Below are 71,596 nucleotides of genomic sequence, written 5' to 3'. Positions count from 1 at the left end.
TTGCTGCAAACCTTCAATGTGTAAAAAATGCAGTACCTGCAAAATGCAATAGAATGAGGTACAGAGTGGGCATTCCATAATACTTTTTGAATAAATGAGTGAATGAATTATGAATGAATATCCATGAATGAATGAACTGCCACAGAGCCTGGAGAGAGAGTTAGAGAGTCGTTTGCTTCATGGCTAACCCACATGTGCCCTTTACCGGCCAAGAACACCACTACGATTGTTACAATTTATTGAGCACTTCCAATGTCTTAGGAGAATCGCTGGAAGCACTTTACATCCTTTAGCTCACCTAATCCTCACATCAGTCCTAGGATGGGGTTAGTATTATTAGCTGCACCGAGGCACAGAGAAGTTTAGTAACCTGCTCAAGGTCACACAGCCAGAAAATGGCAGAACCAGAACCAAGGCAGTCTGACTGCAGAGGCCACAGTCAAATCAACTGCGAGAAACGATTTTCCAGCTCTTTTAATCACGCCCAGCAGTAAGGACATTATACATTCAGAGCTGGTATACGGCGCACACACCGTTGAAAAAAATTTTCACTAAGTATTCCATTATCATATGTGATACATTCTGGTGTGTTCTAGCCTGTTCTATTTTACTCTTTTTTTTTTTTTAATACTTTATTTTTGTTTTATGTTTTTTTATTTTTGAGAAGGTGATTAGGTTGATTTATTTTTTAATGGAGGTGCTGAGGATTGAACCCAGGACCTCGTGGACGCTAAGCGTGCGCTCTACCACTGAGCTACACCCTTCCCCCCTTTTCATTTGATACTATTTTTTAAAATGCTAGCTGTGACGCACTGAATGGATTTCATGACCAACTCCACTATACTATTTTTACAAACATCGTGTTAGAGACGATTTCAAACACATAAAAGTACACAGAAGGCAATAATGACACCTCCCCACCGTGAACCCGCCCCCCCGCCACGGCACTTCTCAGCCGGTAGCCAGTTTTGTTTCCTCTCGACTCCTGCCTCTTCTGTATTACTCTGAAGCAACTTTCAGACTTGATTTCGTTTCATCTGTCAAGATTCCTGTTCTCGTTGCAGTCCGCGGGGACTGCCATAACCAAATCCCAATGACTGGGCTGTTTAAACCACAGACATTCACTTCTCATGGTTCTGTCTGGAGGCTGGAGGTCCAAGATCAAGGTGCTGGCAGATCTGGCTTCTGGTGAGGGCTCTCTTCCTGGCTTGCAGATGGCTGCCTTTTCTTCCTCACTGTCCTCACGTGGCCCGTCCTCTGGGCATACATTCAGGAAGAGAGAGCCCTCTGGTGTCACTTCTTATAAGGCCACTAATGCTGTCAGATCAGGGCCCCACCCTCTGACCTCATTTCACCTCAGTTACCTCTTTAAAGGCCCTGTCTCTACATACAGTCATACTGGGGGTCAAGTCTTCAGCATATGACTCTGAAGGCAGGGGCACAAACATCCATCTGCAACATTCTGTAAAGTGGTTTTAGCAACAGTGTCCTCCTTCCAGGGGGAGGAGTATGGGGACGTGGAGTGCTTGGGGACTGGAGTGGAGAAGACAGGACAGGAAAGTTCTAGGCTCTGCCCACCTCACTGTCTGCACCCTTGCAGAGCAGGGACGTGGGGTGGGGCGGCATCAGGTCCTGCCTGCGACAGAGTTTTGGCTACATCAGAGACCCCAGCGGTTACAGCCAGGAAGAGTGACTTATTTAGAGAGCTGTCCTTGGAGGATTCTGGGGGTGTTTAAAGACCAGCCCCACCTCACCCCCCAACTCCACTGAGGCTTTGTGCCTGGGATCACCTGCATGGGCTGGGATGAAGCCCTCATGCTGAGTCAGGAGACCTGGACTCCCCACCGCCCGGGGGAGACACTAACTCATGGTACGGCTTAGGCAAGCTTGTTCTCTCTGGCCTCAGTTTCCCTTTTGTAGGACGAGAGGTTTCAGATCATTCCTGAATTGCCACCTCCACAGCCCAAGGTTGGGCTAACACCAGCAGGTCTCTCCAGGCTGTGTTTCTAGAAGGACCAAAGGATCGACTGGCTGGAGGAGGCCTGGGAGGGCCCCCCGGAGCCGGGCTGGAAGGGGGCAGACATCTGACCTGGGTGCTTCACCAAGCTCAGTGGTCAGGTGGATTCCACTTAGGGTGGGGATGAGGGATTGAAGGAAGGAAGGAAGGGCAGGGGTGGGGGAGGGGCCATCTTCGTTTTCACAGCCCCCCAGGGGCTGTTCTGATGGGAAAAGCAGCAAGTTCTGGACAGGAGGTGCGGGCCTCTGGCCAGGACAGCTCCCAGAGGAGGACTGGCCCTGGGACTTCTTGCACCAGGGTTGCCTTGTTTCAATTTAAAGACGTTGGACGCTATGATGGAGCCCAGAAAAAGCCACTTACGGCAGTGAGTCCCTGAAGCTGCGTGAATGTGACGCCTGGAGAAAGGACGGCTGGCACAGGGCAGATGGAGGAGCCAGTGAAAGCCGGAGCTCAGTGCCAGGTGGGACTGGAGCCACATCAACCTGCAGAGAATCCCCAGGGAGCGGCCGGGGGCTGGCGTCCCTCCCAGACAGTGGCCGGAGCCAAGGAAATGCAACAGGACAAGGTGACCCCAGCTGGCCGGCGGGCTCAGGGGAGATGGAAGAGGCTGGCAGATGGGCAAACAGCCGGAAAAAGCTGATGCTGTGATTTTGGCTGGGTTCCTCACGTCACCCGCACACTCATATGCGGCCAGCAGACACGCACACCTGTGCAGGTGTGCACACGGTGGACACGTCCACAGACACGTGGCAGGTGTACACCCCCCAGCTTTACTACTGACATTTTCTGTTCCTAGAGGTGTGTTGTCCTAGAAATCCCTTTCCATTCAAGGATTTCTTGGATGCTGCAGCCAATTTTCATTCCTGCCGTGGAATTCCTCCACAGACCCTGCCAGGAACGTCTCTTTTTCATTTATTTCGGGCGCCAGAGAGGCAGCGAGAGGAAGAGACTCCCTGGTATTTTCATGCACACAACAGCCTCCTGAGCATGTACACCCTGCAAGCCAAGGCCAGCTCCAGAACGGGGTCTTTCTCCCTCTGGACCAGGACCAGACCCCCTCCCAGGGAGGCAGGGAAGCAGGGTGGAGGTGGGTGTCCCCGTGCACAATGCATCTCCATCCCTGACCTCATTTCCCCACCTGCCTCATCCCCGTATCTTAAGCCCTGTGCGGCCAGATGGACATCTGGATGGTCCATCTTTGTATTTCCAGCACCTAGCATGGGGCCTGGCCCACAGAGGGTGCATGAATGCAGGCTCACTGGCCCAGATGCCGAGACAGGACTTTATTGGGAGAAATGCCTGGCTAGTGGGTTGAATAGTGTCCCCCCCCCCACAACATTCACACCTACTCAGACCTCAGCATGTGACCTTAACTGGAAATAGGGTCTGTGCCAACAAATAGTCAAGGTCCTCAAGACAAAATCATCCTGGACTTATGGTGGAACCTACATCCAATGACCAATGTCTTTACAAGAAGAGGAGATGACACAGAGACACGCAGGGAAGAAGGCCATGTGACAAAGAAGGAGGAGTAGGAGCAACTTGTCTATAAGGCAGGGAACCCCAGGGATTGCTGGCCGCCACCAGAAATGAGGAGAGAGGGAGGGGACAGAAGGAAGCAGCCCTGTAGATACCCTGACCTGGACTCTGGTCTCACGAACTGGGAGAGACCACATTCTTGTGGTTTTAAGCCACCCAGTTTGTGGTGATTTGTTATGGTGGCCCCAGGAGACGAAGCCCTGAGGAGAGGAAATGGGGAGGGGCCGGGTGCACCCTGGGATCCTGCGATCTGACCCAGAGGGAAGGGGAGAGGGAGGCAGGTTGGCAGGGAACTGTGCTCAACTGGTGTGCAGACTCAGGGAGGTTTGCTGAGTGTCTTGGGGAACCCCTGGGCCCAAGCTGGCCACCAGCATCCCGCGTGCCCTAGGAACTGGGTCTGCTGGGGGCAGTCATGGCTGGGAGCAGAATGTGGGGCAGGTGGCTGGGGGGCAAATGCACTGGTGCGTTTCAGACCACGGCAGCCGTCAGGGGCTGCCGGGCGCATCCTCATGGCCGCCACAGGAATTGATCAAATGAGCGGCCGATGAAAGGGACTCGCTGCGGGTCTGAGGAGGACTGGGTCCTCCGGGGGCGGGCACCTTCCCTGAGGAGCTGCCGCGCGGGAGGGCTGCCGCGGCAGAGACTGTATCTGTTTCCTCGGGCCGTCGTGAAGCGGCCGCAGACTCACAGCTGGGGCGCTGCAGGGCTGCCCGGGTCCTCATCCTGAGGTTCCATGGGCTTCAAACAACAGAAATTGATTCCCTCCCGGTCCAGCAGACCCGTTACGGAACAGGTCACAGTCGTCACCTCTGACCCCATGGCAGAGTCCAGGGGTCTCCAAGATCACGCTCAGCCCTGACACCACTTGCAGAGCTGAGGATCCCAAGACCACCTCAGGTTTGCTCATTTACCAGAAGGACTCACAAGACTCGCTGGGTGCCGTCGTGCTCACGGTTAGGGTCTACTACAGAAAAGGATACAGAGAAGTCCAGCTCAGGGCAGACACCTGGGGCAGAGTCCGGGAGGGTTCCACGTGCGGATGTCCCCTCCAAGGGGAGCCGCGGACATAATAACATCTCCCAACAGCGACATGTGACAGCACACACAGATACAGCCCAGCAGGGGCGCTCACCGAGCTCAGGGTGCAGAGTCTTTTCTGGGCTCCATCACACATATGTGGCTGACTTCCAGTGTGGCTGACGTCAGTGTCCAGTCCCTCTGGAGGTTAAGGGGATATTGCATGGCTCAAAGCCCCCAGGCTAAACCAAACTGTTAGACTTTCAGACATGGTCTAAGGCCCCTAGATAAACAAAGACACCCTCATCAGGCAGGACATTCTGAGGACTTAGCCATCACCTTCCAGGAGGGCAGGGCAAAAGCCTGATCTCTCTTTGGATGAGGGTGATTCTTTACTGGACATCTGCCAAGGGACCTCCAACAAGATACTGAAACTTAGGGTACCTCAGTTTTCACATCTGCACAATGGGCAGGTAGGTGCCTGCCTTCCAGTGTTGTCAGGAAGATTCTGTGATTTGGCATCTATGAACGCCCCAGCCCAGCCACCTTGCACACAGCTGGTCCTCAGGAAGGGGAGGGCAGGGCTGGCTCAGCCTCACGTCTGGCTCACAGGTGATTCATCCCCGGCCTCGGGACAAGATCTAAGGGTCCTGGGCTAGGGTGTGGGGCTTTCAGAAGGTGAGCTGACAGCCCTGGCTGTCAGAGCAGAGCTCATTATGTGTGGCCTTTTTGATGAATTATAAAGAGCCTTGGCCTCATGCTGAGAATGGAGAGAGAGAGATGTGAGGCCTCAGGCAGACGTACGCATTTTACTTCTGAACTGAGAGGAATTCTGGTTCTTTCCCGGGAGAGCTGCACCTTGGTGCAGAATGACCAAGCAGGCCCAGGCTCAGGGCGGAGAGGGGCTGGGCCCAGGAGTAGGGGGGACCCACCGAGGAGAGGGCGACAGGGCCGGGGCCAACTGTTCCTTTCAGGGGACTCATTGCTGTGTCAGAAGCTCAGGCTGTACCAGCTGTGGGCAGGGAGAAGAAGTCACACCAATGGTGTTTTTTCTCTCTCCCTTGAGAAACAGGCTGTCAAGCATGGGCCTTTGCAGGAGTGGGAGGCTGGCCTTCGGCGGGGCAGCCTTCCCTGAAATGCAGATAGGTGGTGGGCAGTGGGCAATGCGGTGGTCCTTGGATTTCCCACTTTCCTGCCCCCCACTCCCTTCTCTTCTCCTGAACCAGGCTCGCAGTGGGCTCGGGGTGAACCCCCAGCTTTGGTCCCCTCCAACCTGCACCTTCCGGCCTTCCCATCACAGCAGATGGCAACTCCATCTTTCGTGTGTCTCAGGCCAAACCTTGAGGTCACCTCGGACTGATCTCTCTCTCATTTTCAGACACCACATCCGTTTGTCAACAAATCCCATTTGAGCACGGGGCTTGCTATGCGCCAGTCCCATTGCTAAATGCTTTTTGAGATCCAGCTGCTTTAATCCTGCCAACGACCCAGCAGCATGGGGGGTGTGAGTCCCACTTTACAGGTGAGGAGTCTGAGGCTTGGAAAGGCTGAGTATCTCGCTCCATCACACTCAGTGGCAAAACCGCAGAGGCCCTGATTTCTGCCCCTTCCCACTGGTCCACACAGAGCTCTTTATCGGAGGCAGAGTCTACCTGCAAACTCATGGGGGTGTCAGGAATGCCCCTCCCTCCTCCAATGCCGGGGGCTGGGCATCCCCGCGCTCCTCTCCCTGACACCCCACCACTGCCCTCTCAATCCATCCAGTCTCTTTCTCCTTAACATTTTTCACAACCTGCCAAGCCCTGTGCTCCCAGGGACTCCCGTCAGAATCTTTTAGCAGCCTGGCCACTCTATCCAGCCTCTCCAGGCTCTACCCAGGGACCAGTTTCCAAAATTACACACTGGCTCCAGCGTGTGGCTGAAGGGCAGGGCAGCTGGGAGTTGGGGGCGGGGGGAGGTGCTGTGTGAGAGTCAGCTGGCAGCTCTGGGATGGAAAATTTTACCCAAACTCAGGGAGATGCGGCAAGGACCCACTCCAGACACTGAGGCTGTGCCCGGGGACGGGTGTCTCGGATACCTGGTCTCCCAGTGTCTCTCCCATAACCTCTGTGGGTCCCAGTAACAGGGAGGAGGCTCTTTCCCACGGTGAAGGCAGATCGTGTGCGGGGCCATAAAACCTAACGCGTGTGCCCCCAGGGAGACATTTTAATCAAAGCCGTGACACACCCTCCCCAGGGCAGGCTTGTCTGATGAGCAGCTTGCATGAGCCTGATAAAGTCATAGGTGAACGGAAATTAGGCCTTTAACAGCCCAGCGGCAGCTGAGGCTGGTTCGCGCTGCCTTTCTCTGAGACCGGGAGAGAAGCCCCTCCTTTGTCATTCCTTCAATTCCAGCCTGCGGCAAACGTGCAAACAAACTTAGAATGTTCCCTGAACCCCTCCCAGCCCTCCAAACTTCCACTTCCCTTTAGACCCAGTGGGCTGCAGGGCCATGGACTGTCCCAGTCTGCCTCTGACCCACCTGTCCTGGGCTGATAAGGGACCGGGCTCAGCGCTCACAGCATCAGCAAAGGACGCTGTGGGAGGGGCGTGGGCCGGCCGGGGGGCAGAAGAGGACCCAGTCTGAGTCTGCGAGCTGATTCTGCGTGACAAACTTGCCGAGTCTCCGCACATCCCAGATTGGGCCACACGCTCCTTGACAGGCACCCGGAGGGAACTGTCCTAGAGAGGAAGGAAGGTACGGGCCTGACGGACACAGCAGGGTGGGCAGCTGCTGGCTTGGTGGTGGACATCACCATGGCGTCAGCGCTGAGGCCAGTGGGGGGAGACTCCTTCCCCCTGCCCCGTGCAGACTATGGAGGATGCTGTCTGTCTTCAGAACACTTCCAGCTGCAACCTGGATCCTGGCTGGGCTTTCCCTAGACAACCCAGGCCCCCTCGTCATTTTTCTGCAGAAAGCGGGCCTGGCCTGTGCACGGTGTTTGCGAATATTCTGGCTGGTGGAACCTCCCACAGCCCGTGGAGTCACTGTGCCTGGAGACCCCCTCCCCAGGCAACCCCAGGGGGAAGGTGGCTGGCCGTGTGTGTGGAGGCAGTGCCCAGGGCCACAGGGCAGGGAAGTTACACGCCAGAATCAAGACTTCGATCTTTCAGGTCTCCCCACCCCACTCACTGCTGCTGGCCTCGCAGGAAGTTTCCCAGCTTACCCGGGGCCTCTGCTGTCTTCTACATCTGTTGAGTACTCGACAGGGTCTGTGGTTCTGGGGGGCCTTGTGACTGTCTGCAGTCTTTTGTAGATCCATCGCCTCAGTGCATTTGCGCTGCTGTAACAAACTACCCGGACCAGCCGGCTGACAAACGACAGGTGTTTATTTCCCATAGTTCCAAGGCTGGGAAGATCACAGTGTTGGCAGATCCAGTGTCTGGTGAGGACTTGCTCCCTGGGTCACAGGCAGCCGTCTTCTAGCTGTGTCCCCTCATGGCTGAAGGAACGAGGGCGCTTGCTGGGGTCTCTTTTATAAGCGCACAAATCCACTCGTGGGGGTTCCACCGTTATGACCTGATCACCCCCAAAGGCCCCATCTTCATATACCAGCCATCACAAAGGCAGGAGTTTAGGATTTCAACATATGAATTTGGAGGGACGCATTCCGTCTACAGCTCCCATAAAGCACTTTGTGTAAATCGGAATGAAGAAAAGTAGGGATTTTTCTTAAAATGACTAGAAGGGTGCTACACACAACTTTTCACAGGCATTCCCAGGGCTTCAGTTCTCCCAAGGAGCCGCCTCCCAGGCGGGTGGTTACAAAGCTCCTTCTCTGAGGTTGACATCAAGATGGACAGGTCAGAGTCTATCAAAGCTCTCCATGGGGACGTCTCAGCATTTGTCATGTCTCAAGTTCATCTGATTGTCATCCCTTGGCCAGGGACAGCATGCCAGGGGCGGGGATGGGAAGATGAGTTAGGTGTGGAGTTCACAGCCGAGGCTGGGCGGGGGAGGCGGCATGGATGCAGGTGCTCAGTGCCCGGGGTGGAAAGACAGCCAGGAAGGGCGTGGGGAGGTGCCGAGGGGAGAGATTAAACCCCAACAAGGCGGGCTGGGTATGAGAGGCAGGGGTGACTCAGCGAAGGCGTCCAGAAAATGGGAAGCTGAATGTTCTCCACTAGTTCAGAACTTCTGATCTTTAAAAAAAAGTTTCTTTTCTTTTTTTTTTGGAGGGGGTAAGTAATTAGGTTTATTTATTTATTTATTTTGATGGAGGTATTGGGGATTGACCCCAGGACCTCATGCATGCTAAGCATGCACCCTACCACTGAGCTATGCCCTCTTCCCCATTCCCTCCCCCAGATAGTATAGATTTGACCTTAGAACCATCTACAAAGAGGCAGTCTGCCAAGTGAGTGAATGGTGTAGACAAAATGGCAAGGAGAATTTCATAAGTTACTTTAGAAAGGCAGGTTTTCAAGCACTGCTGAGAACTTTGTAGCCAAAGGATCAGGCCAGCCAGGCAGCAGGCAGGTAGCCAGGCAGCAGCAGTGACCCTGACCAGCTGGTGATACGATCTGGATTGAAAGTCCCAATGTTGTCACCACTAAGAGGCTCTGAATTCACTGGCTTGGGGAGGGGTCTGGGTGTTGGGATTTTTAAAATCTCCCTGGATGATTTCACTGGCCAACTAGACAAGGCTGGACTGGAAGACAAGACGGCCGGACTCTGCCTCCAGCTCTGCTCCTGTCCCACGGGGTGACGTTGAGACCAGCAGGCGTCCTTTCTGAGCCCGTCTCTCGATTTTCCCCGCATGGAGGCAGAGCCACGCACACTGTGATCTGCGCTACAACACTGGGAACGCTGGTGGCCAGTCACCCCCTGGCTAGCAGAGGCGGGCATTCGAGGCGTCCCAGGGTGAAAGCCACAGGAGGCGAGGGGTTCTTTCCTCTCTCCTCTACCTGGAGACGCCCCCGACCCCAGCTCTATGACACCCCCGTTCCTGCAGCCCGAGGCGAGCATCTGTGCCACATCACGCTCCCGGCCGTCTGGACACAGGGCCTGAGGCCTCCCCAGGGCTCCAGGCTTCAAGAGCCCTCCCTGCACCTGGGGAAGCAAGAGACGGCCTTCCTGGGCTCTGGCCTACTTTCCCAGCTTGTGATCCCGAGCAGTGAGCTGTTGGTCTGTGCCCCAGTTTTTCCAGCTTGTGGGTTCCGGCTGCCCTCCCAGGGCCTGGAAAACCAAAGCCAGTGACCCTCTCTGGGGGGCGGGTTTGGTTGCCATGGAGACATTTAAATCTCTGATGCCTGAGTTCTGCCCCTTCTGTATCCTCCCAGAACGGGACTGGCCCTGCTGGGCAGAGTTCCACGCTCAGAGGTGGTCCCTGCCAGGGACACGGGAGGAGACGTAGGACAGATGGAGTCCCACTTGGTACCAACAGCAACAGTCACGGTAACTCAGACGTGCTGAGCGCTTAGCCCCGGCCAGGCTGTCTGTAAGCACCTCTAGGAGCCACGCCATGGGCTCCCCTTCCCATCCTGGGAGGTGGGTGCTGTCAGAGGGCAAGCAGACCCTGGCCAGTTGCCACTGTGGACATCTGGGGGACACAGCCCCTGAACATAGTCAGTGACCCCCCAGGGGAGTGATCTCCCAGGGGAGACGTGGTCCTTGTGGCTGTTAGAATGCCTGTATGGGTCAGTGGCAGGGCAGGTTTGTCCGATTCTAAGCTCTCTGTATACATTACTGTCCCTCTGGCCAGCAGGCAGGGGACCACGCCTCACTCATATTTCTCATATCCTGGGAAGTTGGCATCGGTACGGGATGAAGGCTGGCACTGAGTTGCGGCCTTCCCACATCGCTGCCGTTGCCTCCAGGGCAAGTCCTGGGTCCTTGGCAGCCTCGTCAGAGTGCCCAGAAAACCTGTTTCACCGCCAGTGTGGCCACCAGGCAGCCAGCACCACGCCCCACAGGCCTCAGTCTGCTCGGTCTGGAAAACTAGAAGTCGGCTTTTTCCCCCCATAACTTCTGCTGACAGCCCGGGAATCCTGTGATTTATACGATTAATATGAGAAGCAACATCATTATTCTGTTAATATATTATTCATTTCACCAGTGATCTATTCTCCCCACACCCAGCTCTGAGAGTCAGTTTTCCCTCCCTGCTATTTTAATAGACCCCGCATTTTAAATGGGGAGAACAGCACATTAAACATGTATAAGATGTAATCTCACTTAGGATGCTTTCTTCCAGAGCATCCAGCTCATAAGCATAAAGACAACAATGCTGCCTGGTCTTCTTAGGGCCCACATGGATGGGCAGCTGAGAACAAAGTCGGGCTCTAATCAGGGAATATGTTAAAACTTCTGACTTGGGCCTTGGGCTCATGGGCAGGGAATCCGCTCCCTCCCTAGCCCTGCCCACTCTCGGTGTGTCCCCTCCCCACCCCTTGCCAGCCACAACACCTCTGATAATGCGGCATTTGGGGGAAGAGGGAAGGAGGGGCTCTGCTCTAAGAGTCAGACCCTCATCTTTTGATTAATTGAAAAGCACTTGGAAAGGAGGGTAGAGCTCAGTGGTAGAGCTCATGCTTAGCATGCAGGAGGTCCTGGGTTCAATTACCAGTACCTCCATTTGGAAAAAAAAAAAAAGAAGTGCTCAGGATGAACTCCTGATGAGCTCCGTTCCCTTCCTGTAAACCACAGATCAAGGTCAAAGGGGAGATGGGTGGGAGCTTCGAATGTTCCGGAAGCATGTACACTGCTACTGCTGTGATGGAGGGTACGGACCAGCCCAGGCAGTGGGTCCTGACCTTGAGGAGCTTCTGGCCTGACCCAAACTGATGACGCACCCCAGCTGGGAGCTGGGAGGTGTGCTGGAGTCTGGCAGCGGTGCGTAAGCGGCACAAAGACCAGAGCTGTGATTTTAAGGCCACTACTGAAGTCTTCCTGGAGGAGAGGGTGTTTAGAGGGCACAGAATTGTGCCAGGTTGGGTTCTCTGGGGAGGGCAGTAGGGCAGCAGCGATGATGTGAGTAACAGCATAGAAGGGTGGTGGAACCAGTTTACAGAGGGCCTCAAACCATAAGCCAGGGAGCTTGGACCTGGTGATGGGGAGCCACAGCAGGTTTCAGAGCAAGGAGTGACCAGTTGGAGCAGTACAGGTTCACATTTCAGAGTTCCACAGCTGAGGGATGGGCGCTTGTGTCCAGAAACATTCTACAAATAGCTGACGGCTAAGATAGGGGAGGTGGTGGTATGCCTGGGCTTCCCTCTCCACAGGCAAACTCCTATTTATGCTTCAAGACCTTGCTCAAGTGGCCCCTCTTCTGCTAAGCCACCCCTAACTCCATTCTCTGCTGCCTTTCTGCAGATAGTGATCAAAACTCAATCCTGGCTCTCAGAGTGTGATCCACAAAGCAACAGGAAATGATTGAGATCAACTGAGCCTCAGAATGAGGCGGGACAGGAGCCCGACTCCCTGAGACAAGGAGTCGGATTCAAGTGATTTACTGGGAGCTGTCTCAGGAAACATCTCTAGGGGCGTTTGTGAGGCAGAGATGGAAAGTCTGCCAATAAAAGGTGAAGTATCAAGTAAATTACCACTATGGGCAACTGAGGCTGAAGGCTTCCGGGAAGTCGTGGGAGACATGCTTTGGAGTTAACCCGCTGCAGGGTGGGGGAGCTGGGGTATTGATGCACCAACACTTTCAGTGTTCTTAGGTTGAGTGTTGCCCCTAGGGACTTACGGCCAGCTGTGTGTCCCGGAGAAAGCCCTCAGGCCGTGAGACGTGGAGACTGGTGGTTGGAGGCTCGGGGTCTGCATGGCAGTAGTAAGACCTGAGCGGGTGCAGGTGCCATAGAACCTCATTCATCTGCAGTGTGGCTACAAAACTGGGACCTCAGAGAGACGTGAGCTGGGGGCATATGTCCAGCCCTGTCCTGTCCTGGCTGTGGCTTGGTCACCACAAAACTGTCCTCTGCTGGGGAACTGGCCCAGCCCACTGGCCAGAATAACTCACCTCTCCCCTTCCGATGCCAGCTTCTGTGGCCTCCTGCATCAGAAAGCAGTCCTGGATGGTGGTCACGAGTGTTAAGTCCACCTCGGTGAACCACCTGGAAATGGTTTCTCCATCTCCCTCGCGCAAATGTACCTCTGAGAAACGGGAACCCCTCTGCACCCTGACAGTTCCCAATGCTTGGGCCACACTCTGGGGACCAGTCCACTTGCTTCTTGAAAGTATTTCTCTGCTCCCATCCAGGCAGGACTGGCCTATAGCCCAGCCTCCAGCACCCCGTCACCTAATTAGTCCTCCTCTATCTGTTGTCCTCATTGGAATGAGCATTCGGGGCACAGACTAGAAATGAGGAGGTTCTGGCTGCAGTGCCCAGCCCAGAGGCCCATCACAGAGTGCCAAACGGGCAGCGAGGGGAACCCTCCCCTCCTCGCCCGGCATGCAACACTGAAGCATTGATTAGACTGTATGTTCTCAGTGGGGCGTTGGCACCCCAAGGGGCTAAAATTAAGTTCTGAGAATAGGGCGTGAAAAGTCTTGGCTATTACAAGTATTTGTGTCCATCCAAAGCTCAACACTACCTGCTACCTGACAAAATCATATTCCTTAGTATTTAATTTCAAGGGGATTGCAACCCCTTAATTTCAAGGGGTTAAGAAAGGTCTAAAAGGTTTCCTGGGGAAGGTGATAATGGAAAATAGTTGAGAAACGCTGGGCTTGATGGAAGTCTGCGCGATACCAGCTCATCGTCTGTATCTATCCGGAAGTCCCAATTGTACTTACCTGGGTTTGGAGAAGAAGGGGCTGAGGCCCGAACCCACTGGACGAGGTGGGGTGTCTGCCACAGAGGGGAGGAGGAGGTGGCCGACCCCAGGCCCCCACCAGGGGATCGGGCAGCTCCCCAGCCCCAGGAGCCCCACAGCTCCCAGGCTGAAGAGCCCCAGTACCTGACGAACATGCCCCCGGACTTACCCATTCCTCAGTCAAAGGCCGCAGCCCCGTGCCACAGGGCGGGGAGGTGAGAAGGCGCCCCTCCTCCAGCTGTCTTTCCCACACCCCTTGGTTCTTTGGGTTTCTGGTGCTGCAGGCCTAGCGACACAGACTGTCCTGGGGAGCCAGCACACGACGCTCAGCTTTCTTTCTCAGCTGTTTGAAGGTTTCATCTAACTTTTTGTTGCTTACTCAGCAAATCAGCAGGAAGGGCTGAAGCACCTCCCTTCCAGCTGAGTGGCTGGGGAACCCTGAGGTTCCCACTGTCCCCCCACCTCCCGAGGTCAGGGGCCATGTGCTGGAGAGAAGGGGCTGGTCCTTCCCCCCATCCCGGGGCATTCTGCAACCCTCTGGTCCTCCCAGGGCGCCTGCAGGCCTGCCCCTAGTGGTGTCCGTGCAGTAACCAGCAGCACCCCCAACATGACTTGTGAGGCTGACACCACGGCTTCCCATGGGCGGCTCAGCCACCTGGCCTGTGCTCATGGCGATGATGAACCACCATGATCACTCTGTCATCACCAAGCCCTCACTCCAAAGCCCAGCTCCCCTTCTGTGAGCTCTGTGGCCTGTGGTGAGCCACCTCATTGGCCGTTATCAGTAAAGGTGTGAGAGCGGTCACCTTGGGTGAGTGGGTACTGACAGTCCTCACCTACAGTTCCCCTGTGGGCTGGTGTGTCTGCAGACAGCTGGGGCCTCCCCGGGGTGGGGTCTGCCCCGTCTTCAGGAGGGGTGGAGCTCTGGACCGCGGGGCAGAAGGGAATACCACAGGGCGTGGCAGCGAGGCAGCCTGGGCTAGCCCAGGATCCCGACTGTCCCTGCGCTATGATGCCGCCAGCTGACTTGCCAAGACAGTCCGGGTGCCCGGGGCAGATCTGGGGGATGGGGTTTTTCTCTGCTGGGCCCAGGCCACGTGGGGGGCTCCTGTGTGGATCTCACCCGCCCCCGAGATGATGGTGAGCTGGCAGAGGCTTTGTTGGGTGGAAGAGCTCTCTTCCTCTTGCCTTCCTAGCTTCCTGTGGACCCAGTGAATGACCCTGGGCAAGTCCCCAAACCTCTCTGCACCCCTGGGAAAGGAGCAGCTGTACTGGGCAGCGTCTTGGGTGGAACCACACGATTCAGAGACTCCCTGATAACCCATTGCTGCTAAAAGGCTGCATCTGTGGGTCCAGCCCTGGGCATTTGGCTCTTGGGTTTAAAAGGGGCAGATTCGGCTACTGGGCAGGAGAGACCCCACCGCCCTGCAGCCTGGGCTCGTCAGCCCCCCAGCTGGTCCTGGGGCTGTGCCGTCACTCTAACTTTCTTCCCTTCTCTCGCTCCTTTCCTCCCCACTGCCCCCTCCCTGTCACCCTCACTCCACTTCACTAATGAGTCCCAAGGAGATGCCGCATGCCAGGCAGCGCCTTTCCCGCTGGCAGCGCGAAGCCCTGAGAGCCCCGGCATGTTTGGCTCTGCTAAGTGCGGCCCTGACTCCTGGTTTCCATGGCAATGGCACTCGCGGTAAAAGCTTTGGCTTGTTGCCAGGGCAGGTGACAACCATGACAGCCAGTCAGACGGTGTCCAGCTGCGCTCACAGCCAGAGGGGACAGGATGCTGAGCAGGGGTGCTCTTCTGTCCCCTCTCTGCTCACCTTGGGCCCAGTCTGGAGCCACGTGCCCCAGACGGCCACCCCTCCTGCCTGGACCACCTCAGCAGGGATGTCAGGGTGCAGGAGGAGCCCAGGATCGGGGCCAGACCGTGCCACTCCCTTGCTGTGCAAACTTGGGCAGGACCATGTCCTCTTTGGGCCCTGTTGATGTCAGGGGGCTGGGCTGGATCCCAAGCTGCAAGGCTCTCTGACTCCAGGGAACAGATCTTTCTTGGTGTGGAGGGACCATCTCCCCTCAGTGCTGCTGTGAGCATCGTCCCTGCCATAATCCTCCCTCCTCCCAGTCCAAGGCCAGGCGTGGGCTATGGCTCCAGGAGGGCCTGGACCTGGGTGATAGGGCTAGGTGGCCTCTCTGTGACACTGCTGGCACCAGTGCAGGAGCTACCCCTTTTTGTTTTTCTGATACAGCGCAGTATCCCTGTAGACCCTCATCAGAAGGGTCACCTATGGGATCACGCTGAAGTCCCCCAGGCTTGCAATCTCTGGGTCCTGTTGCTTCCAACAATCCTATTCTCAGTTCTGAACATCGTAGAAGGGAGAGCAGGGTAGGGGTGGTTGGAGATGGGAGCCTCCTACACCAGAGCCTCGCTCTGGACACTCACATACACTTCCTGAAGTCACCTCCCGTTGACATTTCATGCTGGAGGTTTTGCAGATTTCCGCCCTGCTGGGGTAGAGCAGAAATCACGGCTGTTTCACTTACCTGTTGCCACGGAAGGGATCAGCCCCAAGCAGCAGTCCCATCATCTCTCATGGAGCGGGGGGCTGGTCCGCCTCAGCAGGACAGTTCTTCTGATCCCACTTCAAGCCTCCCATGGTGTCGTCAGACAGCGGCTGGGCTGGTGTCATCCCCAGGCTCAAATGGACCCTGTCTTCCTGGAGGACCTGGACTTTTAGACAGTGGCTCCGAGCTCCCCAGGGTGCGGGATCCAAGAGGGAGAAAGTGGAAGCTGGCAGCCCTCTGCCGGGCTAGACCTGGAACTGGCACACTGCTGCCACTTTCGAGTCACAGGAACAGACCCATGTAAGGGTGTGGGCACCAGGGGGCACATATGGAGGAAAGCCACATGAAGACGGCAGTCAAGATTAAGTGTTGGCTGTGGAGCTGGGGTTCAAACCCAGATCACTCAGGCTCCCAGCCCAAGACTGCTGCATCCTCACGGAGAACGGCAGGGGACCCAGGGGCACCCATTCCCATAGCATTTTGAAGAAAGGGCAAAGAAGGGGAAGAGGGAGGAACACAGACTAGAACGGACCCTGGATGTGCTGCTGTGGGTCCCCTCTGCCTCTCGGTCTCCTGGGACCGTGGCTGTTTGCTCACAAGGGGCCCAGGCTGCTGCTGCCTCTGCTACCCTGTAACCTCCTCTGTCAGCACCATGGCTGGCCTGACCTCCCGCAGGTGAGCGCACGGCCTCGGGCTTCCCCTGCAGTCGCCCAAAGGTACCAGGTACATTAACTCCCCATGGGGCCAACTGTGAACAAAGGAGGCAGAAGACAAGATGAAGATGGCAGATAAATCCTCCTTTCCTCCTTTTGAATATCGTTCTGAGGCATCACTTTCCTTCTGTACAGCCCGTCGGGAAGCATCCCTCACGGCTGAGTGAGCGGGGACACTTCCTTGCAGCTGGTGAAGAGCGGCCAGCCTGGGAGCGTATCACCTTGTTACACACCCCCTCCCCGTCCTCACTCTCACCCCCTGGGGTCGCACCTTCCAGCAACCCCTTAGCATTCAAGCCTTGCCTAGGTTCTGTTTTCTAGAAACCCTGGGCTAGGACAGCCCCGGTGCACTGCTTACAAGGTCCTCTGCGTCCAAGAGAGAAAGCACAGTCCTCCTGAGGCACAACTGCAGACACAGCCTGAGCGCTGGTGGTGAGATTTCATCCTCAAACCCTGACCCTTCACGTGGTGATGCAGGACCCGGACCAGCCATTTCACCTCTCTGGGCGCCAGTGTCCGCACCTGTAAAGTGGGGAGGTGTTAGTTGGCCGGCACTGCCGGAACGGACGGCCGCAGGCTTAGGGGCTTAGACAACAGAAACTCACTCTCTCGCGGCTCTGGAGGCCAGAAGCCCCAGATCAAGGCCCGGGCAGGGCCGCGCTCGCTCCGAAGGCTCAAGGGAGGAGGCTTCTGCACCTCTTCCGGCTTCTGGCGGTCCTGGCGACCCCTGGTGGTCCCCGGCTGGCAGCTGCATCAGTCCAACGTCTGCCTCTGTCTTCACACGTGTGCGTGTCTTTGTGTCTCTTTTATTCTTATAAAGACACCAGTCATTGGGTGACCTCATCTGAACTAATTACATCTGTGACAACTATTTCCAAATAAAGTCACATTCCGAGGTTATGAGTGGACATGAATTTTGGGGGGGGACACTATCCACCCCCACTGCAGTCTTGGGTGAGACGAAACCAGCCTCGTGGAGTCGCTGGAGGACACTTACAGTTCTGCACACGCGTGGGGAGCTCGGGGCCTGTGTGAGGTGAATGCTCAGTCGTGGTCACTGCTGTTACTCGAAACAGAGACCTGAAAACCATCACCCCAACCTTCCCATAAAATCCCCTCTTGGGGAATCCCAAGAACCATCAGGAGCCCCAGCACATGTCCAAGTTCACGTTTGTGGAGCCCACGAGGCCAAGCTCCAATGCGACTTAGACCCCCAACTTTCAGGCTTAAGGAATTCACACTTCAGAGTTGGGTAATAATCCCTAACATCTATCAAGCATGTACCTTAAACGGAGGGTTTCATTTTATCCTCACAACAGCCTCGTGAAGAAGGTACAATGACCATATGCATTTTTTAAAAAAGGAGACAACAAAACTGAGGTCCAGAGGTCAAGTGCTTGTCCAACTACACAGCTGGCGAGAAGTGGAGTGGGACGTGCCCAGTCTGAGTCCACAGCCCTTGTCCTTCACCGGAACCAAGAGAGACGACCCCCGCTCTGCCTGGCAAGAAGTATTTTTCTTCAGAAAGGATAAACATTTGGTCTTATCTCTTCAACAATTAAAATGTTTTCCTTTCCAGGTAGTAAGTTTGTCATCTCTAGGGGCATGTAAGCAGTAGCAGGGCTGTGTTGCTTTGCACAGGGATAGATGTTTGGGTTACAGATCCAGGAAATGGACTGCCGTGTAAACTTTCAAGCACCTCTCTCCACGATGTACTGTCTTGGTGTATCCAGGAGCACATGTCACTTTCTGGCATCTAGTTTATCTGAAAGTGCCCTCTGTTCCTCCAACCTGGGCACAATTCCCCACTCTGCACCCCATTCCCCAATGCACCCCCTTTCTCCAGGCTCGGTCAGGGCTGGGCAGTGTGGCCAAGGCTGATACTGGGTGAGGGAGATTGGCTGTGGGGCTCTGGACACGGAGGAGCCAAGGAGCTCCATTCCCTGGCAGCATGGGAACCTCCCTTCCTACCCAATGCGGGGCGGGGACACTGCAGGAGAAGAGGAAGCCCGGGGAGGGCTGGCCCACAGGCTGGCTTGAGGACAGGAGCATCTCTGAACCAGATATGGGTTTGGTCCTGCTGCTTCTAGCTGGCAGGATCCCTTTTCTGTCCTTGGCCCACCTGGCCACCTACTTGGAGCCGTGGGGAGTGAGGACAGGGGTACCTGGGTGTTCCAGCCCGCTTACCATACCTTGAGAAGGCTCTTTGCAGGTCACAGAGGTGCTGCCATGGGTCCCCTCTAGTCTTGTTTACCCCCAAGACCCCACCCCCTGAGCTGTGCTCTGTGAATGCTGGTGTCCTGGACCCGCCTCTGTCCCAGCGATGACCTGCTGTTCACAGGCTCCTGCCTCACTTGTCCTGGGGGATCTCCACCCCTTCCAGGGCCCCCCAGTAGTTCTGGGGGTTCTCAGGTGCCCTCAAAGGGAAGCATCTGCCTTTTTCTGCCTCTCCTCTGGTTGAAGGCCCTGCTGTTGGAGCCTCAGGAATCCCTCCTTCCAGGTCCCTCCTCCAGGCTGCCCAAGCAGCATCACGAAGCTAACCAGCCAGGCTGCATCTCGGTGACTTCCTGAGGAGAGGCTTCCTTCTTGCTCATGCTTCAGCCTGACATGGGCTTTGCGGGTGTTTTGCTCCACGTGGCCAGGCAGGGACCCAGGTTCCTTCCATCAGATGACCCTGGTTCTCCTAGAGCCCTAGAAGAGGGAGGAGGGCTCGGTGGGCCAGGCCTGCAGGGCGTGTGTACTTCACCCCTCTCCACAGGAACCTGCTTGCGAGGGGGGGCTGGGAAGTGTAGTCCAGCTGCATGTCCAGTGGGCATGTACACGCTGGGCAGTCTCTACTTCAAACGTGTGGGAATTTCTGCATCCAAAGCACAGACCGGGACAGACCTGGGGGGTGGGGGGGCTGGAGGATCCAAGGGAGGGCTGGAGGGAGAAGCAATCCTAGCAGGAGGAGCAGGAAGACCCTGGGTCCTTGGCCCTGGCACCTGTGTCTGGTGCTCAAGGGTCAGTCGGATTTCCATTGTCTGTTCCAGGGTGGGGACTGACATGGGGCTTGGGGCTCAGGGGAGCCAAAACTGAGTGGTGGGCCCCAGACCGGCTGCTGCAGTTTCCAAACCTCATCCCTGGGCAAGCCTGCCTGTCCTCTCCCCTCCCTGAGCCCCCGACACAGCTCCCAGCCGCCCGCCCTGCATGCCACAGCCCCCGAGCCCTCAGCCGGGCTTCAGTCTCACCTCTGCCCCTCGAACAGGAATCAAATCAAATTCCCGACCCCTCCCCTTGGAATCAGTCAGCACTCAGCTCTGGATATGAGCCCTGCTCTGTGTGCGCAGTGTGGAGGCTGGAAATGAACATTTCTGCCGAAATAACGTCGACAGCAACCTAATTCAAAGTGAGCCCGTGTCTGCACAGGGCTTTCAGCATCTCCCTGAGAGGTTTGGAAACTGGGCTGAGACCTGTGGGCAGAACTGAGCAGCTCCAGGGGAAGGCTGGACCCCCGCCTAGGGAAACGGGGATCAGCATGGACGGGGGCAGCTGGGGGAAGGCACCGCCTGTGCAGGGCCCTCGGGGTGGCTCCCTGCTGCTCCCCCGCTGCCGCCCGGGGAGAGGACGTGCCTGGCCCTGGGGTGGGGTAGCGGTGCTGGCCTGCGGTCTGGTTGGTTGGACGCAGAGCTGGGATGGAAACGCTAGTGGGTGTGTCCCAGTGTAGGCTGCTTCTGGGGCCAGGCGGCTCCTAGGCTTTCAAACCAGCAGCGTTTGCTGAGTCTGGTAGCTGAGATACTGCCCACCAGGACGCTGCTACAGTTTGGGCTTCCCTATTCCTGTCATCTGCCAAGCTTGGGGCGCTACTTCAGTTCTGGACCTCAGGGGCTGCGTGATATGGGGAATTGATGCAGGCTCAATCCTGGCCCCAGCCCTTCCCTGCTGTGTAACCCTGAGCCATTGTCTTAACCACTCTGAGCCTTGGTTTTCTCATCCATAAGGTGGGGACAGTAGCAACTACCTTAACAGGCTGTCTTAGGGGACTGGAAATCACACGTAAAGCACCGGAGCCTGCAATACCTCCAGTGATGGTGGCTAGTGTTGCCATGGCAATGAAGATGGTACAGAGGACGGCAATGGGTGGGCCCTAATCCAGTAGGACCGGGGTCCTTAAAAGAAGAGGAGACTAGGGCACAGACACACACAGCGGGAAGACTGTGTGAGGACCCAGGGTGAAGGCGGCCGTCTACAAGCCAAGGAAGGGGCCTCATGAGAGACCAACCCTGCTGACACCTTGATCTCATACTTCCAGCCTGTGTGAAAATAAATTTCTGTTGTTTAAGCCACTCAGTCTGTGTTACAGTGTCATGGCAGCCCTAGCAAAATAATACAACTTTCAGTCCCCATGACAGCCCAGGGAGGCGGGTGACATGAAGAATGGGGGGTGTGAGGAGGGGATACAGGGGTACGGCTCAGTGGCAGAGCACATGCTCTGCACGGGTGAAGCCCTGGGTTCAATCCCCGGCGCCTCCAATAAAAGAAGAAAGGAAAAGAACGGGGAAGACGAGCCTCGGTGAGGCAAGGCCAGACGCTGGCCCGAGGTGCCCCGGCAGGGCCAGCTGGAGCTGGCGGCGGCTGCCCCCTCCCTGTGGCCTCCAGCAGTCAGTTCCTTTCCTGGGATGGTTCCAGGCTGGGGAGGCTGCAGCTGGATCAGCTGGGGTCCCCCCACCGCCTGCCCTGACCTGTGGCTAAAGTCTGCTTTCTTTTCCAGCTACATCTGAGTGCACTGTCTGTCTGTGGTTACATTCAGGCTGGATCGATACCCCTGCCTCCCAATTCATCCACCACAGCAGTAAGAATGACGGCAGGGCAGTCAGGCCAGCACCGCTCAGGGCAGGGGTGCACCAGCCAGAGGATCCCTGGAGAGTCCAGGACACATGATGGTGGCCAGTGGCTTGGCTCAAAGGCTGGGGCTGTGGCCAGATCCAGTACGCCCCATCCAGGGTGCAGGTATGTGCTGTAGGCACAGAGCCGGCCTGTCAGCCACCCAGTCTGAAACCTCTGCTCATGAATGCCAGACCTCCGGCTGCTTGCTCTAAAAACTCCCAGCGTGTTAAAGCCCTACCTTAGGAGTTCTCTATTGGTGTAAGTTATAGTTTCACATCAGTTTTAGGACCCACAGAAATCAGCCCTGACCAGCATCCAGCATCTTCAGCCTGCACCAGCATCCCTTGATACACACCTCCCAGGAGCCCCAGACATCTGTCTCCTTTCCAGTCACCTTAGAGCCCCAACCATAATTAACACGCCGTGTGTTGACGGGAAAGCACGGAGTCCTCTCCCGTCCTGGCTCTTGTGATTTACTATTTGTTTTCCTAGTTGTTCTCTGCTTCCTGGAGACAGGGTCATGATGTCCACGTTCAATGTGTGGCTTCTTTCCTGGGCTCTGGATGCTGGTGGTAAAGTCAGAGACTGGTGACTCCCCCTTAGAGAAGAGACAGCAGATCTGTCCAGCTGCCCCAAGAATCCATCATAACGCATCAGGCACTGTTTCCTCAGTGGAGCTTTGGGAATGGAACAAAACTGCTCACACGTTTGTATTTCAGTCAAGTGTCGGCTGTTCTTTCACCTGTCACATGATCTTTAAACAAAAAGGGGAGTGTCGAGCATTTAACTCACACATACAAAATGCAATGTGCTGGGCATTGGATCAACCCAAGTTGAACACTGTATCCACGACCTACTCGCCATAGGTATAAACTGACTTGAACAAAACCAACCTGGTAATTAGCTTAAGCCAAGAGGGGTTTATGGGAGGGACAGGTGACCGGAGGAGCTGGGCTGGAGATGGTAAGGAGGCGAGGAATGGAGGGATCTCAGGGGTCTGCAAAACCCCTGAGACTTCCTGCACCCGCGTCTGTGTGCATGAGAAAGAGCGACGCGTGCGGGCAGCCAGTGCACCTGCTGGAGGTGCGTGTCAGGAGCTCTCATTAGGGTCTCAGAGCGGGTCTGTCACCACGTCCTCCCCTTAAAGAGGCGCAGACTCACTGCTTGAATCACCTCCATGGCCACTCGGGCCTAAGCTGCCATGGCCTCCCCCGTGGTGTCCCCGTGTGGAGGTGGTCTCCCTGACCTTCCTGCCCCCATGCACTCCACCCTCCACAGCAGGCAGAGGAGTCCTTGGAAAAGTTCCAGGTCTCGTCACATCATGATCCTGCATGAGATGCATCAAGGCTCCCCTGTTTCTGAGCTCTAAGATCTGCACCTTCCTCCCTGGGCAGCAAGCCTTGACAAGCCTTCCCCTTCTCAGTGTCTCTCCACCCTTCACCCCACTCTCCACTCCAGCCACAAACAAATGCCCTAAGTGCCCTGGCTCAGGGGACCAACCGTCCAAGTCACCTGGCACTAGGGTCTTCCCAGGACCCGGGACTTTCATTGCTTACACCAGGACAGTCCCAGGCAAACGGGGACAGCAGATTACCCAGCTTCACCCCCTCCTGCCTTTGACAGCACTGCTCCCTCCTCATTTCTGACCACCCACCCCACCCACACTGAGTTAGGTGCCCCTCATCTGTGCTCCCACAGGGCCCCTTCCTTCCTGTCACAACGCCCACCCCACTGTACTGAAATCGCTTACTTAATCATCCCTCTTCCTGCTGCCTTACTCACTGCAGCATCCCTGCACCAAACATATGATCTAGATTAGCTGAGTAACACGTGTGGTCGGGGCAACGGGGAGCAGATGACTCCACGCTGAGCAACCCTGATGCACAGGGAGGCAGGGAGATGCAGCCCCCTCTCTGCCTGGAGACCTACCTTACAAAGGGCAGCTCTTGGTTCTGGCATCAATCAGGAACATCTGATTGACAGCAAGACAAAAACAATTCTGAATTCAGCTCCCCAAAGTTTTCAGGAGGCTCTGGGGGTAGCTCACAGAGTTGAAGGGTAGGCAGGAGAGAAGTTCCCCACAGGAAAACCACCCAGCTTGTGGTGAATGTCGGGGGTCGCTGACAGCCCAAGGATTCAAGCTTCAGGGAGGGGGGAACCTGATCAGCACCTTGGCCAGAGCAGGCAGGGGCGCCGTGAGCCACACTCCCACTGTAGTAGTTTGCTAGGACTGCTGTTAAAAATACCGCACACTGAGAGGCTTAAGTACCAGAAATGTATCGTCTCAGAGTTCTGGAGGTCAGCCTTCCAAGATCAGGAGGTCGGCAGGGCTGTGTGCCCTCTGCAGGCATTAGGAAAGGATCCATGCCAGGCTTCTCTCCCAGCTTCTGATAGTTTCCCGGGCAGCATCATTCCAGTCTCCACATGGCATCCTCTCTGTGTATGTCTGCGTCCAAATTCCTCCTTCTTAAAGGGACATCAGTCATACTGGATCGGGGCCCATCTACTCCTGTAGGACCTCATACTAACTAATGATATCTGCAATGACGCTATTTCCAAGTCAAGTCACACAATGAAGAACTGGGAGTTGGGAGAGAGGGGTTAGGACTTCAACACAACACAAGAATCTGGAGACAGAAGACACAACTCAACCCATGACACCCACCGAGACAGATTTCAGGGGGTGAGATGGCCCCTCAAAACCAAATGAGGGTGCCATCCCTAGGAAAAGGCAAGAATGAAAGCTGGGCAGTTTTTTGACCACAGTTGCTCCAGTGGCTGTGAGAGCCTCACTAGGTGATCAGATGTCAGAGGGCCATGGTGTAAACAAACAACTTGCTTTCTCCTACAATGACCTCGCTCAGGCTGTTAAGAACTGAGCCTCCCGTCAAGAGTTTCCCCAGTGCACCCGCTCAACCAGAATTCACTGAGCACCTAATAGCAACCAAGTTCTGCTCAAGGCATGTGGACAACAGCTGAAAGAAGATCGAAAAATTCCTGCCCTCCAGGGGCTTCTGTTCTAGTAACAACCCCCGCTCAACCCAGCCACCCCTGAACATCTGTTGATCCCCTCCAGAGGGAAGCAGGGCTTCTCTTTCCCACCGTGGTCCTCCCAGCAACACTTCTACTGGGGGGACCACTGCCCCCAACCCCATCTGCCTTCCCCCTCCCCTGTGTCTTCCTTTGTCTCAGGAACTAAAACAGGAGGTGAGTTTATCAGACGCAAATTGCTCAAGGACCTCATTCATTTTGTGCAGTAATTAAATAGAAGCTGTTTGGAAATATAATTATAGATTGGCCCATCAAAGCAAATTAAATCTTTGAAGAGTAATGGCCTAATTAGCTTCCAGATTCTGCCATTAAAAAAAAAAAAATCCAAACACCCTATTGTCCCAAACCAGGAAATATCAGGGCCCAGCTGTGAAAGGCATCAAAGGGCCATTAATATCAGGTGGCTGCGGATTCTAAGCGGATGAGGGGCCGCAGGTGTAGACCCATTTATCAAGATGAACCTGGCCAGCTAGACTTGGGTTCCTTATTTATTTATCTGCTTCACAGAGTCTTAACATTCTTGTATAAACTATCCACTCTGGGGCTTTTTAGCTCAAGATCCTGGCCAGGAGGCCCTGCCCCCTTTCTCTCTCAGCCCCGGGACTCAGTCTCTTTCCTTTCCATCTTAATGCTGACCCCGCACATCTGTCTCCTGTTCCCTCAACACCAAGCCCGTCTCTGCTGCAGTCGCCGCCACCCCGACCCTCCTCACAGCCAGTTTTCCCCTGACCTGGGAGATGGAAGAGCCTCTGGAAAGTTCTGGAACGTAAAGGGATGTCTCAGGTCCTTGCCCCTCTCTGAGCCCTGACTGCGTCATGGATGCCCGTGGGCCTTGGGCTCCTCCTCTGCTCCGCTTCCGGCGGGTGGCGGCTCCCCGAGCAGGGCTGACAGGGGGCTGCCCTTCTCTTGCTCTCACCTGACAACAGCACCCAGATTTTCCCACGAGGAACCGGCCTCCACTGCGTCCGTGAGGACTGCGCGGTCAGCCCCACCCGCCGGGCCCAAGGACGGACATGGGATCCAAGCCTGGCCAATCAGAACGGCTCATTCCCCTGGCCCATGTGATTGGCCAGGAGTGGGCACGTGACCCAAGCCAGCCCAATCAGAAACACAGCGGTTGGCCGTGGGCTTTTCCAGCGAGTGGCTGAGCCGGCCGCCGCGTGTGTGCTGCTGGAGGGGTGCGTTTCCCTAGGATGCCGGGCCCGGGGAAGCGCAGAGCCCCAGTGCAGGCTCGAGCCCCGGGCCTGCTTGGGCTGGGAGTGACACCTCCCTGGGCTTTTCAGTTTCTGCGTGAGCCTTTCGTTTTTCACTTCCGCCAGTTTGAGTTGGAATGCTGGCAGTTGCAATGGAAAATCTTCTTAATTCTGAGGTCCTCCCTTCTCAGCACCCCAAACCCAGGAGGCCCTGGTGCCAGCACGTGCTGGCTTCATGGGGCTCCAGACAGGGCCTCATGTCTGCAGCCTAACTTCCCCAGAGAATGACAGTTGGAGTCTCATCCCTACAGGGCCCCTCAGAAGCAGCTACAACTCCTCCTGCATACCCCTGAGAAGTGGATGCTAAGGCCATGTTAGTTAGAATTTTACTGGAGAAACGCCCATAGGAAAAAAATGGAGAGGGAGTCAGGAAAGACCAGGGCAGGAAGCACACAGTGCAAGGTGGGAAGGCAAGAGGGTGCGAAAGGAGGTTGGGTAGAGGGCCAAGAACGCCATGCAATCTGAGGGAGGCTTGCAAAGCTGTTGGGGAGGCCTGGAGCCACCGTCTCCCACTCTGTCACTCTTGGTCACTAGCTGGGAGTGGGGGTCCTGGAGCACAGTGCGGGGGTGCTGGGTCAGTGCTGGGTTTGGGGCACTGCCGTCATGGAGCTAGAGCCTAATTGGGAAGAATGACAAAAATAAAACAAAAAAGAATTGACAAAATGATTACAACTGTCATGATCATGAAGGATTTTGTGTGTTTGTGCGTGGTGGCATGAAAGGGGAGGGACATGGCTTGGGACAGTGGGGTCCTCTCTGAAGAAGTGACATTTATAACCACTGAGGTTCAAAGGATCAAGAGTGAGCCCCTTGGGGTGGGAGGGGTGAGGCAAAAAACTGAATTAATGGAAAGTACTTGCTGCAGGGTTTACTCCCCTCCCTCTCTGGGCCTGGGGAGCTGCAGGGTTTGGGTGCTGGCTGCATAACCAACAGCCATCAAGAGTGGTGAGAAAGCAAGGCTGACCCCACCTGGAGGGAAATCTGGTCCAGAGCCCTCAGGACTCAATCTGGGGTGCCCCACACTGGCTGGCAAGTGGCCATGCTGAGGCAGAGGAAGAAAGATAGGGCCGGCCTCCAGCCCTCCTGTCTCCAGCCACCAGCAAGAAGAGTCCCCAGCCTGGAGGTCCCAAGAGGTTCCTTTGGCCAGAGCCTGGAACTATCCACTTCTTCCATGTCAACTCATAATATATAAGAAGACACAACTACTGTTGACTTAATAAGAGCTCGGAGGGAGGCAGAAATACTGCATTGGAGATGATCACTAGTTGTAAGATACATGTGGATTTTAACATTAACAAGTGGGAGGAAAGAGAGTCTTAGAATCAAGGAACTGAAGTCCCCTGTGCAGTGTTAAGGTTTGGCCCCCAAAGATATATTCAATCCTAATCTCTAGTACTTGTGAATGTGACCTTATTTGGAAAACAGGTCTTTGCTCTGTGATTACGTGAAGGATCTGAAGATGAGGTTGTCCTGGGTTACGTGGGAGGGCCCTAAATTCAATGGCAAATGTCCTTAGAAGAGACAGAAGAGAAGAACAAACTCATAGGGGAAGAAGGCCACGTGACGACAGAGGCAGAGATTGGGGGGATGTTCCTACAACCCAAGGAACACTATGGATTGCCAGCTGCCACCAGAAGAGAAGAGCGATATGGGGTGGATTTTCCCTCAGAGCTTCCAGAAAGAACCCTGCTGACACCTTGACTTTGGACTTCTGGCCTCCAGAACTGTGGGAGGATGAATTTCTGTTGGTTTAAGCCACCCAGTTTGTGGCCATTTCTCGTGGCAGCCTCGGGAAATGAACACTGCCTTCAAGAGGGGAGCTCTTTTCCAGAAAAGCACTCACTGGGTTTTCAGAGGCTTTGACCGAAGGGCTGTGGGTGCCAAGGTGACACTAACAGCCAAGGAGGGGAAGCTGCACACCCATCTCCAGTCTCAGAAACCTGCAGGCACGGTGGCCCAGGTGGCCAGGGCTCACTGTTCCCTGGATGGCAGATAGAGCCAGGATGGGGCCAGGAAACAGCCATCCGTGGAAACATCTGACGTGGCCAGCCAAGGCAGAAGCCCTGGGGACTGGAGGTTCAGTACCTTCAAGGCCCTGGTTCCTTCATTATGATGCGGGACCCACAAAGAAAGGTGCTGGAGATAATTTATACTGGGTGTTGGTGTGGGTCCCACTATACACTGGTGATCTCCTGTAAGCCTCACCCCCTCCCAGCAAAAGGATGAGCTGTACTGTCCTCATTTTACAGCTAAAGAAGTTGACCACAGAGACATCAAGTAACTTGCCCAAGGTCACACAGCTGGCAAGAGGGGTCCAGGAACGACCACTCTGCTCCCATCTCCCCTGCACTGCCAGGGGTGTGAGGCCAGGGGCTGCTGCTAATGACCATCTATCTGGTGGTCCTGGCATTTCCCCCTACCCCACCCCAGCCCCATGGTGCCTCTGTTGCCAGAAGTAGGGTTCTGGGCTTGGATTTTCAGCAAGGTGTACCCCAGAATCATCTGAGAACTTCCACAAAACCCACCTGGGCCTCCCCAGTGGGGACAAGCAGTATGCATTTTGTAAAAGTCCCTTGGGTAACACCCCCAGGGCGAGTCTTGAATATCCCCAAACCAGGAAATCCTCTGATCCCAAACACCCCCAGTTCCTCCTCGTGTGGCAGCTGGAAGCCGAGAAGGTTTGATTTATTTATGTTCGTTACCAGCAAGTTTGCAGAGCTGTGGGGAGGATGGACCGGCAGGCTGGGTTGCAAATGAAACCCAAACGTATTCTAAATTATGAAATGCACCCCCCCACTGCCGGAAACCAGGCTCTTTCATTCAGATCCGGAGGACTGGATGCTGTATCCTTGGCAACGCGGTTTGAGAAAAACAAGCCTTTCTCCAGCCAGCCAGCCTTGCATGGAGTAGACCAGCCTTCCATCCTTCGGTCCTGGAATGGGGGGCAGGGCCTCTCTTTGGCCTCTTGCTCCTACAGCCCCTCAGGATCAACCTTACTCAAGAATACTGATCCGGAGACCTGGAGGGGAGGGGGGCCTGTGGAATCCAAGAAACCTGCTGGACACAGCATGAAAAATGCAGACCTAAGGGTCACGTTGGTGTAATTTCCAAAAGTGTTGCAAACCAATTCCCATGCCCCAATTTCCTTAATCTTTTTGAGAAATGAGCCCTATAATTACATCTCCTTTAGAAAGGTCCGACAACAAAAACTCCAGGCTCAGGAGATCACAAAGTTGCTTTATCATCGTATTATTCAAAGGCCACAAGGAATGCATTCAGGGTAAATTTCACTTTACATTTAATTTACTCCATCTTTATTTTCATCAGTGTGATTCAAGCAATTACCTCTCAGCTCATCCTTAGTTAAAGAGGAGAAGTTAAAAGTCACTCGGTAGACGTTGAGATCTTGGAGCTTTATAACAGAGCCGTAGAGACTGGGTGTCTAACTGCCGCTGTATCCATGTTTACAAGTAGAATTCGGTAAAATGGTGCGAGCTCTGGTGGGGAGGAGGCAAAAACAAGTTGTGAGGACTAACTCCCATCCCACAGCCTCAGTGCAGGGCTGAGGTGGAGATGTGGGGACCCCTATTACAGGATGGTTGTCCTGAAATGAGTGGGAGCTTGGGTCCTGTGTCACCCCTGGGGGAGGTCACAGGTCACCAGCGATAGCTCCAAGTCAGCAATGAAGAAAGCAGTTGGGCCCCTTGGTGGGTGTAGCCTGGCCTTCATCCTGGGGGGACCCACCTCCTTCATTCCCTCTACAGGCTTATATGAGCCCCTGACCAGTCCAGCCGTGTGCTGGGCGCTTGCTTGCTGACGGGTACGCAGGTGTCCCTTGGAAGGTGTGTTGGGGGTAGATTCCAGGGCCCATGGAGAAGGCAGCTGTGATGCCCAAGGAAGGATGAGGATGAAAAGATGTGAAAGCTGACCAGGATGCAAAGCAAGAAGGGCAGGAGGACCTGGCCCGGCAGCCCGGGGGCCCACGTTTACTCCATCACTGACTGGGTACACGGAGCACGTCTGAGATACACAGTCTGTGAGATAATTTTAGGAGAGTTATGGCTGCAGGAGGGAGAAAGGGGAGAGAGCTTGGGTACCAAACAGTGGTAACTCCGGGTGCTGTCTGATCCCTGCTTGGCCACCTGAGAACTTGTGCTGGCCGGAACACTTCTCTGTTCAGAAACAGGGAGCCCACACAGCCTATGCTGCGTTCATTACCTTGTGCGGCCATCACTTTCCCTGTTTCAGACACAAGGTGTGTCCATGGCCCCCACATTTCTGTATTTCTGACCACACAGGGGAGGGGTTCGGGTCCTCCCAGTGCAGCGGAGTGGATTGGGGCAGGGCCGGGGGTAACGGATACACCGCGGGGGGCTGGATGGTGGTCCCTCACTCTCCCCTCCTGCTGTGAGAACACGCCCCATCACTTGCACCCGCTGTGTGTGTTTTCTGTTCTCAGAGACCCCAAATCACTGATTTCTCCCCCGGGGGGTCTCACCTGCCTTGTACCTCGGCCGCCCTCGGGCTCTCGCCTGTCCTGCGGCACAGACAGGCTTTCTGGTGCCTGGTGACACTAGCAGCTACTCTACGCCCGGAGCTGAAGACCTGGCTGGTGGAGGTGTTCCCGTTTGTCACACGAAGAAGCTGAGGCTCCAGAGGGATGTGGCCTAAGGTACCACGAGGACCTCATGAATGTAGTCAGTGTTGAGTGGAGTGAAAGGCAGGAGGGACCCTCCAGGTGGTGGCTGGGCATAAACGCAGGGGCACAGAGCTGCACAGAGGAGGCTGCCGAAGCGAGGGGCGGGGGAGGGGAATCAACCAGGGAAGGCAGGGCAGGATGGGGTCTGTCCCCAAGGTCAGGCATTGACCTCGGCTCTCCCAACGCCCCCAAGCTCTACGATACTCTAGGGGCTTGGGGGAGGCCAGGAGTGCTAGAATGGGTCTCTGCTAACTTGCAGCCCATGCTCCTTGGCCAGACCTCTACAGGGCTCTGCAGGGATCTGTGGGCCAAGCCCGGGTCACCTGACCACAGCCCAGGCTCCAGAGACTGGAGAGGGTGGACAACTGCCCCCTCCAATTCCCGAATGGGAGAGGCGTGGTGATGCCAGGCCCTGGCTGTGCTGGTTGTGCTGGCTTTCAGGCCAAGGACAGCGTGTGGCCTCCGGGACAGGGCTTGCGTTGTCCTTGGGACACCTGCAGGAGCAGAGGCAGCCATGTGAGTGGGGTGTTCCATCTCCCGGACCCCACAGGCACTGGGCCCTTGGCCTGGGGGCTTTTCAAAGGCTAAGAAAATGAGGGAAACCAGGGGAAAACAATCATTGGCTGTGAAGTGTGGGACAGAATTTGGAAAATTGCAATCAATACAAGTTTAATGAAACATCTACAGAATGTCACATTATGGCTGCTAGTCAGTAGGGCTGTGGTTTGATTCCTATGTGGTTGGTTGTAACTGGTGTTTGACGAGGGACCCAGGTGCTCACGGGGGTCCAGGGTGAGGCAGAACGGCAGTGTCTTAGTTTCCTGGAGTAGCTGCAACAAATGGCCACAAACCGGGGGCTTCAAAGAACAGACATTGATTCCCTCCCAGTTCTGGAGGCTGAGAGTCCAAAATCAAGGTGTGGGCAGAGTCGTGCTCCCTCCAAAGGCTCTAGGGGGCTCCTTCTCCACCTCCTCTCACTTCCGGTGACCATCTCCCTCCCACCTTTCCCTGCGTCTGTGCCGCCTTCTCTGTGTGTATCTTTTTGTATCGTCTCCTCTTCTTATGAGGATACTCATGCTCGGATTTAGGGCCCACCCTAATCCAGCGTCAGCTGCATCTGTAAAAGCCTTACTTCCAAGTAAGAGTCTGAGGTTTTGGGTCGACGTGAATTTGAGGGAACATTTCTTCATTACATGACAACTCCAAAGTAAGAGCATATGGGGGGCCAGGAAGGACCGGAAGGGTCTCAAGGGGAGGGCAGGGGCTATTTCTCAGACCTCTGGGGTGGGGAGTGGGGTGGCCTGGACCAGGAGTGGGTCCCCCCTGCTGACCACTTCTCTGGCTGAGGGGAGGGAAAGGAAGGGACAGTGGGGACAGAAAAATGGGCATACTTAAGAGTGATGCGGCAGTAACACGAACAATAATAATAGTCAATGTTTTCTTGAGTCGTTCACGTGGACACGGCATAGCCCGAGGCTGTGACGAGTTTTAAGTCCCAGGAAGCAGGTGCCGCTGTTACACCCATTTCACAGAAGAGGAAGTTGAGGCTCAGAGAAATGAACTTGCTCAAGGTCACATGACTAGTAAGTGGCAGAGCCGGGATTTGAACCCTGACCCCTGGTAGCCTGGCACCCATCCCCGCGGCCCAGCGCTGTCTCTACGTGGAGCGCGGGGAGGCGGCAGGTTGGATGGGGGTGTGGGAAAGGGGGAGGTGGGAAACGGTGGGGATTTGGGTTGTGCTCTGGAGCGCAGGGAGGAAATAAATCAATTTTGGACAGGTTGAGGGTGCTGTGAGACGGGCCTTGGGACACGGTGGCCACCACTTGGCCAGTGGCCAGACCCGGAGAGCATGGGAAGTCAGAATAGGACAGTTGGCTGGGAGTTTGTTTACAGATGACGAATCTGGATTAATCAGAACAAGAACGCCTCTCCTCCCCCGCCGCCCCCTCACGCATACACTTCTCTCAATAGCCCGCCCGCGCTCCTACCTCTCTCTCTGCTTTAATAAAACTCCCTTGACAACTCGCCTCCCTCTGCGCAGACACAGCCGCCAGCGGGGGCTATTTTAGGCCGTGCTGCATCCTCGCCTTGTTTCTTCTCCCACCGGTTCTATTCGCCTGGGCTGTTAGGCACAAGGTTTTGAATTGTTGGTTTTTGCACTAAATTCATTTCCCAGAAATGTCAAGCATCACCAAGGCCGAGAGCGAGTGGGGCACGCGCTGTTCTCTGTCTTTTGTTCTCAGCCTTCTCTTTTCAGGCACAAGTGCATTATTTCATCTGTTGGCGGCGCAGGGAACCTCTGGACCTTGAACTGAGCCGCCCCGCCTACCACACACTCAGGGCTGCCTCCTGCTTCACCAACCACTTTGAAATAACCGCTTAATATTTGATGAGGGGGAAGAGGAGGGGTGGCCACGGTTCTCAAACCCCAACTGAATTGTGGAGCCAGGACACTCACCTGCTGGGTGGACAGGACAGATTACCCGCCTGGGATCCCTGCAAAAGAGACCAGGAGTCTGTGTGTTGCTGAAAGGTGACAGCTCCCCTGCCTCCGCCCTCCTCCTAAACTGTCCCTGGCAGACTTCAGAGCAGCATGGATAGTACCAGCTTTGTACTGTGATCCCTTAAGACCCTGATATCTGCCAGCTCAGCTCGCGTGCCTGCTCCTTGGGCATTTCTTGATGCTAAATCCTGTGGACGGTTGTAAATGTTACGAGGAGGCTCTGGAGGGTTGTAACTTTTATGATCGCATCTATGACAGAGCTCTGAGGCTGCCTGCGTTCTGGAAATGGATACCCTTTGTCCTTGTGGCGTTGGTCGTTTTCCTCCTTGCCTTCAATCTTTTCCTAAGTGGTTCTTGCTTCTTCCAAGCTTGAAGACACACAACTGAACCCTCACTTTGGGTCGTGGGCCTGGGGAGCCTGGCAAGCTGCCAAGACTGAGGATGGGATGAAAAATGACACACAGATGCCCCACTTGGGCGGCCCAGCTCAGGGGCCAGCACTAGGGTATTCATGAGAGTGGAGACCATGCCTCAATATGTAAGAATAATGAAAATAATCACATACTGGCTCCGTCCCCAACACTGCTGTTAATGCTTGATATGTATTGATAATTAATTCTCACAGCAGTCCTGCTGGCAAACAGCAATGCCCTTGTGCTAAGTCAGGGTTGTACACAAGTGGTGTGGGCTCAGCTGTGTCCCCAAAAGATGCTGAGGTCCTAACCTGTAGTCCCTGTGAGTGTGAAATTGGAAATAGGGTTTTTGCAGATAATTAAGATGAAATCGTTAGGAAGGGCCCTAATTCAGTATGACTGGTGTCCTTCTAGAAAGGGGACATTTGGGGGGAGGGTATAGCTCAGTGATAGAGTGTGTGCTTAGCATGCACAAGGTCCTGGGTTCAATCCCCAGCACTTACATTAAAAAAAATAAATAAATGGATAAAATTTTAAAATTAAAAAATAAAATTAAAAGGGGACACTTGGACATAGAGACACGCAGAGAGGGAAGGCCACGTGAGGCCACAGGGAGAAGACGGCCGTCGACAAGCCAAGGAGAGAGGCTGTGGGAGGAACCAACCCTGCCCACACCTTGACCTCGGACGTGCAGCCTCCAGAACCCGGAGACAATGCCCGGCCTGCGGTACTTTGTGATGGCAGCCTCAGCAAATAAACAGCAAGTATTTTATTAAGGAAGGTCTCCCACGGGAGGCTGGTAAGGAACTGGGGCAAGCAGGACAAGGAACAAGAAGAAGCCAGCAAGGATGAGATTCTAAAATCTTGTTGGTGGGGAACAGAAGCGTGGGGCACAGAAACAACCTGCAGCTCATTTTTGTGATGGGAAGTTGATCTTAACAGACCTTACGTTATATACACCGAGACCAGAGGAGAGACATCTGGGTTGAGGGGAGAGCAGGACCCTCAGCCTCCTGCTTCTGTCCTTGAGTCATTCATTCATTCATTATTCACTCCAAAAAGGATTTACTGAATGTCCATTTAAGAAGTTGGAAGGAGATTTTTTAAAAACTCGAAGTAACGATTTTTTAAAAAAACCTCTCTGGTAATGGGAAATCACATGCACGTACTTCTTCTGATATCACTAGCATTTCATTTTAACCTGACGATCCTAACAGTTGATTTCTTTTGATCTTACTGTGATCAGAATAAAATGTAATTTCTTCTTGTAAAAAAAAAATCTCTTCTATATGGTTGTTTTCAGTTTAATATACAATATGGTTCATTTATTATGTTCCTAATTATTTTTAGGCATTCCCTCCGCCAAAACTAGTTGAGTTAATTTTTGATACAGTTGTGAAAACCCCATTCCCCCCGCCACCGTGGGTAACCAATTTCGTTAATTTTGAGGTTATCCTCCAGTGTTTCTGTTTGCAATAGTTAGCAGATACATGTGTGTATGTATTTTTTGTCTCCTTTCTTTCTCACACAAAAAATAACTCCACAGTAAATACTGTTTGTTTGTTTGTTTCTTTTTTTTTTTAAACTTAACAACACATCCTGGAAGTCCCTCCGTATCAATACATGGAGATCTTCATTTTTTTTTTAACAACTGCCTAGTATCTCTTATATGAACACACCATAGATTTCTCAAGAGCTCTCTGCTGTATGAACAATTCTACAAATAATGTCGCCATCACTTCCCAGAATTTCTATGTAGTATTGTTGCAAGTGTATCTTCAGGGTTGATTCCTGGAAGTTGGGTGGCTGGGTTCGGGGAAGATGCCCAAAGGTTTGTTAGCTGTGATCAAATTTCCTCCCATGGCAGGGGGAGGGGCACCACTTTGTATTTCCATCAGCGATTGTACGAAAGTGCCTGATTGTGGGGGGAAGGGTGGCGCCTGACAGGCAGGCGGACGCAGAGCATCCGCCCACCAAAAGGGAAGTGATTCCATCGAAGCGGGGGCTGGGGAGCAGGCGGGAACACATGCACCTGTCTGTGAGGTGTTTCCTGCTTTAATTAGCCAGGGGAGGGGGCTCCAGGAAAGGCGGGAGTGAAACAGCCCTCTGGTTCCCCAGAGGTCCTGTTGATTGCAGAGACATCCTGGGAAGACTTCCTCCCCCAAACCACCCTGTCTGCCATGTCCTTTCTGGGAGGACAGGGATGGGAGGGAGGGACGATGGGTCCTCCTTATGAAGACAGCCAGGAGGAGCCTCTGGGGACTCCCTGCTAACTCCCAGAATGAGGGGGGGCAGGGAGTGTCAAAATAGTTGACATCTCCATGGCTTGGGCATCTCTGGATGGACATGGCCAGATGTCACAGCAGAGTCCAGGGCCCTGCAGGCCCCCTGCCAGACCAGGGAAGACCTCCTTATCACTGAAGGATCAAGAGAAGTTTAGAGGGTTCTAGGGGAAGCTCTGGGATGCCCAGGACTGCAGGGAGACCCCCGGGGGCTTGGAGCAGAGGCCAGTTACCATGTCATATGCCAGTAGGTGGACAGCCTGCAGAGTGGTACAGAGCACGCGGGCTATCTCAGTTATCTCTTGCTGTGCATATTAGTTATCTACTGCTGCGTAACAAAGTACCCCAGAACTTAACAGCTTCAGATAATAAACATTTGTGATCTCACACAGTTTCTGAGAGTCAGGAATCTGGGAGCGGCTTAGCTGGGTGGTTTGGGCTCAGGGTCTCTCTCGAGGTTGCAGTCAAGATGGCGGTGGGCTCTGTCTCTTCCGAAGGCTTGGCTGGGATGGGAGGATCTGCTTCCAAGGTGGCTTACTCTCATGGCTCTTGGTAGGAGGCCTCAGTTCCTCACATGTGGGCCACTCCACAGAGCTGCTTGAGTGTCCTCACAACATGGCAGCTAGCTTTGTTCAAAGTGTGCTATGAGTGAGAGAGACAGAGACAGAGACAGAGACAAGGAAGTTACAATGCGTTTTATGACCTGGTCTCAGAAGCCATACATGATTACTTCCACCTTATGCTAGTCATTAGAAGAGAGTCACTAAGACTGGCCCACACACAAGTGGAGAATAATTAGGCTCCATCTTTTTGGAATGGAATGTCAAAAATTTATGGACATATTTCAATCCACCACACTGTAACATACCACCCCACAACCTGGGGGCTTGAAACAACCACCATTTATTTATTCTGTTATCTGGGCTGGGCTTGGCTGTCTGGTTCTTCCGCTGAGCTTACATGGGCTTCCTCACACAGCTGCAGTCACCTGGAGGCTTGGCTGGAGTTGAAAATTTCCAGATGGCTTCACCCACACGCCGGGTGCTTTGGCTGGGACGGCTGGAGCAGCTGAGGGTTGGTTGGGCATCTCTCTCTCCCCTGCAGGGTGGGTTAGGGTTCCAAGAGGGAATCCTCCAAGAGCACAAGCCCTAATCTGCATGGTCCTTTTCAAGACTCTGCTGTGTCAAGCTTGCTAACGTCCCATTGGGCCAAAGCATGCCCAAGCTCAGAGTGTATAGGAGAGGACCATAAAAAAGTGTGAATCCTGGGGGGATATGGTTGACAGGGACACCCCCCCCCCATGTGACAGTCCTCTCACCAGCCACGTGTGAGTCTAAGTGGAGGAAAAGAGAGGAGGAGTGGTTTTGGGACTAGCTCTCCAGTTCTGCCTCCCCTCCCCTCCTCTCCCACGTCCACAGGCTTCTGTGGGTCCTAATAACATCTGATAAGCAGGTCTGGGTCTGGAGCTCCGTGGGGGAACCTTGACAGAGAAATTCTAGAGTTCTTTAAAAATACTATGACAAAGAAACTCCCTTGACAGAGCTGACAGAAGCTTGAATTTGGGAGAGCAGAAATCTACTCAATCAAAGTTACAGCCTTAGTGGAAGTGGGCTTCCCACCAGTCTCCTGAGAGGATAAAGTCCTAGGGGGTGGATTTGGGGGTGATAGGAGTTACCTTAAAATGGAAGGCAGAGTGGGGTGCTACCTATGTGGCATCTATGAGTAGGGTGCTGGAGCTGGCACCAAGGGGGTTGTCTCTTTCTCCCAACTAATCCTCTTCCCAATTATGCTTGAGATTCTACCAAATGATAAACTCGTCTTTAAAATGACTGGGGAGCTATGAGGTCTGGAGATTATCCACACTTTAGTGAACCTTCATCCAATTTGATTACTTCTCTTTTCACTTCACTTCATCCAAGTAGAGCCAGCTTTCTGGGTGGAATGGGAGCTTTGACTGGTATGTAGGGGCAGAGCTGACGAGTTCTGACTGATTTTCAAACCTGCCTCCAGCAAACCTCCACTGCCTTCATGTGTCTCCGTCATAGGACAATAGCCCCAGGTGTCTTCATTGTTCTGGAATGGAAAGCATGTTTTAAGCCTCTGCTCAGATTGTATCAACTGAAGGAAATCACACGGTCGATGGCAACCTGCAAGAATGTGTACCCCACCCACAGAAGGAAATGCTGCAAGTCACAGATCAGAGGGCGTGGGCACGTCACTCAGTTACAGCGAGGGAAGAACTGGGAACAATAATCCAGTCTCCACCCCCCCATCTCTGATCAGGACAGGGACCTGTGACCTCCCAAGGCAAGGAAGTGCCAGCATGCCCTGGGTTCCAGCCATCTTTGCTCTCAGAAGCCCCTTGAATGAGTGACTGGGAGAAACGCCAGACCCTCGAATCAGATCAACGTCACCGCTGTTGTAATTGATGAGCATGTGTTGGGGTGAGGTTCTGCCACTTCAAAGACGTGAGTGCTACATTTCCCTGCCTTCCTGGGCACGGTCCTGGATCCTCAGAGAGCCTGTCCCACATTTTCTGGGTTTGGAATGTTTTCTAGACACGACAGGAAGAAACTTCCATTGTGTTCTGGGAGCTGACAGTGGGTTGAAGTTGAGATTTTTGAGATTTTAGCCTGAATCCTCAGCACAAGAAGCTTTCACTTCTAAGCTTTACTGAGCTTTGTTGGGGTGTGTGTGTGTGTGTGTGTGTGTGTGTGTGTGTGTGTGTGTGTTTAAATAATGACCCATCACCAATCCTGAACAAAGTATAATAAAAGTGACAAACATTGGTCCACTGTATACAGATTGTCACTTTGGATTTACTGCCCCCCGACTTTTTCCAGCGAGTCACACTAAATTCACACTTTGGGCCTTAATCCATCAGTCTATCTTTTAATGCAACATCTAATCTCACCGTTTCTTTTCCACCCTTAATACGACTCCTTTTGAGGTGCATTTGCAGTACTGATTTTTTATCATTTGTAACGTGTTTAAAACAGCGCGTTGGCTATAAATCAGAGCCTTTATTGGGATGCCTGAGAAGTCGCTTTAAACACGATAAATTTAGTGCCTTTCATTCATCCTGGGAAATATGACAGTCAGAAGAGTAACTGAAGCCCCTTTGAACTCTGGGGATGGGAGAATCATCACTTCAAGGTGAAAACTGAATGTTTTCTCCAACCTCCAAACTTTCCTTCCTTGAGACCAGGATTTGGGAGCAGACATCAGCGAGTTGGTAGAATCCGCTAGGAGCCAGAGAAATCTTGCTTTAATTCCCAGCTGAGTCACTAACATGCTGTGTGACCTCTGGGTAGTCACACTACCTCTCTGAGCCTGTTTCCCACTTTTAAGATGGAGATAGACTGCCTACCTCAAGGTTATGAGAATTAAGGAAGAGGCCTGTGGGGGTGTGCCCAGTACACAATGGATGCTCAAAACATGCTCATTTATTGAGGCGGTTTGTTTACTCAGGAATCAAGGCCTCCCTCCCTGATTGGCCCTGAGACCCTGTTCCTTCTGGAGGGAATGAAGCAGCCCCATACATCAGCTGGGTGGAAATCTCCAGGGACCATCCCTGCAGCCCTCTCTCCTCCCACAGGATGCAGGAGGGTCCGTGTTCTGCCTCCTACCCCACCTCAGAGCCTGCTGCTGGGGACTGCGGGGCTCCCAGGCCCCTGTCCCTGCCTCTAGTACCTTCCAAGGGTGACCCAAGAATGTCCTGGGGTCTCCAGGTTCCTGCCACCCCCCAGTCTCTACTGGAAGGAAACATGCCCCTCCCCACAGAGCTGGTTACAAGAACCAGGTTCTCCAAGACCTGCCCCCCTGCCCCTAATCTCCACTTTGGACACCCCACCTAGTTTCCCATCTTCAGAGGAGGAGACCGAGGCCCCATGCTGGGCAGGAGGGGTGCCTGGGTGCCGCTGGCCTGGGTTCAGTACCAGTTCCTGATGCTCAGCTCCCAACAGCCCTGGAGGAGACCCAGCGATACGAAGGCAAGACTTGGCGGCCACCCCACACTCACAGCACAGTGGCAGGCACATTTCAGGTCCAGAACATAATACACTCACAGGGAAGCCCGGACGGGCCGTCTGCCCAACATGTATGCTTCTATCTTCCCCTCCCCATTCATTCACCTGCCATCCTTAGGGCTCCTCCTAGTGCCGGGCCTGTGCTGAGCACGACGTGGATCAGACCCAGGTCCTGCTATTTCTGTGAGTCTCCTTGCTGTTTGAATATATGGAAGATGGTAGGAACTCAGGGCCTTTGCACTGGCTGTTCCTTCTGTTGGACACCTCTTCTCCCAGAATCTTACTTGGCAAGGAGTGTCCAGTCTAGGGGAAGGCCAACCTGGACACAGATGCTCCCAGCCCAGTTGGGACAGGGCTGAGGTCATGGAAGGATGAGGGGCTGGGAGCCCAGAGGGGATGAGGGCTCTGCCTGGGAAGCTGAGGCAGGTTCGATGGGGCCTGGGGGAGAAGAGTCCTTGTCTCCCTCTGTCCCTCCACCCCCTTCCCCTGACCCACTCATGTTCCTCCAGGCCCTCCTCCACGTGTTTGCTCATCCCCAACCCCTTCAGCAGGTGCTTCCTGTCACCTCTCAGAAGCCCCTGGCCCTTGGGGACCTGCTCATGTCACACCTTCCCTGGGAAGGGGGTCTCTGGCCCGGCCCAGCCCAGCTTAGCACCCTCCCTCTGTCCTCCCCAACTGTGAAGTTCTGTTCTGGCCTTGTGAATGGCCACGTGGGTGATGCCATCCCCTGTATGCTGCAGATCTGGACATCCCTCCGGGAGCCGTGTGGCCACCCTGCCCCTGGGGCTGCTTGAACGAGGCCACCTCAGCTGGAGAGCTCCTTCCAGAAGCCAGGCAGCTGAAATTAACAGGGATAAATGGCTCCCAGCACTGTTACCAGCAAGACATTTGGGGGAACATAAATTTCACAAGGAATTAGTCACTCTAAATTGCTTTATTTGGTTTTAACTCAGAATAGTGCCTAAATTATTCAGCTTGGAAGGGAGAGGGAGGGGCAGGAACGGTTGCCAGGCCCTGCATCAGTGCCAAGGAGTCACGGGCGGGCGGAAAAGAGGCGACATCTGTCTGGGGGTGGCCACTGGTAGCTTGTGGGCCGCCTGGATTACTTCTGAATTTGGTAAAAGCACGACTTGGCACGCCACAGTATGGATTCGAAGGGGAAGAGTGACAGGGCATTCCTGCTGCGTGAAAAACCTCTCTCCTGACCCCACTTCCTGCTCTGCTTTGCAACCAAACTCCCCCAGGCTCCAACTCTCTTCTCCCTTCCTCTCTTAAACCCATTCCAGGTAAGTCTGCCCACACTGATCCTGGGGAGCAGCTCCAGATGCCCTGAGACCTCCCTGCTGTTAAATCCATCAGTCCATCCTCAGCCCCAACCCAGCTCACTCTGAAGCAGCATCAGGCACGTTCGCTCACTCCCTGCTCCTGGGAAACAAGTCTTCCCTTGGCTGGTTTCCTGGACTGCACATCTCCTCCCTCCAAGGCCAGTTTCGCTCTTGACTCACCGACCAACGTCATAACTGGGCCCCAGGCTTCAGACCTTGAGCTTCTTTCTGACTACACCCCCCAACCCCAACGTGGTGAGCCTTAAAGCTGTGAATCCATCAATGATCCCTAAACATTTCCTTCCAGGCCCGACTTCCCCTGAAACTGAAGACTCACAGGTACGACTGTTTTTGCCTTCTTCACTTGGATGTCTGCTTAGACATTGGCCCCCAAACTGTATTTCCAATACTTCCTCCCCCAACCCAAGCCCTCCCAGAGGGCCCCTCCATCTAGTTAATGGCAACTCAGGGTCTGTTGCTCAGGTGCCAGCCCTGGCAACCACTTTGATTTCCCTCTTCCCCTCACTCGTCCCGCCTAGTCCATCCGCACGTTCCACGTGCTCCACCTTCAGGGCACAGCCAGAATCCAACCTCCCCAGCCCCTACCTGTGTCTGTACCCTAGATCACTGCATTCACATTTCCCCTGTCCACTTCCATCCCTGCAATCCAACCTCAGGGGGCAGCCAGAGGGAAAGCATTAGGTGGGTCACGTCCCTCTGCCTCCTTTTCTGTTCAAAACCCTTTGAAGCCTCATGTTACAGAGCAAAGTCCTTACAAGGACAAGCAGGACCCCACTCTGACTTCTTTCCTCTTCATTGAAGCCATTTCTCCTGCTACTGGTCTCCTTGCTGTTCGAATGCAGGAGGCACACTCAACCTCAGGGCCTTTGCACTGACTGTTCTCTCTGCTAGATACTAGTCACCCAGACACTCATGTGGCTCATGTCCTTATCTCCTTCAAGTCTTTGCTCGGGTGCCACTTTCTCAATAAGACCCACTCTGATCATCCCACTTACCTTGATGTAGTTTTGAACAGCATTTATAATCTGCTAATATATCATACCGTTCACCTAATTATTATATTTAATATTAGTTATCTCTTCCCTGTGCTAGAATGTAAGTTCCATGAAGCCAGGTGGTTTGGCTTCTCTGTTCCCTGGTGTATCCTCCTTGCCCAGAACAGCGCCTGGCAGATAACAGGTGCTCAGTAAGCATGAGCTGGATGAATAATGCCACGAAGCCTTGGCTAGATGTTAGGAGAACCTACTACGTGGTCTTGTTCAAATCATGCATTTGAACGACAGTGCTGTAGAATTTAGTCGGATAATGTGAGATTTCCCTTCACAAGGTCCCAATGCAAGGGCTGTGCTAGTCCAAGCCTCGGTGGATTTTGCTGACTTAACAGGGCCTTGGGTGACAGCGGCCTCCCCATCAGGAAGGCCTGAGGCTTCCAGGCCTGCTCCTTGGCCTGCTGGCAAGGGTGGATGCCAGATTCGTTAAGGCTGTAGGCGTGAAAAGGAGCTCACGGAGAGACAGCCTCCAATTTGAAGCTTCAATTTTTTTTCCCATTTTTCTATTCTGCATAAAACCCCCAAATGTCCAAGATATCAGCAAAATGCAAAAATTTGGTGGAGAAAAATGAAAGGGGGGAAATGGGGGAAATGAGGCGGCAGGCTTAGGAGTGCAGAAGGGGAAATCTGACCTGCCACCTGCACTGACGCTGGGAATGTGGGCGGCGCCGGGAGTCAGTCCTGCCCCAGGTGCCCATCAGGCGCCAAGCGTCCTGCTCTACACTCCGCATCTTACTGCCATCAGTTCCCAAATAACCCAGGGGGATTTATGGGGGCGACATCACAGTTTCCACTTACCCAGCTCCCAGTCCCTCTTCTTCTGGTAATAATACCCCCGTTTTTCTTGGAAAGTCATCCCTTTCCCAGTCTCCGGCCATAAAGTTGGGGGAGGGGTCCTATCTCTAGGAGCCAAAGTGCGCATGTGATATAGGTTTTCAGCCAATCAGCATGAGCCATGGCCAGGGAGTGATCATGTGACCTAAGCTCACTTGCTTAGCCTAGTCCATGCAGGCTGGGACATGTGACCCAGGCTCAGCCAATTGGTGCCTCCCATGCGCCTGGCCAGTGTGATTGGCGCAGGGATAGGGAGCCTGAATCAGTTAGTCCAATCAGAGCAACTCCCAGGCAACGCTTCCTACTGCAGATCCTTGTGACTCTGCCTGAGCACTTTCAATGGCAGCAGGAGTGAGGTCTTCGAGTACCAGAAGTGAACATTTTCAGCAGGAGCAGCCCTCAATTGGAATGGATGGGTGTTGGTGCAGAAATACTCCAGTTTCCTCGCTCTTCAGGCAGAACAACCCTAAAGCATATTCTAGTGTCCCAGGCTTCCCAGTGGGATTAAGTTCCAGGTGCCCCCTAGGGGTAACTTGCTTGGTAGCACACAATGTATTGGCTGCTTCCCTTCCTTGTCTCAATTTCCAGCTCCCAAATCTCACAAATAAATGATTTTCACTGAAATCTTTGTGTCAGGATCTGCTTTGGGGGAGTGCAACTTCAAACACAAGGCACGGAAGGAGTCCATCCACATGAAACCAATCCAGAGAACAGCATAGCCAAGAGAATGCCTTGATGACAGTGCTCATGCCCCTTGATCCACCCATGCCTGAAGTCCTTATTGAGTGTTCTAGTAACCTGATTTCTTTACTTTCTTTTTCTGTTGATTCGTCGTTAGTATAAAGAAATGCAACTGATTTTTGAACGTTAATCTCGTAACCTACTACCTTGCTGAATTCTTTGATTAGTTCCAGTAGTCTTTGTGTGGACTTTTTAGGGTTTTCTATATATAGTATCATGTCATCTGCATATTGTGACACTTTTACCTCTTCTTTTCCAATTTGGATCCCTTTTATTTCTCTCTCTTGCCTGATTGCTGAGGCTGTAACTTGAATACTTAAATTTCACCTTCTGTTTAAGTATGTTCGAACTTGGGTTTCTTTCACTTACAATGAAAAGAGGGCAACTCATATTCTCATCTTATTGATGAGAAAATTGAAATTAGGTGAATGACTCAGATTCCTCCTTCTCAAGCCATGGCAACCCACCTCCTGTGCTGCAGCCACTGGCCTCGACAGTGAGGGAGGACCCCTCAGGAAACTGCAAGGGGGAGGCAGAAGGAGGTGTTACAGATGAAGCCAAGGCAGGTAGGTGAGGTGCACTTAGCTTCCACACACATCTGTTGGGCTTCTGCCGCACGCCCGGCGTGGAGCCCTCAAGTCCTTCCAGGTTCTGGGTGGAGAGGGGGACAGATACAACTGAGCTCCAGAAGCTGTGGTGTCTGCTGCTGTCTGCTAGACCTTACGGCGCCAGAGGGGGCCCTGATGGGGGTGCAGCTCATTAAAGCTGTGCATGGCCTTCAGGCAGAGGTGGCCCCACACCCTGAGGGCAGCACTCAGCCTGTGAATGGCTCCTCTGCCCCGTTGCTGAGGCTGCTGGTTAAGCCTGCATTCTGAATGGAGCCCCACGCTGGGGGACCACCCTGTGGACTGACATCACGCACCCCAGGGCTCCCTGCTGGTGGGTTTGGGGAGCCATTGCAAATGGAGGGGACTCTTGAGCACACCCCATGAGCTGGAAGGTCCCCCCCCCCCGCTCATATGGGCCCCCGCAGAGTACCAGCTGGCCGGCACCCACAGAACTCAGGTGCTCATGGCCTCCAGCGTGTGAGGAAGGCTGCCCTAGCTGGCATGCTCGTCAGATATTAGCCCATTCATTCAGAACTCCGTGTGCCAGGCCCTTGGTGGGGGTAGGGAAAACAGCCCTGTTCTGAAGAGTTCCTGGGCTCTGGTGGGGAGCTTAGACACACGCACGGAGGACGGCAGGGCCGTGTGGTACCTGTTCTTGCATCGCTGGGAAGGAGGCAGGCCTCTGATGAAGTCAGGGAGGATTCAGTGCTGGGATTCTTGTGTAGGACTCAGAGCTGAGCACGGTGGCTGGGCCCCAGAGCAGAGATGCTGGTGGTCTGCACACAATGGGCTGTGAGAGGGAGGGATTAGGGGAAGCAGAATCTGATGTCTTGCCCCTTGGAGCAAGGTTGTTCAAGGGAGCCTGGGCCAGCAAGCTTGGCCAGGCCACCAGTCGGGGTGAGGTGGTCTTGGTGAATCCTCAAGCCATGCGTCAAGGGCAGGGAGGCAGGTGCCAGTCACTGCCTCACTCTGACCTGCTCAGCATGCTGATACACTGGTAGGACAGAAGACTGGAGTGGCTGCTAGTCCTTTTGCTCTGTGAGGACAGAGCCTGTCTGAGAATTAAAGCAGCCCAGAGGGGCCTGGAGTCAAGAGGTGAGGGCAGATAGATTACTGATAGTCCATTTTAGCACCTGGATTTAACTACACCTGAAGCCATCTCATCGCACTCCTAAATCTACTGTTGTGTGAAACAAGAGATGACTCTTCTCCCATCTCCTAATCTAATTGATCTAGCAGTTTCTGTTATTTGCTACCAGAGAGTTCTAATATAGTTACCAGTTCTCCTCCTCAGTGTATTCATCTGTAAAGTGGGCACAAGATCTCTCAGAGACAATTCCAGTAAGTAAGTATATAAAAGAATTTGTAAATTGTCAAGAGCGGAGCGACTATTGTGGGCAGGCATCACATGCATCCTTATTACAGAAGGAACCTCATGAGTCTGGGCAAGTGAGCCAGGAGGGAGCTGGCTGAGGGAAGGGGATTACAAGGAATGAACAAAGGGATTGTCTGGGGTCTAGAGCCACAGCCAGCTCAGAGAGTGCCTGGGCTGTCATGTGGGTTCCTCGGGGACCCCTGCATCCAACCCCAGTCTGCACACAGTAGGTACAGAGCAAACAAGAAGAGCTATTTCCATAGCAATGGAGGCGGGTCTGTTGCTGAAAGCATTTTCAGACACACTCAACTCCTTCCCTTGTGCCTTGGGCTTTATGAACATCCCTGTCCAGACTGAGGTTCCTTCTGCCCACCACTCTGTGGCCAGATTTCTTGGGCAAATGATGAACAGGGGATTGTGGGATGTTTAGAAAGCCTCAAGCCAGGTCCCGCGTGGGAGGCAGGGATGCCCTGGGGCTGTGAGGATCAGAGCAGACCTAGAGGCGTTCCCTGCAGAAGGCCCGATGGGACTCTCAAATTGGCAAGTAATTAAGTAGCTTAATTAGGGCGTACAGGCACAGGGCTCCTGCCGGGAAGCGCTGGGGAGCTGAGTGACATCCACTGCAGGTAGGGTCTTTTGCAGTGTTGTCACAGCACATCGAGGGGAGAAAACTAATTAGAAAGTGGGTTTGGGAAGTGTAGGCCCTTGAAGCGGAAGCCTGGGTGTGCTGCTGGCCTGGGAGGAGGGCCGGGGCCCTGGGTGCAGCGGGGATCTGGGGATGTGTTTAGGAACTGAGGGGGCAGAGCTGGTGTGCCCACCCGGATGCAGGTGGGCTGACATTGAACATCCATTCCATTCAATTCTGTTTCCAGAAATGTAGGGGCAGCCCCTCTCCCTCCTGGACCACAGCCAGGAGGTGGGAAAGGTTCCCAAGCTTGCTGGTGGCCCTCTCTGGACCAGAAGGGCCTGGGCCAATGGCCTGAATGACACAGAGCCCACCCACACAGCAGCCAGCCTGCAACCCAGCTCCCAGGACTTGGGGCCTTTGTCCCGGCTCATCCTTTGGGAAAGGGTCCTGGCCTTTGCCCCTCTGCAGAAACCCTGGGTGGGGCTGGGTCCTGGGATAGTTCGGAGCCCTCCTGAGTGGCTAATCCTCTCCCCTGCTCTCTGACACCTTCCCAGCTCCCAAGCAGAATCTGGCTCCTCCCAGGAGAACTGACCAGTGGCTGGATGGGGAGGCATGGGGAGTGGCTGGATGCACCGGAGACACTTTCCTGGGGATTTGAACCCAGAAACAGTGGTCCCCTCCCTGTATCCTCTCAGAGTCAACCCTGGGCCGCTGCTCCCCTGTTCTGCAGGTGTCTTGAGTGGCCCACCAGGGACAGCAGCTCACACCTCACCCATCTTCCCCGAAGCCCCCTCATCACCCCTCCCTCCTCATGGTCTGGCCACAGTGGCTGTCCTGAAACTCTCTCTCCTCAACACCAGAACTTCCCTGGCTCTCTGCCACCTGTGGGGCAAAGTTTACAGTCCTGACTGTATTCACAACAGACCTGCTGTCCAGTCACCTCTCCTCCTCCTGCCTGAATCATACCTTGTGCTCCAGCCCCGTGAACCTCATCCTTTCCTGCCTCCTGGCCCCAGGCACAAAACAAAACCCATCCTTCCAGCATTTTCTGCCTGGACCCTCCTCCCTCCTCCTCATATAAGCAAGAGCTCCAGGGCAGTGTGCTGAAGAAGGAAGCGATGGGTGGGGTCAGATTTCTGGGTTCAAATCCCCATTGTCATCTTCTCCTTGAGCTTTAGTTTCCTCAGCCATAAACTGGGAGTGATGGTCCCTTTCTCTACTGGCAATAGGGAACCAACTGTGTTAGTTAGGAAGGTTCAGTTTATGTAACAGAAAGCACAATTCAGATGGCTTGAACAATTAAGGAAACTCACCGGCTGGTGGGAAAAGTTTACAGGCAGGTGGGTGTCAGGTGAGGGTTGATCTAGTAGCTCAAAGATGTCAACAAAGCCTGTTTCTTTATTTCCATGGTGCTGACTTCCTCTTGAAGATGGCACCCTCTGCTGGTTGCAGGACTGCTGCCAACACCAATCAGAGCCACACATTTCCTCATTCACATCTAATGAAAAGCTGAGAGCTTCTTTCTCCCAAGGCAAAATAAAAATCCTGGGCTATTGGGCCAATCGGAGTCTATATCTGCCTTTGAATTAATCACTGTGAGAGGAATGGGATGACGCGTTTCCAAGGCTGCAACAGCATCATCATCAGCTGAGCAAAGCTGGGCGCTCAGGGTGTTGGAGGAGGAGGAGCTGGGAGGAAGCCCCGAACCCCTTGCTCTGAAAGGAAAGGGTGGACCTGAAGGTTGCTGCACCAAAGGCAAGACATTTGCTGCTGGTAGATGCTGTAGCTGTGCTCCGGGTCCACTCTGGAGGGACTGGGAAGTCTTTGGAGCCTCACTCCCTTGAATGCACCACCTGGAGCCATGAAAAGGGAGGCTTCAAAGAGGTCCCAGGCACAACATCTCGCTCGCCTTCCATCAGGGTACAAGTGAGTGTTCACTTAGAGGAGGGGGCGCCTGCCCTGCGTGGGACTCTGGACTAGGGCTGGGAAGGTAAGGGAGTCAGACTGCTCCGGGATGTACCAGATCTGTGGGTCGATTTGGAAGCAATTAATATCATTACTGATTCTTCCCATCTGAACACAGTGTACCGCTCCATTTATTTGCTGTTGTATTTCTCAATAATATTTTATAGTTTTCTAAGCAGAAGACTGAAGAATATCCCTTTACTTTTGAAAAAATTTTGCAGACTTAGTTCACATGCCAAAGAATTTATTTTAAAGTATACAGTTAATCGTTTTTTAGTATAGTCACAAGATTGTGTAACCATCACCAGCCTCTAATTCCAGAACATTTTCAACACCTGAAAAAGAAATCCTGAACCCATTAGCAGTCCCTCTCCATCCTCCCCTCCTCCCAGCCCTTGACAACTTTATGTCTCTGTGGATTTGCCTGTTCTGGACATTTCATATAAATGGAACCATACCACATGTGACCTATTTATGTCTGGTTTCTTTTACTTGGCACAATGTTTTTCTGGGTTCGTCCATGTTATGGCACATGCTAGTAGCCTGTTCCTTTTTACTGCCAAATAATATTCCACTGTATGGGTGGCCCACCATTTGTTTATCTCTTCATCCACTGAAAGACACGTAGCTTGTTTCTGCTTTTTGGCTATTATGAATAGTGCTGCCATGACCATCTGTGCACAGGTTCTTGTGTGGACATCTGTTTTCATGTGTTTGGGGTACATACCTAGGAGTGGAACTGATGGGTCACATGTTAACTCTATGTTTAACTTTCTGGGGACTTGCCACTGCTTTCCAAAGTGGCCACGCCCTTGTATAGTCCCATCAGCAGTGTATGAGGGCTCCAGATGCTCCACACTCATCAACGCTGGTTTTTTTCTGCCGTCTGTCTTGTACTCTGAAGTAGCTGAATGAAAAAATGATGATCACTTTGTTATTTATTTATTTAAAGTATAGTAAGTTTACAGTGTTGTGTCAATTTCGTATGTACAGCAGACTGATTCAGTTACACATATACATATACTCTTTCTCATATTCTTTTTCATTAGAGGCTATTGCAAGATGTTGAATATAGTTGATCACTTTGAAAGAGAGTCCCTTTAAAACTGAGCTCTCCTGCCGAGTTTCTGTTTAACCTCTCTATCCAAAACTTCATTCTCTTTCTTGTCTTGAACTTATTTCCTCTCAAGATTGAGGAGTATCAGAGAAAAGGGGGGGTTGAGACCATATACAATTCCCTGTGTCCCTGTCCTGTGGAATCAAAGGCTTTTGCTTTATTGTCCCAGGCCTCCCCTGAGCCCCAAAAGGCTGGCTCAAGAGTTAATGATTAGGAAACATGAAGATGTAGAAGCAAAGAATAGCTGTTGGGCTGGGAAACCAGTAACAATTTCGACTATAAATCCCATTTATAGCAGAGCCACAGAACTCCCAGTTCCCTGAAAGATAAAGGTCTGACACACATTCCTGAGCTGTTTTTATAGGAAGGAGACCCCCACCAGATGAAGACTGCTGATGACAAACACGTAGACTCCAGACAGGTTGAAACCACAAGACTGGTGATTCTCTAAACTTCACCCTGATGCCAGCCATCTGAGGCCTGAGCACAAGCTGATCATGCACCCTGCAGCCCCCTCCCTCACACTGCCTTTAAAAACTCTTCCCTAAAAGCTATTGGGGAGTTCAGGCCTTTTGAGCATGAGCTGCCCATTCTTCTTGCTTGGCACCTGCAATAAACGCTGTACTTTCCTTCACCACAACCAGGTGTGTCAGTAGATCGGCTTTGCTTCACATCGGGGGAGTGGACCCAAATCCAGGTTCAGTAACAACTTCACAGATGAGGAGACTGAGGTCAGAGAGGAGAGGTAACTCACCCACAGTGGCACAGGGAGTACTGATGGCAGAGCTGAGATCAGATCCCAGGTCTGTCTGATTCAAATACCATACTCTGCCCTCATCAACAAACATTCTGATAACTGGGGTCAGGGATGTGGATCCTAGTCGGCATATGAGACTTTGAGTCCTTGGAGTTGGGGGTCGTGGAGGAGGAAGGAGCCTAAGAAATCAAAGAGTCTCCCTGCAGCATCTAGTTTGGGGTCATGGGTTCGGCTCTTCCTAGACCCTGGGTGAGAGGTTGTGAGCATGATGATGAATGGAGCACAGGCTGGGAATTCGGCAGGACCGAGTGTGAATTGCAGCTTTGATCTTGACCTTAGGCAAATTACTTAACTTCTCAGAGCCTATTTCCTCCTCAGTAAGGTGGCGGTAATAATACACACCTTGGAGGGATTTTGTGTGAAGTAAAAGGAGAGGGCAGATAGAAAGGCTCAGCCTAGAGCAAACCCTCAATGAATAAAGGCTGTGATGATCAATGTGATGACTGCAGGGTCCCGTGTGCCACCACACTTGCACGGTCCGTCCTCCACTGGCCCCAACCCGAATGCAGAGCTGCTGCCGGGCTGGGGCCCCTCGGGCCCAGGGATGCCCTTGACCCAGCACTGGCAGCAGCTGGTATTTTTTTCTCTGACTGACAGATTGTTTTTCAGCGTGACTCTCAGACCTTGGGGTAGCTTTATCCCGGCCAGATTTGGGGACATGCTGTGTGACTGGCTCCCAGGGCACAGCAAGTCCCCGGGGCCCATGACCCCACGATCTTCAGAGCCTTCCAGATGCACCGAGAAGCCAGACTCAAAGTCACAAGGTCTCCATGTTTGCCTTTGCTGGAAAATAAGTCATCTAGTTTACTTTCACTTAATTGAGCTATGATCGCACAATTTGTGGAGAGAGAAATGAACGCAGGAAGTCGAAGGAACAGTGAAACGCACTTCAAGTCTGTCCTGGGAACAGATGTGCAATTCCTGGCCCTTCCCAGCTGTCGTCCCCAGAAGTGAGGGTCGGCTGCATGTCTGCTTTGCATATTGAGAAGGAATAAGGGCAGGACACCCCATGGGATGTGCCCAGAGGATGCAGCCGCTGGAACCTTCTAAATCACCTGAGGGAAAGCCCGGGAATGAGAACAGACCAAGAAAGAGAATAACCACGTTGCCAAGAGCAAGGACCTGATTTCTGGTTAAATCATGATCCTCGCTGCTGTGTCTCCAGACACATCCACAGCCAGACACAGCCTGGCCACCTGGCGCCTCCCCCTGCAAAGTGCCCCCCATACAAATGCCCCCCAGCAGCAGCTTAGATGATCGCAGACACTCGCCTTTCCTCCAGGCTGGCAGCTGGTGGGCGCCTGATTACATGAGACTGCTGGCCAGAGGCGGGGAGGGAGTAGGGGGGACACTGCTGAGAGGGTATTAAAACACAGCTTTCAGAAGCACCAGCTGTAACAGTGCCCTGGATAAAGGCGCTGGCCCTGGCGTGTGGTGCAGGCCTGCCTCTCCAGGCGTCGGGGTGGAACTGTTTGAGAGCCCGTGGGGCGAGCCCACCGTAGAAGGGCTCTGGTCGCCCCCAGGGGAAGTTGTGGCGCAGGCTGGATGCTACTGTTTTATGGGTTCAGGGGGGGCCCCGTCCCCTATTCGTATGTTGAAACCCTAAAGCCCCTTGTTTAGAGATAAGGGCTTTACAGAGTTAAAATGAGGTCATTAGGGTAGGTTGTCCCCAATATGTTTCATAAAAAGGGGGAAATGTGGACACAGGCACACACACACACACTCAGAACAGCATGTAAAAATTAGTTACATTGCCATAAGCAGAAACTTCCAGGAGCTACTAGGAGAGAGACCCGGAATGAATACTTCACTCACAGACCTAAGAAACCAAACCTGCCAACACCTTGAACTCAGACTTTCGAGCATGCTGGTGCAGGGAGAGGAGATCCGTGATGCGCTGGGGGAGCGCCCGAGTCCTGGCGGATCACGGGACCAGCTGCGGGGATCAGACGCGTGTGACGGGGCCCTCTCCTGCCCACTCACACAGCTGGGGTAGGGGGCACACCCTCCCAGGGCAGACGTTCTGCCCCCAGCCGCACCGCCCCCAGGCTGCAGTGGGGGAGTTGACCTACTTGTGTAAAATAAAAGCTCCAGAAAGCGGAGGGAAACAGGGAAGTCATCAAGAAGCAGTTTCCTGGGGTGAGAGCAGCTGTCCTCCCTATGAAAGCCAGGCTTCTCTCTCAGGTCCTATGCCAGCCAGCCCAGACGGGGGTCCCCTCCCCAGGCACGTGCGACCTGGCTGGGAGCCCCCAGTCTACCTGTGTGGCCCCTTACCACGGGTCCCCCGACAGGTAATTAGGTTTCCTTATTTATTATTATTATTTTTTATTTAGCAGAGGTACTGGGGATCGAGCCCATGACCTCATGCCTGCTAAGCATGTGCTCTACCACTGAGCTATACCGTTCCCCCCGCCTGCCACTGGACAATTTCTTTCTAATGCATCCCAGCCACCTCTGGCTCCCATAATTCTGTGGTCATTCAAACAGCATGGAAGACTAATCATATTTCCAAATCACCACCTCGGAAAATTAATTCCTCTTATTGTTTGAAAATAATTTTTCTGAGTGTTCCCTGGTCAATTTAGAGCAAGCTCGAGTCCTTGATTGGTTTCCTTCATGTCCGTTCATCTGATAGATTCTTCTGAGGATTCCACTTTGGAAATGTAATTGACCATACACAAAACAAAGGCCGTTGATGGCGTTGTGAGCGTGTGTGTATACACGATATTTGATGAGCTAATTTTACTGTGTTTTAATTACAGTGCTGGATGGCATTATAAATTTGTGTTCAATTAGGCTCAAGCCATCAACTGCTGAATACATTATACATTTTGTGAAATCAGCCCGACTGATGGTACAAGCTCCAGTGTCACATCAAGTGAAGGTGCTGTTGTCAGGTTAACTTAACCCTTCCCATCACCGTTCAGACTTGCACGTGTAGCCATAAAACTGGTTAAATAAAGAAATAACAACCATATAATGAACATGAATGTGGACATAAAATCAAAGCATAAAGAGCATAGTGAAGTCCACAGAAGATCTGCAATGCCTGCAGCCTGCAATTCTATAAGCTGCAGAGTGAGAGAGTTCACTCGGGCAAAAATCAGTCCCCGCCACCCCCTGCAAGGAAAAGAGGAGGAGAACAGTTCAAATCAGGTATCCGCAAGTCGGACCCACCAGGCTGAAGCAGATACTTTGGGCGAGGTGCACGTGGGTTAAATACTGTAGCTAGGAAGGAAAGGAGAAAGAAGAACTGGGGAGGACAGCAAGAGAGTCCACAGTCTCCTGTTCTCCTCTCCTGCCCAGCTCTCGAAGGTTGCACCCGTGCGCATGGGCCAGCTGTGTGATCAGATCTGGCCAATGATGCAGAAGTGGCATGTTTCACTTCCACACTGAGGCACTGAGAAAATGGCAGGATGCGCCAATCTCTCTTCTCCCCTCCTGGGCTCAGTGACTGAGATGCCCCCATCATCAGCCTGGATCCCTGAGTGACCATATGGAGGAAAGCACATCCAGTCCCTCCCCTGGCCCTACCTCCCGGATACACACTGTGAGCTAGAAAAAAATCTACATTGTGTTAATTCATGGCGATATTAGGGTCCTTTTGTTAATGTTGCAAAGCTTTTCCTATACTGACTAATGCAAGGATTTAAAAATAATTGAAATATGGGAAAACTCAGAACATTGATTTGGATCATCAGTTTGTGTGTCTCTGCTGAGAGAGATTCGAGGAAGACATCAGTCTCTTCTTGGAAGGTTTTGGTTATTATTTTGGCCCTTTGTGGTTTTTGTACAAACCTGTGTCTCAAACCTGTCCCTTGGCATCTATGTTGTGCTGGGCCAGAGTTTCGACCTGACCTTCTTAGGTCCTGTGTTTGTAAAATGAGTCTAAACTTCATTCATTCATCCACTCATATATTGTGAATATCAGGGCATGTTAGGGATTTTTTTAGGAGCTGAAGAGGGACTAATAATGATGATAATTAATGAGTTAACGGTCATGGAGAGCTTACCATGGGGCAGGCATTGTGCTGAATGTCTTCCATGCATTTCAAGCCTTAATTCTCACCCCACTGCACATGGCAGGTTCCATCCTCACCCCCAGTTTACAACTGAGGGAACTGGAGCCTAGAGGCATAGGAAGGTGCCACCCCAGGAAGTGACAGAGCTAGGATCTCATCCCCAGTCCAGCGGCCAGGGATGAAGGTCCCTCCTGCCAGCCCCTCTCCTGCAACGCCCTCTGTTCTTGTGGCTTCTCCAGTTAAGCCCTTCAAAGACTCCCTTCTGCTCTTAGGATAGTGGCTTACATGCCACCCTGACCACAAGGCCCCCTGCCTGCTTCTGCCACCCTCTCCATCCCTCTATCCCATCTGTGTGACACCTGTGTCCACCTGAGGCCTCTTCCCTCCATCAGCATCCAACTCCAAGGCTGCATCTTCTGTTCTGCATCCTTGTACCCCTCTCCCCATCCCCTATTCTCTCCTCCCCGGCCATCTAGGCACTTGGTCCCACCCTCTCAAAGTTGGTTCCTCAAGCAGCAGCACCTTGATTTACTCCCTGTCCATTACATCATGGAACCAGGGTCCCTCGTCCTTGTCTCTGGCCCAGTGTGGCACACAGTGGGATTCAATTCCTGTTAGTTTGGTTCCGTCCAAATGCACCTAGTGGGGCAAGAAATCCTGGCAGATCTGGGATAGCAGTCAGCTCCCTGGGGACAGCCACAGACTCGGCGATGACAGCCCCGACTCGGAGAAGCGACACCCACGGACATCCCTGAACATGGACCCAGGGGCTCCCTGGAGGCCAGTTCCCCCATTAACAGAGCGCGATGGCCCCTGCAGCTGACTAGGCGCCATTTAATCCAAAACTCACCATCCTTGGTGGTTAAAGAGGACACAGCCGAGGGGAGAGTCTCTTCTTTCCAACTGAACTCAGCCCGGTTCCTGCATCTCCACTGCCCTGTTTGTCCAGACAGGCACACCCAAGCTCCTGGATCAGAACCTGGAGACAATGCCTGTCATTCAAATGGATCCCCGTGGCTGGGGTGAGGCCCGGATTCCAGAACTGAAGACCAAGCCAGTGCACCCTCCGCTGTCTTCCCTCCTTCCACCTCCACCACCTCCGACACCAAGACGGTAGGGAATTTCTAGGGGTGATGAAGTTCTTCCCACAGGTGACCATCTCTCCCTGGGGCAGCTGTTCTCAGTCCTGCTGTGCGTTTGAATCACAGACTCTCTGGGGCAGGCATCAGTATTTTTTTTAAAGCTCCCCAGGTGAGTCCAGCATGGAGCCAGGTGGGGAACAACTCTGTTCAGGGGTGCTGGGGGGATGGGCTGACCCTTTGGAAGAGGGTCCTGCTACCTTCTCCTGCCTCCCCAGAGTCCAACGTCAAAGATGCTACCATCAGAGGAAGCCAACAGCATACCCCGATGTGACAGCAGGTGTCTGGAAGATGTGTTTTGCTGCTAAGGAAGAATCTATAGGACGGCTGTTGATTCCAGGAGGCACAGACCAGCTTCAGCCTCACTAAGCCTGCTTCTCTTCCTTGCCCCAATCTCCTGAACTTCAACCCCACCTTATTCCCAGCTCCATTCTCCCTCTTCTGGCTTCGCTGAGACGCAGAGGAAAGGGCCTGGATTTGAGGTTATTACTCCAGTTATTTGGAGCCATTAGGATTACCAGCCCTGGGATGGTGGGAAGTTTACAGAGCCTTGATAACCTCATCTGTAAAATGGGCACAATATCTCCCTTGCCAGGTCCAGGCAGGACTCCAGTGTGGTTGTGTTGGTGACAGTGCTGGTAAATTGCATAGGACACATCTGTCATTTACTTGCTCACTTAGCAAACGTTTGCGTAGCAACTACGGTGGACCAGTCATGGAGCTGGCTGCCGAGTGTTCAGAATCTTCAGCCCTTGTCAGAGAGTCCATTGATTGGACTCACTCTGAGGTCACAGATTCCTCCCTCCCCAAGTAAAATTACTGTGGGTCAGCTGGGGAAGACATTCCGGAGACAGACCAGAAGAGTGGGAGTTAAACCTCATGGACAACGTTAAGAGGGGCTGACTGGAGCGGAGTTCTCTAGATTTTCAAATTAAATGGATCAGGCTTTTGGCTATCACCACCTCCCCCTTCTCATCCTTTTCCAGCCTCTTTTTCTGCTCTCTTCTCTTTTGTAAATACCGTGACCATTTTAATGTTATCAGCATTATTTCTCATTCACCATTTTCCTCCCAACAATAAAACCCTCCTTGGTGTCGTCTCCATTTATGAGGATATCTGGAGTTATTTGCATTCTGACAGCTTAAATCAAATATTTTAAGACCGGTCATGAGGAAAGCAGTAAATCTAGGACTGGGTTTCAAGTCAAACAAATAATAAAAAAGATTTCGCATCAAAGTAATAAACAACGGTAATACCAGTGGCTCATTAGAGTTCCAGATTCATAATCATGATGGACAAGGATTTTAATAAAAAGGGAAAGAAACCAAAATGCTTGTTTTTCTTCCTTTTATCCAGTCTCTTTTGGGAGAGGGGGAACTCATCATTGTGATTTTAGATGATTAGTTCTTGGGGTGAGAGAGTTCTGTGGACTTCTGGTTTTGATGAATAAATACAGTCAGAAATGTGTTTATATGGGCAGAGTTAGAAGGAAAAGAAATGCCACGGTGAGGAATCACTGGGTGAGCTGGAGCCATGTCAAAAAACTCCCACTCTATTTCCTAACATCCCATCTTGTTTCGGGCCAAATTATCCTGATAGTCCATAATTAGCCATGGTGCCTCTCTCTGTGCTGGGGTCTCCCTAGCGGGTGTGGATTCAGGAAATGTATTTGTTACCTATGGCTGTGTAACGAATGACTCCCAAATTTAGTAGCTTAAAAAGATAAACATTTATCATCTCACACAATTTCTGTGGTTCAGGAACTGGAGTGTGGCTTAGCTGGGTGGTTCTGGTGCTGGGGTCTCTCATGAGGTTCAGTCAAGACATCTTTTGGTACCGCCATTGCCTGAAGGCTTGACTAGGGCTGGAGAATCTGCTCCCCGAGGGCTCAATCACATGGCGGATAAGTGAAGTGTCAGCTGTGGGTGGAGGTCTCCATTCCTCATGGTGTGGACTTTCCTCACAGGGCAGCTTGAGTGTCCTCCCAACATGGCAGCTGGTTTCCCCCAGAGTGTGTGATCCGGGAGAGAGCAAGGTGGAAGACACAATGCCTTTTATGATCTAGTGTCTGAAGTCACACTGTCATTTCCACAATATCCCATTGGTTACACAGTTCAGGTCTATTCAGTGTTTGAGGGGACACCATCAGGATGTGACTATCAGGAGGTGACAACCATTAGGGCCATCCTGGAGGCTTACCACCACAGACACAAGGTACCTCTGAACAAGAAAAGAAATGCTTTGAAGAGCATCATGTCAAGCTGCAGAAAGGCTGGTTCCCACGTTTTCAGGAGCTTTTTTACCAAGAAGGGAAGGAGAAAGGCAGGGCAAATAGGCTGTCTCTTGTACGACTTTGCACGTCAACTGGCAGTGGTGACTGAAACAATGGGATGAGAAGAATGCTGAGCCCAGATTGGCAATTGACTGATGATGTCTGCCATGGGCACAGGACTGAAGGCTGGTGACACAGATGCACCTTTATCACTCTGACTTACCATGGCCAGGCTCAGCAGGGGACATGGGGGCAGTCAGACATGGCAACAAGCCACAAGCACTGGGTTGATTATGACGCAAGGTGCAGTCACAAGACCCTACCACCAGACAGGTGTGGAGGTTATCCTCCCCTGATATTCGGGTCCCTGAAGGTTTCAAATTCATAATCACATGGAGCGTAGAAACAGAAACCTCCCCAGAAGCCATTAAGTCAAGTTTTCAAAGAGGTTTTTCGCTTGGGTCCTGTTTTAACACCATCCCCACCAGGACCACAACATATAAAACAGATAATGATGGAATTGGTCTGGTAAAAGTGAAGGTAGGGAGCTTGGAGCCCACCTATTTAGGTACCCCTGGATCACCACAGGGGTCTCTGAGATACCTCTTCTAGGGTTCCAGGTGGGACAGTTTGATTTACCCCATCTCACCCATTTTACAGCTGAATAAACCGAATCCAAGAGAGAGGAAAGGATTCTCAAGAACACCCGGGGGATGGGGCTACTTGCTTGGTTTGCAGGTGTTGGGTCTCCAAGTGGTCCTTGCTCTAATGCAGGTGTTACAGAGGTGGGAGGAGATAAGAGCATCCTGGTGTGACCTGTCCTGTGATTGACTGATTCTCGCCTCCAGCCATGGGAGCTGAAGGACCAGTGGGCTGTGCTGGGAGCTGACGACACCAGGGCTGGTAGCGAAGGTGACTTTCCTGCCTCCACGTTCAACGTCCTCGGCGCACGCGTGTGCGCCTGCACAATAGGCAAGCGCGCCCAACCTGTAGGGCAGGTGGCATTAGGGACTTGCAAAGCCAGATGAGGCAGTGTTCACAGGGTGCCATTGCCTTTCCCTTCCTCACCGAGTTAAAGCAGCAGGCGGGGTTCTGCGCAGCTTCTGCCCGGGGCTCTGTAGTTGTGATTTGTGGCAAACATTTATGGTTTAATAAAGTGACTTTTCAGTTGCTGTGTTGATCACAACGCAAGTGAGGAGTCTCGCTGAGGAAGCATCTGGTGCGGATGATTATTAAAATAAAAACACGTCTGTGAGCCATCTTCTCAAGCTCCTTCAGTGTAACAACCTCCCTGAGCCCGAATGTAAGGAAAGGGTGAAGGAGCTTGGGGCCGGGAAGCCAATGCCCAGAGAGGGGCTCTTGTCCCAGAGGGTCTCAGTGGGGCAGTGGAGCAGGGAGGAGGGTCCTCTCCATGACTCAGGGAACGACCCCATGGGCCACCTCCTTAGACCACAGAAGTGACACCACTGTCATGACCACACTATTTGCAGAATGCGTGGAAAGGACTTTGTTTCACTTTCTTGTGGCTTGTGGGAGTCCACAGGAGCCCCACCTGCTGTAGGTTTTTGGGTGTAGGCTCCATTGCAATAGATGGGGACCCATAACTCTTTGGAAATCAGAAATTTCTGACTGTACATTGTCGTGGGCTGATTCTGTCCCTCCCCAAATTCATATGTTGAAGTTCTAGCCCCCAGGACCTCAGAATATCAGTATATTTGGAAATAGGGCCTTTAAAAAGATAATTAAGTTAAAATGAGGTCATTGGGATGGGCCTTAATCCAACAGGAGTAGGTGCTTCTAAGAGGAGATTAGGGCACAGACACACACGGAGGGAAGATGACGGGAAGACACAGGAGCAGACGGCCGTCTACACACCAAGGAAAGAGGCCTCAGGAGAAACTAACCCTCCCAACACCTTGACCTCAGACCTCCAGCTTCCAGACCAGGAGAAAATCAAATTCTGGTGTTTAAGCTGCCCAGTCTGTGGTGCTCTGTTATCGCAGCTGGAGCTGACTAATACACAAATGACCCATCGAGATCTTTAAAGCAGTCTGTTTGTTCTTGAAGATTAATGGAGTAACTCAAACCCAATGCTTATCAGAGAATGCTCAGGCCAGAAGAATTCTCTCTCAAGGTCTATGTTAGCAAAGCCTTTTAAAGTAACAGTGACTGTTGAAGATAAGTTTTTCAGACCCCAAAGGACCCCCAGGGATTGCTGCTGAGAAAAGGCTTCTTTCTGAGAGCTGCTGCCTTCTCCACTCAGGACAGGAGGCTGAAGGAGTGTTAATATATTTTCAAATTCATTCATTTGTTCATTTATTCACTCAACAAATGCTAATTTAGCACCTAGTGCTATAGCCTACTGAAGTTGACCCTGGCCAGCAAAGGGGGTCCCCTCTTCTCAAAATGTGGCCTTTAAATCTCCTATTAAAAATTCAGACTGGGGCTCCACCCAGCCCTAATGAGTCAGAATCTCTTGGAGAGAGGTGGTTGGGAATCTGGCTTTGAACACACTTTCTGTGGAGTTTGAGAGCTCTGGCAACATGGTATCCCTTATGCTGGTGTTTTGACCTCTGCTTGGACACTGCCGGTGAAGGCACCTCCCGAGGAGGCCTGTCTCATGCATATTCATCACCTTACCCTGGGGGCCGGCTCTGCCTTCCAGGTACCCCCTCTTCCCGACACACCTGCTGGTACCTGAGGGTGCACATGTGAGCAGCAGAGGCGGGATGAGAAGGGAAGCCAGCCAAGAGCAGGGCAGGAGGAAGGAGAGAGTTCTAAACAGAAAGCGTTAGAGGACAATGGGTGTCTCCACTCCTGAGAAGGGAGTGATGAGGAATCAGCAAGATATGAGATGATGCTTTAAAATCCTCACCTTGTGGGGGGTGGGGGTAGGGTAGAGCTCAGTGGTAGAGTACATGCTTAGCACGCATGAGGTTGTGGGTTCAATCCTCAGTACCTCCATTACAAATAATTACCAGATTACCCCCAAAAAACAAATTGAAAAAAATTAAAATCCTTATCTTGGTGTTTCTCTTTTCCAGAAGTTGGGGGCATTCATAGAGCCCGAGGGGAGTTAGAATTGTTGAGGCAGGATTTCCAAGAGAAGTTTAGCTTCAACTTCCTGAACAAGGGTACACAGGGAATAGTCCGTAGATGCCTGAGAGCCAGGTCTAGTTGGCCAGAGAAGGCTCTGGAAGAGTGCCGTCCAATAGAAATAGAATATGGGCCGCACTGTAGAAAAATATATCTAAACTATATGACACAATGTGATGGATAGATCTACAGTGTGTCTAAAGGAGATCATCTCATGATGTAACCAATAAAGAAAATCTTGATGAAGATGTTTATTGTTCTTCTATGTCTTTGGAATCTGGTGTGTTTTTACATTGATAGCACCTCTCAGTTTGGATGGACCACTTTTCAAGTGCTCAGTGGACACACACACATATCGGTCACAATATGTGACCAGAGAGAGCAGAGAGAGTGACTCAACCTCCTCACCCCCCAGGCACAAGGGCACAGGAGGAAACTTAGGTCTGGGGGTGGGTGGGGTCTGACCACAGAGGAGGGCCAGGACTATGGTCAGGTAAATGAGACACTCAGATGCCCTATTTAAGGGATGCCTAAAACTCAGCAATTGAGATAAATAATATTTTAATGCAATAGTTTTTTAGAATTAAAAGAAATGAAAAAAATACATAAACACAATGAACAAGATAGCAAAATTGTAAAGACAGGATTGGGCCCTGCTTGTGCATTCGCTGTCCCCACTCATCTCCCCCAAATCCCAGCCCCATAAGATCCGTCAGCATCAACGTCTCATTCCTTCCTTTCCTTTCAGGCTTGTGGTTCAGGTAGGATGGTCCACAACCCAGGATCTGAAGCTAAGCTTATGACCTATTACCTACTGCTGCATAAAAAGTTATATCAAATTTAGTAGCTTAAAAGAAGGAAAAAAACATCCATTATGTCATGGTTTCTTGGGGTCAAGAACTTGGGAGCAGTTTAGCAGGGTGGTTCTGGCTTTGAATCTCTTCTGAAGCTGCAGTCAGGTGGTCAGCCATGGCTGCTGTCCTGTGAAGGCTTGACAGGGGCCTAGAGAGCCACCTCCAAGAGGGTTCACACATGTGGCTGGCCTGTTGGTGGGAGGCCTCAGTCCTTCCCAACAATGGCCTCTCCAAGGGCTACTTGAGTGCCCTTCCAACATGGCGCCCGGCTTTGCCGAGCTGGAGATCTAAGACAAAGAAGGCAAAGCTACAGCATCCTCTATGCCCTAACCTGGAGAAGTCATGCTCCTCACTTCCACGACACAGGATGAGTCCCAGGAGGTGAGAGAGGCTGGGAGCCATCTTGGAGGCTGGCTACCACCTCATTTCAGTTTCAGGAGAGTGTCTGTGGCTCATGTTAGTTCCAGAACTTTTTCTGAAATCCCTGAGAAAGAGGTGGTCTTGTCAAAAGGCTGGTAAGGAGGTAGAAGGCCTGCCCAGCACTGGGCCTAGAGGGCTTCCTCAGGACTTCGCAGGCCTCAGGGACTTAGTTACCATGTGCTTCTTCTGAGTGTAAAAATAATACGTAATCTTCACAGAGATATTTTAAAATTATTCCTAATCTTGACACTTAGAGGAAACCTTTGCTAATATCTTGATGTATTTCTTCTTTTCTTTCTCCTGGCTCCTTTCTGTCCACGTCTGTCTGACTTTTTCTCTCTTCCCACCTCCTCCCCACCCCCACCCATCATCCCTTTTATAACAAGACATTTAAGCTGATCTCCTCACTGCACATCTTCTGTGGCATAAAACTAAAAATAAAAGCTAATGAGTCATGGTAGCTCCAGGCTCTGGTTCCCCAGGAACGGAGGGGTGGGGGCTTGGAGCAACCTCAGAGATGGCTTCTGATGAGTCCCTGGGCCCTGGTCCACCGGCATCCCCTGGGGGCTGGCAGGACACCACTGGGGCATTTAGCCTCCGTTGGGGTCAATGTTATAGCTCAGAGGCCCTACCCATTATTGTGACTGCGGGGAGTGGGCTACCTGCCTCCCCGCTTCAGCCAGCTGGGTGTCAGGGAGGGGCAGCTGTGAACACTGTGAGTCCCAGGGCCTCGGGGAGGCTGGCCTCTGAGGGGGCGGAGCTATGCTCACCCACCTGAACTGGCTTCTAAGGCTTGGTCTCTTCCTTGGCATCAGCTCCAACATGGGCATTCCTGGACCAAACTCTGGTTGCTTCTGATGCATCTGGATTGACCTGCCCTCCTAAACCTGCACCCACCGCCCTCAGCATCCTGCTCTCTGGGTTCCATCCTCTGGTGGCCATGTGACCTAGTGGTACTGCTCCATCTGACTGCAGCAAAGCTGTGCTCTGCCAACACGCACAAACCTCCCTGCCCTCTCGGAGCAGAAGAAGCCAAAGGAGGGCCCTGTCTGGCCGTGGCCGAGCCTGGGGCTCCTGGTCTGGCCGGCTGCCCACCAGATACCAGCCTCTGCCCAGCCCTGCTCTCCCTCCTCCTCCTCTTCCTCCTCCACTTTTGGTACCCAGGCCCACCCCCACAACCCAGCTCATGTCCACGCCCCCAGCATGGCCTCCCCCCTCCCCCAGGGGGACTCCCGTCCCTCCAGCCCTCCTCCTGGAGCCCTGGTCAGTAACTGCCATGATCACTTTCCCACCACACCTGAATCTACACTAATGAGGTGACCCAGGGTGGGACCCTAGGGTGCGTCAGGATGGGACCGGTCACCAGAAAGACCAAACACAGGATCAGAGGATGGGAACTTTCAGCTGCACCACAGCCTCCAACCTCTGGGGAAGGGAAGGGGGCTGGAGATGGAGTTAATAATAGGAAAATAAGATTTTGAGAGTTTCCAGTTTGGTGAACACATTGACTGTCTGGGCGGATGATGCATCTGGAGAGAATGGATGCTCAACGCCCCTTCTCCCATCCCTGACCCTGTGAACCTCTTCCACTGGCTGGTCCTGAGGTGTATCCTTTATGATAAACCAGTAAACATAAATAAGGTGTTCTCCTGAGTTCTGTGAATTGCTCCAGCAAATGATCGAACCGGAGGAAGAGATGGGAGAACTTCTGAATTTATAACCAGTTGGCCAAAAGTACAGGTGGTTCGTGGGGCTCGCCAGGGGCAGTGCTAGGGGGCTGAGCCCTTAACCCATGGGCTGTGCACCAACCCGGGGAGGTGGTGTCAGAACAGAATTGAACTGTAAGACCCCCAGTTGGTGGGTGGAAAGTCAGAGAATCGATTGGTGTTGAAAAAGACATATTTTTGGTGTCAGGAATAAAAAAGACCTTAGAAAGCCCCCTAGCAAATGAACACATTCGGAAACAGATCTGAGCGAGCAGGAGGGAGACGTGGGCCTCTGACCTGCTGTGACGCGCCCCACTCTGGCTCCCTGCAGGTTTGCAGCCTGCTGGTTGCCAGGAAGGAGGGGCCAAGGTCATTGGTGCTGACAGAAGTGGCATCATGGCATGTGGGCAATGGAGCTGGAAACCCCGATGCTTCATTTGGGGAATTTATTGACTTAATCGAACCAGCAGACCCGCCACACAGGAGCCCACGTGCTACCCTCTTTCTTTTGTTGTTGACGAGATTCTGACACTAACTCCGCCAAATGTGTCTCACGCTGCACATATTTGGAAACTAGCTTTTTATGTTGCTCATTTCGAGAAGAATGAAGTCTTTCTTCGAACACAGGTTGCAATTATTAAGTCACAACCAAGGAAGCACAGCCAACAGCACAAGTCTGCAAGAAATCAGCCGCTGAGCTATTAATTCGGATCTAGTGTATCAGAGCCCTCGGGAACCTCACCATTCCGTCCTGGCCATGGGATTGTGTGCCCGCCTCAATGGGGATCCATTTTTCATCGAAGTAATTCTTGGCTCTATCCATATAATAGATAACCGCCCTCCCCAACATCTCGGTGTGAGTTCTGGCCAAGAAAAGCAAAGAAATTTCTGCTATCAAATTCTTCCCCTGAGCTAAGTAGGCCAGCATTCATCAAAAAGTACACAGAATTTGTTTCCTTCTTGTTCATTCAAAGAGAGAGCTTGTTTGCCAAAGGAGAAAGGAAAGGAGAGAATGAGGGACAGAGGAGGGAATGGGAGGAGAAGGTGGGGGAGGGAGGGAGGAAGGAGGTTGGATGCTTCACGGTGGTCAGAGCATGAGCTCGGACAACAAACAGGCCTGGTGGGGGGTGCGGGTGAGGGTCTAGGGGCCCCAGAGGCTCCGGGACCTGCCACGTGTCCTGTGACATCTCAGAGTCTCATTTCCTCATGCATAAAATGTGAGTTATCAAATCTACCTCATGGGATTATTACAAGGCTTAAATAGGAAAGAAGTAAGAAATGTCTGTAGTAAGAAAACAAACAATTCAATTAAAAATGAGCAAAAGATTTGAACAAACATTTCACCAAAGTGAGTACAAAGATGGCCAATAAGCACAAGAGTAGACACTCAGCCTCATGGGTCGTCAGGGAAATGCAAATTAAAACCACAAGGAGATACCATTACGTGCCTCTTAGAATGGCTACAATTTAAAAAGAGGGAGACAGAAAGAGACAGAGGCAGCCAGATGGTGGTGAGGATGTGGAGCAACTGGAATGCTCATTTACTGTTGGTGCAAAATGGCACGGCCACTTTGGAAGGCGGTTGGGCAGCTTCTTAAAAAGTTAAAGCAGGGCTTTCTTGCCCTCAGCTCTGTTGACGTTTGGGCCTGGCAGTTCTGTTTGGGGCTGTTTGTGTGCTATGTATGTTTATTAGCACTATCCTCCTGCATCCACCCCAAAGTGTGACAATCAAAGATGACCCCAGCATCACTGAGTGCCCCCTGAGAGTCAAGATCATCCTCAGTTGAGAACCACTAAGTTAAACACACTCAGTGTCTGACCCAGCCATCCCATCCGGGGCATTTATCCAAGAGAGATGGCGACTCAGTCCTCTGAAACAGCCATCACTGCAAAAACTGGAAACAACCCCAAGGTCTGCCAGCCGAGGAACAGATAAACAATCTGTGGCACATACGTAAAATCGCATATGTATTACGCTGAGTGAAAGAAGGCAGACTCCAAAGGCAACATATTGTATGATTCCATTTATATGACAATCTGGAAAAGGCAAAACTCTAAGGGTGGAGAGCACACTCATGGTTGCCAGGATGGGGGAGGCAGAGGGGTTGATGCCAAAGGGGCGAGAGGGAATTTTTTAGTACAATGGAGATGTTCTATATCTTGACTATGGCAGTTACACGCTGTAGGTGTTTGTCAAAACTCAAAGAAATGTGCAAGATAGAAATGTACAAGAAGAGGAGTGTGTTTTATTGTACGTAAATTATGTCTAAATAAATCTAGTCTCTGAAAAATGAGAAGAAAGGAGAGAAGGAAGAAAGGGGTGTGGGGAGGGAGAGAGAGACAGAGATAGACACACAGAGACAGAGAGACAGAGAGATTGAAAAATCATAGCCCCTGGTGCCCAGGTGGCAAACATTTGGCTAACTGAAGCTGTTAGAATCATCATTGTTTTAAAGACAGACAGACAAGAAGGCAGGGATCAAATGACCTGACACAGCCTAGCATTAGGCCCTGGTTTCGGTTGGGGATCTGGGGGGCACCCACCTGGGGGGATCTAGGCATCAGGAGCACTGAGGGATAAGCGCCCCCAAGAACCCGAAACTTTCCTGACATCATGCATCTAGGAGGCACCGTCCTGGAAGGTGAATGTCAGAGTCTAGGGAACCCTTGGAGACCTGAGTCTCCCACCCTCATATATTCAGATGGGAAAACACTGGGGTCCTTGTTCAGAGCAAACAGGGTGAAGGGCCGGAGCCAAGAAGCCCACCAGATCCTGAGTCTCCTTTCCTTCTGCCCCCTCCAGGGCTTGGATTTCCATTCCAGAGGGAGGAGTGGAGGTTGTCCTTCACCTGCCCGCATCCCCTCCCCTACAGTGAGGCCCCTGAAGACAGAGAACCACAACCTCATTCTTGTGCCCCCTGGTGCTTGGTACAAGGTAGGGGTCACACAGGAGGTGGAAACCCAATGAATGCTTCATCCTCCATCCACCTGATGAATAAAGAAATGAACACATGAATATGTGAATTCATAAATGAAATGGGTTTTGGCCCTGCTGATGATAATCGCCAATTAGCTCTGTTAGAAACATCTAGAAAACTCAGCTGATGGTTGCCACCACAGAAGCAAGGCCTGCCTGGCCTCCCATCTTTGATCATTAGCTTGGGTGTCCATAGTTAGAGCCATTTCTAGGCTTCTCAGCCCACTGATCTGCCACCATTTGGCATCACGAATTCCTCTCCCCAATCCATGGATGCGCCCTGGGCAGGCCCTGGTGACAGGGCTGAGAGGGGCCCAGGTGAGGAATCCTTCCATCCATCCAGTGCTCACCTGGTTCGTGCTCAGAGGTAAAGTTCAGGGAGTTCCTTGCAACTTGTCTTAACTGGGCACACGGTTGCTTTAAGGAAATCAATTTCCAAGACTGTTCTCAGCGTGGGAAAGCAGCTGCAATCAAGATTTCCCTCATCAGCCTTGCCTTCCAAAGACTCCGTTTTCCCCGTTTCACAGAAAACAAAAAAGGTGTTACGGTCTCTACCCAGAATCCTACTCACTGCAGGCGGAGAACACGGGCAAATCAGAGCATTTCTAATACTGAGCTTTCAATCCAGTTGACGCTGACAGCTGATGGAAGTGTCTTAGACGGTGGATCATTATGTGAATTTCAGCTCACAACTCTGAATGAGTTGAAATCAGTACATGAAACCCCTTCCATTTCCATCTATTTATTTGATGAACCAGTATATATTTTTAAGCTTACATGAGAAAAATAGGAAAATCGATGTTGAATTCTGGCTCATCATGGCAAGAGTAACACTCAACTATGGATTCATGACCTAACTGCGGGGGTGGGGGGGAGGGGGAAAGACAGCCCCATCTATCTCATTAGGAGATGCAATTCTAACAAAATTTTATTTTTATGCATAATAATTATTTAGAAAAGTGTGTGATCAATTGGTTTTGATAAATGGGCTACTCATTATTGCACCGCTAGCTCAAACTAGAAACCCCCAATTTTTTAACTCCAGCGATTTCTAGTCACAGGTAATTTAAAAAATGTTAACTTCTATGCTTTTTGCTGAGAGAATTATAATAGCGTGATTAATAAAATACTTTCAAGCACAGAAACATATTACATTAGAATACAATTCTGTGGGGAAAAAGGAATGGAAGTGAATTCAAGGAGAGACATGAAAGTTACAAAATTTCTGTGAGAACAGAGCTTGTCCACTTATCGTCTAAAGGAATGATGATGGACGTCAAATTACCATGGCCTTTAGACACCATCGGATACATTTAAAAGAATGATTCAAGTTTTCTTTGAAAAATGTCAATATTTACAATGCAAAAGAAATTTTATCCTTTGCAACCATTTACATTTATGAAACATTTTAGATGTCAGTTACAAATATGTGAAAGGATACAAAATATTTCAAATTCTTTGTGGTGGTGGAGGAAGGTACAAAGCAGCTAATAACAATTGTCCTGGAGAGCCACTCAGACTCTTACCGCCACACTATTAGCTCTTTGTTTGCAAGAAGTGCTAATGAGCCTCAGTTACCTTGCTTTCCAGCCTGAAGCTACTAGAAACAACAAAATAAAATGAGGGGAGGACAAGGGAGGTGGGATGTTTGCCTGCAAGAGGGATACCTACAGATGAGCTATCCTGGAGCAGGAGGGAGGAGGCAGGAAAATTCAAAACCAGAACCCAGTGTGCCCAGCACCCAGTGCTTTCAGCTTGGAGCAGACCTGCATCACCTCTCCCTGTCTCGGGCTGGCCCAGTGACAGGTGTGCACAGCAAGGATCACGTGACGAGCATCACTGTGTCAGCCTCAAAAGACTAAGCTACAGTCCCGAGACCCTGTTGGGGACCATGTAACACATTCCAGAAACATTTCCATGGAAGGTCTAAACACACAGGCATTTCAAAGGGCAAGTTCAGTGCTTCAGAAAATATTTACTCCAACCAACTCTGGTTGACAGCTTTGCTTGGCAGTGTACCACTGTCTAGCACGGGGCTCTGTATAGGAGATGACCCTCTGTCCCCTGGGGTGCTGCACGAAGCAGGCTCCACTGGACAATGATCAGGCTCCCAGCACTGAGGGCAGGGGTTCAGGAGACAAGCACGTGGAAGAAGGTACTGGGGTGGGGGATTCACAGCCTGGTTTCTGGGCCCAGGCTAAGGTATCAGAGTCCAACTCCGTGGCCACCTGGGACAATGGGGACAACTGATGGGGCTTTCAAGGTGCTGGGAGCAGTTTCTAAGCATTTTACCTGTGTTAACTCAAAGCATCCTCACTCCTAGTTCATGAGGCTGTGTAGTAGGCTGGCAGCGGCCACCCAAAGATATCAGGTCTTAATCCCTGGGCCCTCTAACTGTGACCTTGCAAAGAAAAGGACCTTTGTAAACGTGATTCTGTTAAGGATGTTAGGATGGGGGATTCTCCTGAATTAGCCAGTCAGCCCTAAATACAATTGCACGTGTCCTCCTAAGTAGGAGGCAGAGGGAGATCTGACACAGAGAACGCGACATGAAGACAGAGGCAGAATCGGCCAAGGAACCCCAGCCACGCGCGATCCTGCAGGGGGAGTGACGCTCTGCCCAGCGAAACCATGGTCTCAGCCCAGGGGTACTGGTCCCTGATGCCTGGCCTCCAAAACTGTGAGAGAGGAAGTATCTGGCATTTTAAGCCATTAGGCTTGTGGTGACTTGTTACAGGAGCCACAGGTAATGAATCCACCTCTCGAAGAGGCCAGTTGCCTTGCATCTTTGACTGAGGGTCTGCTGCTGATGGGGGCAGGCTTCCCCCAGCAGCAGGCAGGGGCCCCAGGCATGTGGGTCTTGATGGATGTGCTCTGGGAGGCTGACGGTCCACAATTCTGACCCTAGAGCCATGGGGCCCAGCTGTACAGCAGAGGGCAGATGCCACATCCCCTGCCGAACAGAAAGACATCTGGACACGTGCTCCCCTAGCAGAACATCCCAGTTCAGTCCGAGCTGTTTTAAAAATGCTGATTCCTGCTCCTGCCCCACACTCCTCGCCCCACCCCATGCTAAGGAATCAGAATCTCTGGAGGTAAGGATTCAGGAGTTTGCATTCCTACTGAGCTCCCCAAAGTGTCCTTATAAGAGAGATTCAGAAGGAAATTTTACCCAGAAGAGGAGGAGGCCACGGGACCACAGAGGCAGACCTTGGAGGGAGGCTGCCACCAGTGAAGGGCTGCGTGCAGCCACTGGAAGCCTCTTGGAAGACGCAGGGAATAGATTCTCCCCTAGAGACGCCAGAGGGAGTATGGTCCCGCCATCTGTTGTATTTCAGGCCAGTGAGACCGGTGTTGAACTTCTGGCCCCCTGAACTGTGAGAGAATAAATTTCTGTTGTGTTAAGCCTCCCCAGGATTAAATTCAGTTTGTGGTCATTTGTCTGGGGAGTCTTAGGAAAGTCATATAGGTCATACTCTTGTTACCCCCATTTTACAGACAAGGAAACTGAGGCTCAGAAAGGCTATGTGTCAGGGCTGACTCCCCGGCTTCCCCCCATGCCCTGCCCCTGGAATCTGGGTCCAGGTTCCTCCTGTAGCAGCTGCTTGGAAGAAAGCATAAAACAAAAAGATCAGCTGGGGTGAGTTTGGCGGAAAGGGCTTCCATTCTTTACATGAAGATTTAATATTTGAAAAGTCAGCCTGATCTAACTTGTTTTCGGTGTGCTAAACAGCCTCAAGGGAGAGCTCTCAAAGATGCTTATGCCTCAGGTTCTTGATCCCAGTTTTGGACCACCCTCAGAATAAAGCAGCTCACCTTTTCTACTACAATCACCCTGTTGTGTTAAATTCAGTAATTTCTGGCCCCTTTTCCAACTGCCACACAAGACTGTGTGCTCGGATTTGGTACGTAAATGATATCCTTATAGTGAAAATGGTCACTAACATAATATATAATTCTAACCAGAAACCTGCTTTTTCTGCGTTACAGAGCACTGGATCATTCTGCCAAAATGTTATGCTTTCGGTGAAAGTGTCCAAACTTCTCTATAATTCAGAAACCTGTACTACGGTTTGGTTCTTTAATTTTGTCATTTGAATCTCACCAGAACACAAAAGTCATTTCCTGAATGTTGAAACACTGGAAGCTTAAACCGAGAAACGGCTGTTCATATCTTTAACGCAGTCTCTTTGCCGAGTGACAAAATCATTCCTCAGTAATTGCTGCAACATCAATCCGTTTATTTAATTTAAATGCTTAACTACATTTTCCTTCTTGAAATAAATGGGACCACATGAAGTAGTTCTTTCCATGAAGTCCTGTACATGATGTGATTAATTTCCTGCCTTGAGATGAAACTCAAATCCCAGCTATGAATAATCCGGTGGCCTGGGGGGAAGTCACTAATCACTACGTCAAAGTGACCTGAAGCTTTTATTTATGGGAAATCCTTCTTTCTGGTGGCAAAGGGTCAGTTGGATTCTCCAAAATACAATTCAGTAAAAGGATTTTATTTCAGGGCAGAACATCAACAACCATTAAACAGTGTTTCTCACACTCTCAGTTCTCTCTGTAATTCTGGTGTGGCATGTGGAGCATTCTGTTAAAAGGAAATCACCCCTTTCCTTTAATTTGCAATGTTTAATGTAAGTGATAAACTTTGACTCCAGTTTATTACGGAATGGCTAATGAATGTTTGTGAGCCACCGAGATGGATGATCATTGAATTACATAAAAATTAGTCTTTTGCTACTTAAAATGGCATTTGGTTGGAGATTTAAAAAAAATACATTTGAGAAAGCTCAGATCTGAAGGTTTGTGGTTCTTTTTCATAACCGTAATAACATTTCAGCCAAATAGTAGATTCATACTTGCTTGTGTTTAATATGAGGTT

The sequence above is a fragment of the Camelus bactrianus genome, chromosome 18 (genome assembly GCF_048773025.1).
Source record: "Camelus bactrianus isolate YW-2024 breed Bactrian camel chromosome 18, ASM4877302v1, whole genome shotgun sequence".
NCBI classification, from domain to species: domain Eukaryota; kingdom Metazoa; phylum Chordata; class Mammalia; order Artiodactyla; family Camelidae; genus Camelus; species Camelus bactrianus.
Note: the sequence above shows the minus strand (reverse complement) of the source record.